General features: G+C 39.4%; 2 protein-coding genes across 4 annotated transcripts; one reads left to right on the plus strand and one right to left on the minus strand.

Moving 5' to 3' along the window:
• Positions 1-4,745: 4,745 nt before the first annotated feature.
• Positions 4,746-26,537, minus strand: LOC124283917. Of its 3 annotated transcripts, none has more exons than XM_046719953.1 (2): positions 26,335-26,537; positions 4,746-11,131 (listed from the first exon to the last, which is right to left on the minus strand). In XM_046719953.1, exon 2 carries the CDS (start codon positions 11,086-11,088, stop codon positions 9,469-9,471), a length of 1,620 nt encoding a protein of 539 aa, XP_046575909.1. In that variant the 5' UTR covers positions 11,089-11,131; positions 26,335-26,537; the 3' UTR covers positions 4,746-9,468. The 3 variants fall into 3 exon arrangements, with proteins under 3 accessions (XP_046575909.1, XP_046575907.1, XP_046575906.1); XM_046719951.1 differs by lacking the exon at positions 26,335-26,537 and adding an exon at positions 25,788-26,025; XM_046719950.1 differs by lacking the exon at positions 26,335-26,537 and adding an exon at positions 25,644-25,748.
• Positions 26,538-49,385: 22,848 nt separating this feature from the next.
• LOC124283950 (putative uncharacterized protein DDB_G0288537) lies at positions 49,386-50,634 on the plus strand. The gene is made up of 2 exons (XM_046719990.1): positions 49,386-49,593; positions 49,841-50,634. The coding sequence occupies exons 1-2, from the start codon at positions 49,386-49,388 to the stop codon at positions 50,632-50,634; spliced, it is 1,002 nt and encodes a 333-aa protein (XP_046575946.1).
• Positions 50,635-72,089: the final 21,455 nt, after the last annotated feature.

Genomic DNA, 72,089 nt, shown 5'->3' on the forward strand with positions numbered 1-72,089 from the left:
CGTAAAGGTGATGGTTGACAATCATTCAAAGGTGTCCGCATAGTTCTGTTCACTCATGACCAATTAAACGATGTGTTACTATCATTGTAAGATGTCTGCATATTTATGTTCACTCATGATCATAAAGGCCAAGAGGCAATGTGTGACACTCATTGTAAGGCGTCTACATAGTTCTGTTCACTCATAATGATATAAGTGATGTGTGACAATCATTGTAAGGTGTCTACATAGTTCTGTTCACATATGATCATAAAGGCGATGTGTCACAAATCATTGTAAGGTGTCTTCATAGTTCTGTTCACTCATCATCATATAGGCGATGTGGGACATTCCTTGTATGGTGTACGTATAATTCTGTTCCCTCATCATCATATAGGCGATGTTTCCCAATCATTGTAAGGTGTCTGCTTGGTTCTGTTCACTCATGATCATAAAGGCGATGTGGGACAACAATTGTAACATATCCAAATAGTTCTGTTCACTCATGATCATTGTTCTTCATTGTTCTGTTCACTCATGATCATAGAGGCGATGTCTGACAATCATTATAAGGTGTCTCCCTAGTTCTGTTCACTCATGATCATATAGGCGATGTGTGACTAATCATTCTAAGGTGTCTGCATAGTTCTATTCACTCATGATCATAAAGGCGATGTGTGACAATCATTGTAAGATGTCCAAAGAGTTTTATTAATTCATGATCATGAAGGCGATGTGTGACAATCAATGTAAAGTGTCTACATAGTTCTTTTCATTCATGATAATAACGGTGATCGGTGACAATCATTGTAAAGCGTCCACATAGTTCTGTTCACTTATCATCATAAAGGCGATGTGGGACAATCATTGTAAGGTGTCCACATAGTTCTGTTCACTTATCATGATAAAGGCGATGTGGGACAATCATTGTAAGGTGTCCACATAGTTTTATTCACTCATGATGATGAAGGCGATGTGTGACAATCATTGCAAGGTGTCTTCATATTTCTATTCACTCATCATCATATAGGCGATGTGTGACATTCCTTGTAAGATGTCCGCATAGGTCTGTTCACTCATGATCATATAGGTGATGTGGGACAATCATTGTAAGATGTCTGCATATTTATGTTCACTCATGATCATAGAGGTCAAGAGTGTATGTGTGACAATCATTGTAAGGTGTCTGCATAGTTCTGTTCACTCATGATCATATAGGTGATGTGGGACAATCATTGTAAGATGTCTGCATATTTATGTTCACTCATGATCATAGAGGTCAAGAGGGTATGTGTGACAATCATTGTAAGGCGTCTACCTAGTTCTGTTCACTCATGATCATCAAGACGATGTGTCACAAATCATTGTAAGGTGTCTTCATAGTTCTGTTCACTCAATCATCATGGTTCTGTTCACTCATAGGCGATGTCTGACAATCCTTGTAAGGTGTCCGCATAGTTCTGTTCACTCATGATCATATAGGTGATGTGTGACAATCATTGTAAGGTGTCCGCATAGTTCTGTTCCCTCATAATCATATATGCGATGTCTGACAATCATTAAATGGTGTCTCCCTTGTTCTGTTCACTCATGATCAAATAGACGTTGTGTTATAATCATTGTAAGGTGTCTTCATAGTTCTGTTCACTCATCATCACATAGGCGATGTGTGACAAATCTTTGTAAGGTGTCCACATAGTTCTGTTCACTCATGATCATAAAGGTGATGGTTGACAATCAATGTAAGGTGTCCGCATAGTTCTGTTCACTCATCATCATATAGGCGATGTGTGACAATCATTGTAAGATGTCTGCATAGGTCTGTTCACTCGTGATCATAAAGCGATGTGTGACAATCATTGTAAGATGTCTGCATAGGTTTATACACTTATGGGTTTTTTTGCCTAATGTAACAGCTATATATCACTATTCGTGTTGATGGTTGCTTCAGCAAATATGGTATGACTGCTGCATCTAACCACTATTGGAATTTGGTAACGGATACTTATGACAAATTCACGACATATGTTGTAATTTGTTGCGTATGATCTATACACATGACACATGAGCGATATGTATCTAGTTTGTATTGAACGTGGTTGTTAATATTCAATACTCATGACATAGCCAAGGCATGTGGCTATATTTATTAATGGCTGCATAGACCTGCACTCATCATACAACAGCGGTCGAAGTGATCATTCTAGCCGAGGCTATTCTTTCATTATGCTATTTGAGTGCGTTGAACGGGGTTTCAGATGTATTATGGTGTATGAACTCTCAGTTGGCAATCCATATATTTGAAACCCACACACGTATCCCTGTGAAGAACACCACGAGAAGGGTATGTGCACGTACACCAAAGGGACGCAACTCTGCAAATCGGTTTCTTTGAGGACATCACTGACCATCACGTGTCGTTGAAACTTGAAATCAAACTGAATGACTGTGAGACACTGTTCAAATAAAGGATAACATAAGATCTGATCCCCAGAAAAGAAATGCGCACAGCGTCATGTATTTCCCTAATCTTATTTGTTGGAAAATGATGATTCATAACGAATAGCAGTTGTGACAGTTCTGACACCCAAATCCCTTGCCACAAATCATCTTATGACGCCATGCAATATACATTGTATAGTTTTTTCCAGATTTATTTTTTAATTGGGAAAGTCTTATATTTTAGCTCCTCGATATATCTTTACTGGATAGAATATTGATCTTCAGTCACCCAAGAAGCGACTAACGGGATTGGGTGGTCAGGCTCGCTGACTTGGTTGACACATGTCATCGGTTCCCAATTGCGCAGATAGATGCTCATGCTGTTGATCACTGGCTCGTCTGGTCCAGACTCGATTATGTACAGACCGCCGCCATATAGCTGGAATATTGCTGAGTGCGGTGTAAAACTAAACTTACTCACTCACTCTTTACTGGACAGACGCATTCGCAACCACTACCATTAACAACCGTAATACACTCATCCGACCATCCATCGACCCACTCAGTCAGTGTGTCGAATCTGCCATCAGTACTAATAACTACATGTATATGAGATTGTAACTTCAGAATCAATATTACTGCTCGTAGTGTACGTGTCAAATGGGAGATTTTGCATTATGCATACATAAAGTGTTGGTTTTGGAAATTCAGCATAATGCTCCGATATATATTATTAATATCTAAAGTGTACACTGATGAATTCTTCACAAAGAGGTTGGTTAATTCAGAAACGAAATTATGTTTTGGGCAACAGGTAACAGGTTTCTAATAAAAAGTATCGAAAAGAAGATGATGTTGTGTATGCTTTTTTCCAGTGAACACTGTTCGGACAGAGACATGAAATGACTTTCTTTCACTTTTATATTTATTGTTTAGGACTTGGCAGAATCTTGTGTTGTCAACAGTCACATGTCCAGCTCTAGTCAATATCATAAATGTGTTATTATATATACATTCATCAAGGCTTCTCTGATATATTCAGCATGGTGTACTATTCGTGTAAAGGCTTCTCTGATATACTCAGCAAATGGATAGATGAGTGAGTAAACCAGGTGTCAAGACGTGTTAATGCTTCCCTGATATATTCAGCATGGTGTACATTCAAGAATAGGCTTCTCTGAATGTACTCAGTAATGGATTAGATGACTGACTACACCAGGTGTCAAGACCTGACGAGGATTCTCTCAAATAGTCAGCATGGTGTCCATTCGGTATAGGCTTCTCTGATATACTCAGCAATGGATGACTGACTACACCAGGTGTCAACACGTGTCAAGGCTTCTCTTATATAGTCAGCATGGTGTCCATTCGGGTATAGGCTTCTCTGATTTACTCAGCAATGGATGACTGACTAAACCAGGTGTCAACACGTGTCAAGGCTTCTCTTATATAGTCAGCATGGTGTCCATTCGGGTATAGGCTTCTCTGATTTACTCAGCAATGGATGACTGACTAAACCAGGTGTCAACACGTGTCAAGGCTTCTCTGACATATTCAGCAATGGAATACGGATTACATTTAGTGTCCATACGTGTTGTTGCAGAGAAGCTTGTCAGATATTTGAATAGTATTGACTGGAAGAATTGGGAACATGATGTCTTCCACACACGCATGCGCACACGCCCACACACCTTGCCCATGCAACATACGTCCGTAACAAAACAACCACGAAGTAAAGGCGGGCGTTGATGTCCAATGAATTATATGTGGCCACAGTTATGAGCAATATGTGTAAGGTTTCATAACCACATGTACACCTGTTGCTCAGTGGAGGGCACTGGCTTCACAGTGCTGTCAAACCAGGCTGTTGTTCTTCCTCCGCATTATTCGCTCAACGGCGTCGTCATTTCACGTTTACAGCCGTCAATTAACGATATTTGCAATATCACGTAGCAATCATCCCATTTGATGGCTTGTGGTTTTCGCAATGTACACACCAGTGAAGGGAACATAAATGGCAACATCTTGACATAAAACACTTCAACCTCGGCTCCGTTTTCAAGCGTTAGCTAGGTCCCACAATACACGTGTAAAATGCATTTTGTCACGTGAGTAAATTGACTCAAATACCCAAAAGAAAGGCACTTTCAAGACAATTAATGTTTCCTTATTGGTGCATGAGATGTAAGATAATAGCACGCTGAACGAATAATAACGCATTGTACTCAAATGGGGAACAAAAATAAAGTCCTCGATCTGGAAAAGACCTCATACATCACTTGTCAGCTCTTGCTCCAGAAATAAGTAAGAACAGAACAGGTACGTGGACGACAAAAATATTTTATTTGCGCGACCAAATGATGAGATGGGTAAACGCATGTGAAGTGTATTTGTACTCGAGGTAGATAGAAGACATAGCTCCCTGAAAGGGAGGGGCTTAGACAGGCAAACCCCATGTGCTCAATACACACCAGGATAAACTTACATGTTTGGACTACCTACATAAAGGTAAAGTTATATACAAACATAAAGGTAGGAATTATCTAAGATAATTGGTACACTGCTGTGAAAGGTCATCCCTAACATCAGCTGGTCACCAACACTACTTTTTAAATGTCCAAGATAACGTTGTTCGCTAACTTTGGAATGAAATCATTCTTTTTTAAATAAATTAGACCGATTTGCAGAAACAAACCAATGAGGTGATTTGTGTTACACAATGTCAATAATATCAATATTTAACAAATATTTTAGTTAATAGCAAGATTACCCGTCTCACAAATATATAATATAGATAACACAGCATGAAAATATGAATTTCCAATGAAATGAAAACAGTTGGAAAAAGGCGGCAACCTGAAACGTTGTATGATTCCAGAATATTTCCACTCGATTTCCTTATAGGAAAATCCACCTCTTCTGTGAATACAAGTAACATACCTATCAAAATATGGCAAATTCTGAACAGAGAGCACGTCTTATTCATATATGAACCCGTTTTGTAGATCATTATACATATTTACTCTACTTTGACATAAAGAAATAAACCATCAATACAGAAACTACATTCTACTGGAGATGTAATAATTCACACACGTCTAGCTGAACCTAATTACACAAATCACGACATACATGCATATGAAATATGAATGTAAATTAGGCAAAAACATCTGATCAATTATATGACAAAACACTACAACTATGCAAGCAAGTTTCTTTTCAAAGCTGACTGTTATATTACGACCGTAACGAGCTACATTTTCTATCATACATTGTCTTAGTAATTGTCCAGCATTTGTATTGTAATCTGTCAATGTAAAAATTGTTGAAAGAAGAATTCCATTGCTGACTTTGTCAAACAGGAATAAACAAAAACATAGATGGCAATTAAAACATGATATTATTTGTGGTATATTTATAAAAAATAAAAGAATTAGTTTGGATTTTTTTGTAAAAACGAACACCCGAGTAGCACTGTAGCTAAGCTAAAAACATTAACAATCAGTATGTCTCACAAATATAGTACTATTACCATGCATTTAACAATCAAATGACAAAAACCTATCAGGAAATAGTTTACTTTAACAACCATGTTCACGGAGCAAAATGTTCTAAACAATATATTTCCACTCATATTACTCCAGAAGAATGCATGACCACAATTCCATATGATATTTTGAACGAATGTTTATGTATATAGCACTTTCTAAAATGGAAACAATAAATTCGTAAAATAGTAACCGCAATCGTCACATACCACACGCAACATGATGTTAGCATCCACAATATGTCACTACCTTACTTTTCAAATCATGGTAGACAATGATAAATCTCATTGATTAAGATATCATATGGAAGAAAATAATATGACACTTGGAATTTGAACTAGGAGAACGATGCACGCTCCCATCCAGGCACTAAGAGATGACGCGATCTATGGCACCAGAGTAAAAACGAAACAGCACTTAAAATGCAAATTAAGGCAACGATAACCCAAATCATTACAGATGGAACGTATGTATATGCTAAAAGAACAAAACCTGATTTGAGGTCGTCTACCACTTCAACAACGGCATATTGAAACCCACAAGGCATTTTGTATTGAGTCGCTCATAAAGGCATGTATGTTCACATGCACAAAACATGTACGTGTTTACCAGAAAACAGAGAAACACGTCTACAGTCAATAGGAACACGCAACTGAAATTACCAGGAACTAAATATCTTGAACATAATGTGATACCACCTTCCTGGTCAGGAATTATCTAATGCATTGATGTGGAAGCTGAATAAATGTCCTGGATAGCATACATTCCAGTTTTGCAGTTTCCTTATGTGCTTACTTGATAGAAAACAAACAGAAAGGTCTCCTGATAATAACGGTCGAATGGAATAAAATCAGACTGATATTTAAGCATGGGTAGTGAATGTATATAAAACAAGCTTTCTTAAATATCAAATTCAACAATATCTGTAAAAGGAGACATTACAAATAACAAAACATTTGCTTTAAGAAGGCATAACTATGTATAAATTTGCACCACAGTTGCCAGGAGTCCTCCATACCGGAGTAAGTAAGAGGTAAAAAATAATAAAGTGAGATAATGTGCTTGCTATGTACAAATTGGCCTTCTTTGGTTCTCAACCATTCTATCTTTAGCATGACATGATACTGTGGATTAATTTCAAATATTTGCTTGAATCAAGATGTTTTGAAATTATGAATGTCCAAATCGTGATAAATAAGATTACATTTCTTGGAAATGACAACGATTGAGAACCATGAATGTCTGACCTGAACAGTGAAAAACATACAGTGAAGAAACATTTGAAACACAAATATGTTTGGGCTATGAGTTACGCAGGGGAGACGTGGAGAAATCAATATTTCAGCTTATTAACAGTTACTAACTACGTCGGGATATTTGTAGCATAGATACATGAATAATCTTTCGATATTAGTGCCAAAATAACATTGTACATACAGACGGATTGATCGGACAGACAATGGTTTATCTCTCGTAAATAATATGATTTACGTTTAATTTATGAAGAAACTGAAATGAGAACAGATAGTTCCACATACTGTCATTTAGTATTATTTTTGTAACAACTCTTCTTTTCTAATCGTTTTGTTTCGATGCTATATTTAATACTACCTCACAAATGATGTTACGTAGTTGTGGTGAACTGATTTAATGCCCGTTGATGTAAATTATGTCTACGTGTGTCTGGGACATTCTTGGTGCTCATAGGAACACTTATTTATGATACAATCGCAACTATTACTAGCTTCTCCATAATTATTAAACATGCCTTAAACTACTGGCAACTTGAGAGATCGTCCCCGATGGTATCTGCTGCTGCAGAACACTAATCTGAACGAGAACAGGTGTTTTTAGTTGGCATTGACCATAAGCTATCCATCTGCCATGCCCAGCATAACCGTAAACAGTTCCGTATATTAAATGAGGTAGTTTTTAATATGAAAACAATAACAACATATGAAAGTATCTTGAAAACAAAACAAAATATTCATCTGGGTTAGCCCTGCATTCTTTTGAATCGTGGGGATGGGAATGAATATTTTTCCAAGTTTCACTGAAATTGGAACATCATTCCTTTGTAGGTTTGTTTCTGAGATGAAACAATTGACTCGAGTGGATGATTAAATATGCTGAAATATGTTCCCTGTGCATGTACTGACGCCTTGAATATTACGTAGGTTCCTTATATTCATGCCAAAGTACTAAACCTTCCACTGAAGACGTGATGCATACGATACACACATAATTGTCCCATCATTACCAGACTATCCGACAAATACACGTTACATCAAACAGGAAACAAAAATAACCCATGGTTGTGGATTGGTCAAAACATGACACACGATACAGATATGAAACCTGAGTTATCCATACGCGAGAAATATTGTACAAAGGTTAATGCAATAGTTGCACAGACGCCACCCGTGTTTGGTAAACAATGCCTGGTGTGAAAGAGGTAGCAAAATATGTTTTAAAATGCTTTCATCTGAGATTTCTTCCGTGTGTTGTGTTCTGTTCAAGATCTTTTGAAAGATACTTTTTATGTCTGAGACACAGATTATGTAATGTCGTTTTCATTATGAATCCAATGTTGATATTGTATTGTACCACTTGGGAGGTCTCGTCTTTGATCAATAAATAACCAACTAGGCAGGCGTATTACCTGATTAATTACATATATATCGACAACCTTAAACAACGATTCCAAATGGTTATTTTGGCGATGAACCATCTACCTGAATATGATTAATTATGGCATATGAACATAAACATCTATGTATATATTTGTGCATTACCAGTTGCCATATCCTATCGACACATTTGCCAAGACACACTCAACGATGAAGGGGCAATACATAATACACTGTTTCAACTGACTACTCGCCTAGAACAAAGACAGAAAAGATGTTTAAGAATCTAGTGATCCAACCCACCAATGATACAGTCGTGTGAAAACTATCGATAAATATATTTCTAATAACCTGATTTAAGTCCAATGTCAGTGAATATTTGGATTACCCCTTCATCAAATACCGTTATTATCGCAGTGCAACATACATGTGAATACACTTCAAAGCACAATGTAGATGTAACACTTTTTTCCTGAGAAATCGGGGACCTGATTTGTGGAGCCCTGTTTTCAGGAACAGAGGACACCATAAGTTCACAAGCTTCTACACAGCTTCGTAGTTCATAACAATGTCATTGAAGTTGAGCATAACGGACCTGGGAGTGACGACACGGACATTTTCAGCTCCAGAGCACAGCTGAATTCACAGGTACTTCCAAACGGAATTTGAAGTTCGCACCTCGGACCTTTAGGATTCCAAGGAACAGGATGTTAGTCATGTCCAAGTTCAAAATACACAGACACGTTCACATACCAAAAAGGGCGTGCATACAGGAGTTGCTGGTGACAACGGCTCATGGTGCTCAGGTAGAACTGTCACAACGATTTTGAAGCGCAAGAAATGCTCAATGTTGATTGAATATAAGTTGTTTAAGAGCTTGATGAAGTGTCCGGTGGATTAGTGGGGTGTTGTTGTTTAATTACATGTTCCACCTTTTTCTTTTCAATAAGATCCCTGAGCTGTTTCACTTCTTCTGTCAATCCGTCCATTTCATCCCTGAGCTTGTTGTTTTCTCCTTCGAGGTAATCTGATTTGGCTTCACGAAGTCTTGTTAGAGCCTTTCGGTTTTCACGACATTTTCGTGCAGCTTCGTTGTTGCGGCGGCGTCTCTCCAGATATTTTGGATCAAGCATTTTAGGATCGCCATCTCCGGAAACCGATGCTCTTCGTGCCATTCTAGAACTGTAGTCGCGAGCTTTCTTAACAAGAGGTAGCGGGTTTGCTTGAGCCAGAGCTATTTCCGAAAGTTGAGCGAGGCCATCCATGTACGGATGCGTGGAATATGGTGAAGAATTGCTAGATGGCGTGTAGAACTCTTTGTGTCTAAGCTTTAAAGGTAATGTTGTCGGGGGGCTTCTGGAATCAGCAGAGTAATGCATGCGGTTGGGTAACATCATATCTTTGCCAGTCGTGTTGACTGTGAGTTGGAGAGGTTCGTCCATGGCATCATCACTTGTGTAGCTGTTGCTGTTGGAATCCATCCATGTATCGGCCTGAGAATCCTGATCATGCAAATGATGTTGATATTCCCCTCTGATCGGCATCTCTGGAGAATGTGGAGGAGCAGTAGCAGATGGACCGCTCATACAAGCATTGATGGGCCTGTCTCTTTCTTCGCCGGGCTCCTTCTTTACAGCAACCTGGTGATATAGAGAAGCTGATCGTGATGCTACTGTTGATGCTGGGACTGGATCTTGAGGCTCGGAATTCATTCGTTCATCTGACCTAGCTCTATAGGGGTTCATTTCGTGATTCATTCTACTGTGAGCTTCAGACGATGGCATGAGGTAGTAAGGGAACGCTGCACCATTGGTGTATGGTATGCCCTGTACAGGAACAGACATGGGAACTGCCCCAGCCACTGCAAGCAACGGCGGGGGCGAAGTATATATGGTTGCCTGACTCAGAGCGTCAGGATGAGGAGCATGAGGTTTGGTTGTCACATTTTCTCCGGGTCGTGCAAGAGGAACCATTCCTGGTGGTGGAGCAGACGTTACCGAGGTATCGGATTGTTCGTCATCCGACAGGGTAAAACATTTGTCCAGTGGAACCCCGAACTTCTTTTTTACTGCAATGAGTTCCTTCCTGAGTAAACGGTTCTCATCATTAAGGTCACATATCTTGTTCTCCAGTGCAAAATCGTGCAAACGGCGTTTCTCGCGAGATCGACGAGCAGCCTCGTTGTTTTTCCGACGTTTCTCCCAATAGCAGTTGTCTTTCCTATTTTCTGGAATGAACTCTCTCTGTTTCCTTGAAGGTATATAGGATTTGTCCGTGTTAGGGCTCCCAGGTGAACTCGACAAATAATCTTCACTCCTACTTTGGAAATCATTATGGTGCATGCTTGACATATGAGGTAAACTTTGACCGTTGTATTGTGAGGTAGCCGTGTCATCCGCATTCGTGTTATTACCACTGAAGTCTTGTTCTGAAGGTGAGGTAGACATTCTTGGTTGCTTGTGACGGGCTTCACCCTCCGTGTACATCATCAACCCCAGTTCAACCAGCTTTCTTTCACGAAAAGGCCCAAACCTGCAAAAACGAAACATGCCTCTTTAGGAAATAATACACCACAGCAAAAATATGTATGCCTACATCAATATTCATAACACAAAAAAGGAACTTGAATGAAGAATATTTAATCTGAGTAGAGATTTGCCATTCAACATACTCCATCATTATTACAGACCCTCTCAAACGATGCTGAAGGCATAACACGTGGGGTGTTGTTTGTGTGAGAAGATCCTTCTCTGGGTCATTTGTGATTCGTTTCTTCTAAACAAATATGTCCACTGTGTCTAAGACACTGACAGAATGAGCGATGTCAACGGATATAGGACACCCGAATTGCATTATACCAACAACCATGTAATTGTCTTTTGTTCCCCGGAGCCATATGTTTTACTCACCATAAAATACAAAGTGTTTAATGTATATAGGCTGCGGCGGGCAGTGTTACCGTCAATGTGCTACTGCAATAAGTTGCTATGCAGAAAGACAATGTATCATATGAGAACAATCCTCAACAGATGTTGCCAAAAATCAGTATATCAGATTTTTATTGTGATTTTCAGATATATTCCTTAAATAACCACGCAAAAATATAACTATTATTCGATTGGTGAGTGTGTGTGTGTGTGGTGGGGACAGTTGGGAGCTCGGATGTTTGACCTCGTGTAGTGTTATTTATCATAATAAGGCTTGCAGCCTATATATTACCTTTCAAAAGACAGACAAATGTTCTTGTTGCTCAAATGCTATACATTTTTAATAAGTTACTTTTCAAAGCCCTGTTACACCCACTCACTCACTCACTCTTGAAATGAACATAAATGCAATCCATTAAAAACCCAATGCACCACAATGATGACACTGATTTCATAATGTGTTCTCTGTTTTCTAGATGATGGCGTTGAATGAATAACAAGTTGGCTGGTCAATAACACCGTATTGAAATGCAATTTCAACATCCAGTAATAATACTACTGAGTGAACGGGATGTTTATATAACGATGTTTCGTCACAGTAGTTACATAAACTGATCCGGAATCGGAACTGCGCAGGAATTCTTAGGAGCACAATAGGCATTTACACACAATACGGGCGGCCGTCTTTCATGCTGCTTGCATTCAACTATCCATTGATTCACCTGAAGATGTGTAAAAAATGTACGTCTATGTCAAAAAGCTATATAATCCATTGTATTAACTATTGAAACCATTTACATCAAACTCCTGGTGACCAAAGCAGCGATCGTTAACTGAGGTTTGTTATTGTTCGTCAAATTCTATTCCCCGTTTCCTTGCTCGCTGGGCAGTGCGGCTATCTCACACTACCATCGATCGACCTAGCAGCGCTATCAAGGTGAAGGACATCCTGCTGTTACTCCGTTCCATAATGCCACTTTGAGGGCCTCCACCGGTAAAAAAAAATATGCATGAAGAAAGCCCCCGTAAGCTCATTAAAACGTCACGCACCAAAAACTGACGCTTTGCGGAGATATAAAAAAAACTCAAAATGTAATCATTATGCAAGCTGCAAGATGAGAAAGGTCTGATTACTAACTGGTATAAATGTCAGTTTAGGCTTCTCCCCCTCGTTTTGACCCCGCTCTTATGCGCTGTGACTCAAACTGTTTACGTCAAAAGCGGTCACGGCGACCTGTTCTGGGTTTTTATGTCACAGAGTAAGCGTTGCGAAGTACTTGGCAACGTATCAAGCCCCCTTTTGGGACGATACTGGGTAATTCTGCATTACATAAACCCATTCTGCGGTGGATATTTTGGCAATTTGTTTTATATAATAACGTCTTATCAACATGGTATGTTCCACTTTAATAAATTTGCGGATTTCGGAAACTGCGCATTATTAAACATGCCTAAGGGAAGACGTAGAGATTAAACCTAACTAACTTGACAGACAGATAACTATGGACATACCTCATCCCAATACATTATTCACAGAGAAATCGAAAAATTGTGTCCGTTTATAATAAGGCAGTGTACATATCAATTGTTTGAACGTACAATATCCTTTCGTACAACACCTACAGCATAATGCACCTAACATGGCACGGTAACCAGTTACCACTATAATTGCTTATCATAGTATTTGTAATTAAACGTTCCTATTCGAATAAATAGATATACTCATACAAATCCTTGCAAAGCAATAGTGATATAAAGGCTTCATATTCCACAACACCTTATGATCTCTAAGATTATATACAGTTTCCAGCCTCTGCCAAGACAAAATCGTATGTTGTACGTATCTTTGTAGCGTATCGGTGAGTGCATATACAGAACTACACCTACATTTAGTCCCAGAAATATAGTTATATATACAAAAAATATAGTTATATATAAAAATAAAATATGGTTATACATAAAACATATAGTTATATATAAAAATAAAATATAGTAATTCATAAATAAAATATGGTTATACATAAATAAAATATGGTTATACATAAAAAATATATATAGTTATATATAAAAATAAAAACAATATATTTGTCAACAAAACAAATCTAAATGAAGCCCAGAAAAGTGCTTATTTTCTGGAGCTGAAATAATCCAGACTTGCCAAATTATTCCAGACTTGAGCTGGACTCAAGTTCTTTTCAGTATCTAGGGTCAGGAAGACAGACTAATACAGACTTAAGGAATGAGGACACTTTTTATGGATATACAATTTCTTTCTTCTGTACAGGCGACATTTCGACATAGATTCTAATGTCGTTGCGATTCTAATGCTTGACAACGGTATAAATGTCAGTTTAGGCTTGTATTGTATTGCATTTCCATAACAGAAATTGTCCTTATTCTTCATCTTCTCAACTTCTAGAATGTAAATCAAAGAAGTAATACAGACTTACCATCAAACATTATCTCTACTCAAACATACAGTTTCACGACTCAAAGTAGTGATGTATTGAGTACCAACATTGACACATACATAAATATATCGCCTGACTTATGTTGACAATTTACATGGTATCTAATGCAAGACAGAGCTGATTTGAATGGAGATCTCAGGGTCACGTCGAGCTATTGACCACTAGTTTCCAAGTTTCACCAGATGGACCAGATTCGTGTATACACGTGGATCAAGGTGGGTCACTGTGGTGCAGCGAACATACCATTAATCGGGTGAAATTAGACGTTCTAATTTCTAGGGTTTGGTACCCGCCCCACACTAAGGAAGTGACTTTGTCCGATATAAAATAGTTTGGTTCACCCAATACAGACTGGCTGCCCAGGAGGGTGAGATATGACTATTAACTTTACAGTCAGATTGGGTTGAATACTCCTCAGTGAGTTGAGAATGAAAATCGAATTACGTTGATCCATCGGCCAGGTAATAATACTACTGCATAGTTTAGTGTGTGGATTTGGCGCATAATAAATACGTACATTATTATCCGCGCCCATCTTAATGCAGCTGTCACACATTGGCATTTATTCAATAACATAAAGTTGTTATGTTTACAACATCGCACCGGAAACTAAGATATGCGCATATCTACAACTTGTTTACAACGCTTCTGGCCTCCATTTCACACGTCCAGTATGTGTGAATGCCCCTCAGTGCGAGGCGTGTACTCGCCTTGGATGTGCGCACGGATAGGAGATATTGAATTCTGAACAACAACAAACCAACACAAGCTGAGACGTGAACGTTTCAACGCTTCAATAACATAAACAATTCAGAGGTTTCGCTGTACGTAAAGGTTATTTACACAAATTTACCCAAAGAGGTATATCTGTTGGGCTTCGAGCATATCTATTGACAGATGATGAAGACTGTCTTTTTCAGTATACTATTTCGAAGTGTGTTTTTGTTGATTTTTGTAAGATTTGTCGTGTTTGTACGTGTTTGCATCGAGAAAAACGTTAACATTAAGTGAGTGAGTTTAGTTTTACGCCTCTTTTAGCAATCTTTCAGAAATACCACGGCGGGGGACACCAGAAATGGTCTTCACACATTGTACCAGTGGTTGGGAATTGAACCCCGGTCTTCAGCAGGACGAGCGAACGGTTTAACCACTAGGCTGCCCCACCGCCCAATTGACTTCCATCATGAGCAATACATGCATACTAACACGCCTACCTTGACCCAAAGAATTATTGTTCGTAGAAAAGTGTATTCATTAGGCTATGCATCAAATACATGGGCAATATACCCCACACACCACCACCACCACCTCTTTCACCAGGGTGTACAACGTGTGTCAGCATCCGGTGACATTTAATATAGAAATGACCGGTTGTTATTTCGCAAACAGCTGTCTTAATACAGGAACCAAATTGTACTTTCCACATTGGTTAATGTGTTCATTAGAAGCGTCTATGAAAGATGACAAAGTATGCACATAACCTCTCTGATTTCAATTTGATTTGTCTACCCAAACACGACACTAATTCGGGTGATCTTATTCCAACACATTCTCGCGCTTATTGAAGCATCGTAACTACCAATGCCCATATGTAATGACACCTAGGATATTGTTAACGTGAACACAGACAGGCTTAGTTCAGCGTTGTGTGAAACCGCCTGGGTTTTGTAGGATATGAATGGCGCTTATTATCGGGGTCTGAATGATTAAATGTTCCTTAATAATCTGCCCCAACCAATAGTATATGTTGGGCTTGTTTTGAGTGATTTCTTCTCTTTTTGCATTTTTTTGCAAATAAAGTATTTCCTTTTCAAATAAGAAAGTATTTTGTATTTAATAATACGTTAGGGTCTCATTGGTCATTCATTTAGGCATTTTACACGCCCACCAGGAATATCTTTTACGTTTTATCCTGTTAAAACTATTTTCTCTACGGGTTTCCGCCAAGTATGATTTGTCTAGGATCTTATGGTTATGAAATAGCTACTTTGCTCATGACATCCCTGATATACGTATATCATTCATCCAACTTTTTGTGCTGAACATTGCCTTAACGAACTTTTTGTGCTGAACATTGCATTAACGAACTTTTTGTGCTGAACATTGCATTAACGTAACGTGTGATGCTCTGTGATCTTATCATTTCCTTAATCGAGAAATAATACTTGTCATATTGCATCTTTAGTTTCCAAAACATAACATCACAAACCATTCACCACGAAATGGAAAATGTAATCGTAAATAATGATAACTATAACGAAATAATAATCTCATAAGCAACCTTAGCTTGGATGAACAGACTTAGCATAATGGAACGGGAAGGTGCATGAAAGATAGACTTGAAGACCACATATGACAGTAATTTCATTTTGTTTCAATTTGGCAGAAAGCTGATACACGCATTGTAACGGATATAGCCTTATTAACAATAAGAATAACTATCGAAAACATTAAAAAGATTTGACATGGAGTTAACTGATTCCACGCACACATTCGCCGCGAAAAGAAAACGGGTGAACTTGTCACCTGCAGTAAGAGTTGTTCAATGATAAGATGACAGAACATACCTGGAGTAACATACAAACAGATCACATCTCACCAGGGTATTTTCAATGGATTGATCTGTTATCCCACAATAATAGACATGCCTGCCTAAACCCATACAGAGAGTAGGAGAGACAGCTCTAAGAGCAATGCAACTTTTTCTTGGGTTTGAGAATTTCATAAAACATTTCATTTCATATCATTTTCACGATAACAAGCATTCATGCAAATGAACTTTATATTTGATTAAAATGTTAACACTATTTTCACTACGTGTTTCCTCCTTGCATGACTTGTCTTATGTTCATAAGTAACTACTTTGTTCGCGATATCTCCTGTAATGCAAGACATAAGAAACAGGAAATTGTTGAAAGGATACATAAAAAAGATGACAAGTGTTTTTTAGGGTACGAGATGGGATGTTAACAATAATAAATGAGTTCTGAGCTACCGTTAGTATTTGCGAGTCGATTGCATATTGTAACATCAAAGCATATCTGTGGCATTGCTGGTCACCATTAAATTAGATATAAAATAGACAAAAAGTGTCGCGTTACATACCGACAGGTTGGTCAACATTAACCCTACGAAATATAAAAAACACTGGTTGAAAACATACAGATGATTCATCTTTTTTCACGTGTGGTACAAACAAGTATTACCTTGTCGTCCGATTACTACAACTGCGCACATCTCTACCTTGTTTTCGTAAATTGGAATTTCCAGTTTGCCACATAAACAGGATGGGTTTAACATGTTACAGAAGCTGGAGTACTTCACAGAAACTGCAGAGTTAAAGCAGTAGGATACACGAGTTTGTTCATGGTACTGACGTTTTCTATTTACAATTATTACTACAAAAGCACACGTTTTATCACATATGAATACTTCATCAGACAAAGAGACAATGATATTCATTAAACGTGTTCAATACTTATCATATATAATTAATCGTAGTAGTTTAATTAATATCAGAAGGAAAATATTATACAAAGTTCACCGAAGCATAATAATACGTACGGGAGGCACGAGTCATCAATATGCAAATGCTGATGTTGATCACATACATTTGGAGGTGTTCATAGTGTTGGATCGCTGAGCGTACATGTTTCCAGAATACTAATTGTGTAACAAGGAAACACTTGCCACATGCTGGCGGTGTAAATTTGCATTGTCATTTTGCCAGCATTTCACGTACACGTATCGTAGGTGATCATGATATATGCACTTATGGAAGATTACCTGTTGATGCCAAGCGTGAGCATATGTTTAGTTGGCGATTTAAAAGTGACATCACGTTCTGTATTTAAATACACCAAATATCCCATCCCGACCCATGCTACTCTGGCATTATATATACGTATTTTCACCCAGTCAACCTTGTTCTGACGTGACCTGTTAAGGTGACGTAAAACCATGCTCATCACTTTACGGTTCAAACTTTGTAATTATACAACACATACAATAGGCTACTGGCGACATAAGATTATATATCTAATTGTGCCATTATCATTACGATTATAATTAAGTAAATTACTGATTGAAATAAATAAATGAAGCAAAAAGAGTTCAGATGACCCTGGCAGGTAAGGTAAGGCTCATAACCACCACATGTTACCTTGTCCTCTACACCCTTTTTCAAATATTATTATTATTGTCATAATAGTATTCACCATTGTGCCCCCAGGCTTACCACAGGTGTTTCATCATCAAATAATAGATTTCAATATCTGTTTTGCAACAACATCTATTTTCGATATATTATGTGCATATTTATTCATAATAAAGTAATATATAACCGTTATAAAAGTACAGTTATCAAATAATATACACATTTGTGGAGCCTATTACACCCAATAAAACGATACACATATATCGATCGATGTGCCCAGATAGTGGATCTGGGTGATGGTGATTTATCAATGGCACAATCTAAACATGGAAGGTTAATTTACAAGTGCTCCGTAATGTTCAGCAAATAATCGAATAACAGTAACAGGTGGGTGATCAATTAGATGGCAAAGCTGTTGTCATTCATTCACCTGACAAGTTTACCAGTTTTTCCGGTTTTCGATTCTGGAATGGTGTAGATGTAATTAGGTTGTGATAACTGACTTGAGGCATGGACTGAATGGTGAGTTTAATTTTACGCCGCTTTTAGCAATATTCCAGCAATATCACGGCGGGGGACACCAGAAATGGGCTTCACACATTGTACCCATGTGAGGAATCGAACCCGGGTCTTCGGCGTGATGGGCGAACGCATTAACCACTAGGCTACCCCATTGCCCCAATCAGCATTTAATGTTTGAACCCCGTGTTAATGTCAACATGCATATGTTAACTATCAGTAAATTGTCACTGAACTTTCTACACTCGTGACTCAATATACCTTATCACTGGGATAGAATTGTGCAATCTTGTGTAGACACCAGGCAGACCAGAGGCGACTTACTCCATCGGGTCGTCAAGCTTGGTTGATCCCAATTGCGCAGATCGATGTCCAAGATACCAATCACTAATTCACTAGGCTGCCTGGTCGATTATTAATAGTTAATATTAGTCAATTATATTAGTTTTGCAAACTAACACTGGCCCAAACCAACACAATGATCATTAGTTGGAGGCTTAATATTTCATGAAAACAGAACTTTCTCGACTGAACGATAATTCAAATTTGGAATATTTATTTGAAAAATGCATTGGTTTGAGATTTCCGCCCACGTTCTCACATTCAGGTACCTGGTATATCACTGAATACCCACGCACCGACATTTCATGAAGTGAATAATATTCCATGATGCTAATATTCTGTAACAGCTGGGCAAAAAATACAGCATCTGTGCATTGTGTATGGCTTACTTTTATATCCAACAGAACAAAAATAAGCAAAAACTGAACGGTAAAATACTCATAACGCAATAGGGAAACTAGGACGTTTTCCCAAGTATATATTTCCGGAAAAAGATACAATTTCTACAACTTGGTAGATTTCTGATGATATTCTTTACAAGTCGGCATGTATCTTCAGGCACACGGGGGAGAGATGCAACTGATCATGGCCCCGTTCCACAAGGCTTCGACTGTGTTAAACCCTTGTCAATCAGTGGGGGACACAATAGTCTTAATGCTAAAGTCACTTTGTGGAATATGGTCCCGACACCCGTTTCACAATCTTAACGCAACGGCTATCTTAAGCCAATGGTAAAGATTAGATTTACACTCATCTTACTTCTAAGATCTTTGTGGGTCACTGCCAAGGTATTCGACGTTTGTACCACTGTGATGAAACACACTAGCACGTTAAGGGCGGTGGGGTAGCCGTGTGGTTAAATCGTTCGCTCTTCACGCCGAAGACCCGGGTTCGATTCCCCACATGGGTACAATGTGTGGAGCCCATTTCTGGTGTCCCCCGCCGTGATATTACTCGAATATTGCTAAAAAGCGGCGTAAAACCCAACTCACTCACAAGCACATAATAATGCTGACAAACAGAGGATACAAACCAGAGAACATATAAGATTCGAACCACCGATCATAAGATCCTGGTACGCCAACGGGACGTTATTCTCTTGCACTCGAAAGTTTTCAAAAGCTAGTATATCAAGGAGACAGGCGGTGGTTGATATGGTTCGGTGTAGGTTGTGTCCAAACGTGGGCTTCGATGGTGTTAATACAGTGTTACACAACACCTGTTTTCGCTTATCGATATTCGAGGACAAGGGGCAGTAAAACACCATCACAATGTGAATTTCGTTCAATGAACGTAGTACACCAACGGTTAATGAACCCCGATAAACATTTTCGTTCCTTATTCCTCATGGCGTAAGGAAATAGCGCATGTATTGAAATCTCCATTTTGCTTGTTTGAACTTGAATAAGAGATGAATTGAATTTAACTTTGAAAAGAGCATACATAATATATTCAAATTGATTCGATCCTGGAGACACACATAATAGTGCATATGGGCCATATGTGGTCAGGTCAACAGCTTGGGAAGCCATAAAGTCATGAAGACTTTATCCTTATGATTTTGTTATCGATCGTGTCATGAGCATAATCTATGTTTTATGTAATCGAAACCCGGGGGACATTTAATAATAAGTCGACCTCGTTTGCATGTGGTGTTGGTGTGATTCTCCCAATCTTCGTCTTCCTTTGCTGAGTAATGCACTCTAAAAAGCTAGTTCATTCCGCATGAAAACCCCTCGTTTCTTTAGAAATATAAAGTTGAACACTGACAAAAAGAGTTATACAATAGTTTAGTTTACAAAATCAGCGTGCGTAACCGTGGGAGCGATTAGTTGCCCGTGACACGTTACGGTGTCACTAAGGCACGCATACTTATATTACAGAAACAAAATCTGCTAATATTTTATGCATTTTGTCACTAAGTACATTTTATTTGTTGTTGTACTGTTGTTGTTTTTAAGAAGGAAACATCAAATGTTTCATTTTATTGAACACAAGGTCTGAAGACCTATCAAAAATACTTTATTCCATCAGTACAAGGGATATAATGTGAGATACAGCTGTAAAATAGCACGCAAAAAAACGTTTCCATAGGTACTGATTCTAGTAATGGAAGGATAACGTTGATAGTCGGATTTGGTTCTCAAAAGGGGATTTGTCGGCGAAATCAATAGTCGTGTAGCTGGAGTAAACGCGAATCAAATGGTACTTATTGATTTTCTTAGCTAACCCCATGGCTCTGTGACAATATGTGTATGACACTATATTTATTTGATCTTATTTTCCAGTCATGCATGACAGGGTACTAAAACTTGTTCTATGATTTATTCCTCCGTTAATGCTTCATGAGGTTTCGGTAATCTCCCAACAAGGAGTCGTAATGATCTGGCCATATCCTGCCCGTTGTGTGATAGATATTGAACAGTGCAATATTAAAATGGTAGGTATGTCCATTACGCTCTAAGTATACGTACTGTTTGAACTCCTATATTCTTTTGTGCCTCATAATTCTATCATGGCCCATCCCACCATTACATCACTCTACAAAACCCCACCATCAATAAACTACATGAACCTGCGTTAGCGCTACACAGTTCATATCTAAGTACATTTCTCAGTGATTCATCTGGTTTTTTATCATTATTATTTCATGAGTACTTTTGTATCCATTACATTGTAACTAAACCACTGTGACTTCAACGTGATCAATATTAATTTACTATCCCATACTAAACGATAGAATTAAAACAAAGATGTTGATAATTAATGACAATACCTCTCGCGTATGTAAGTTTAATCCAAAATCAAGCTCGGATAACAGCGAACCTCTTATTCAAACGTCTCCACTGCCTCCATTGACGACCTTGGAACTAAACAGTACAAGAATGTACAATAATGACAATTAGTATCTATAAGTGTCATTATATTTATTATATAGGGATTATATTTTTAAAGCTTGCATTCATCACAGCGATAGCTATAGAATGTTCGCTAAATGTATAATACGTATCACCTTTGACCGTGAGGTAATTTCTGCACATTATAAAAATGGAATAACCCATAACATTTCTTTGTGTTAAGATATGCATTCATGCCATAATGTAACAGTACCGTTTACCATAATAATCTTTATCAATGTATTTTCTTAGACTCCTATGACATCGTTCTGTACATCTCTTTTCATACCATACATATTCATGAGGAAATTGTGTAAAATTATTGTTCAAAGCTTCGGGGTGGTTCTATTTAACAATTTCACACATATGGAGATCGTATATTATTTGTCAAATTGTTATCGGAATATTTCAACCAATACTAAGACAATCGGCACTCATTCAAGCGGCGTACCCAGTTTTCGTGACTAGGACAGGCATGTATTTATATCAGAATACGTTGCGTAAACACCACTTAAATAAAGATAACAAAGACAACAAACACTTAGTACCCACGCTGGGACATGAATATGTGTGCACCGTCACTGGTACGTCTTGCGAAGTGATTGGGCCATTGAAGTTGAAACTTAAGAACTGACTCTCAAGAAACAATGGTTATCGTGATTCGATTTCTTCACTTGTGACATGAAACGTTTTGTGAGTGTGTTACTTTCTTCCTGCGCCCGAGTAATGAGACTCTGGTTACATGTTCAAACTACACATTATACGTATTTCATATATGTTTACATATACATCACAATTAATTGTAAATGTACCTAACACGCATGAAATGGTTTATTCATGGGGGATAATGTTTTATATAATATGTGTAACATATACAGAGCTATTGATTATGCTGTACAAAAAAGTAGGATACGTATATTTCAAGATACACGAGAGTGGAAGTAATGTATTATAGACATTTATCATATGCTCACTTATTTCCCCATCCGTTCATTATTTGCAGGAGTAAAGTCATCTGTGAAACATATGTTTGATTCTGTAAATTACACTCAGTAATAATTCATATATACCACGTACAATGACAGCGAAAACAAGGGTGTCCAAATGACATGCTTAATAATGTATTAGACATTTAACTGATATCGTCATGAAACAGCGATCGTATTTGTTGCGGAATGTCTAGCTTACATGCACGTGAAACCTAAAGAAATAAGTAATGATATTGGTGTTGTCGACGTCACATGCTTGTGGTGGTTCTAGTTTATCAAAGTCTTCTTAACGTGAACCAGAAACTGAGTGTATTACTTGAAAACGTAGAATCCATGTTGTATTGGTCTGGTTACAAACGCAGGAAGAGCATCATTTGATTGTGAAATGAATACTCCTCATATACTCATGCCAATAATGGTTGTCACCCCCCTCCCCACCCCAACCCAACACACACCTCACACCCCCACCCCACACACCCTCTCCAATTAAAAAGATTGAAGGGGGTGACAACCATCATTGGCATGAGTATATAATTGCCTCCTTGCTACCTCTGTACGGTTTACTGATAATAGATTACACGTGAAGATAACTGCTGACATGTGGGATTCACGCAACATTACATGAACATGATAAGGCATCCCTTATGTCTTATGAACACTATCAGCAATGGATCATGCTGGTTCTCTATTACTACATTATTACAATCGTGAATATTAATGGACATGTCGAGTAAAATGACTGTTTCCTACAATCAAAACTGAATTCGTATGTTTCGTGAAATTCAAAGCCAATCTGTTCACATCTATTTACATGGGATGTGTCCATGGTATTCACGACAAACATGACATTACATATGAAATTGAACTGAGTGTTGGCCGAGAACATAGAACCTTCTTTTATATGGACAACAAGCGTAACAGTGTTGGTTACAACTTGTTCAACTAACACATACAAGTAAACGCGCGTGATCGTTATTCTAACCAAAGTCCTTTGCATGTCCCTTTTCGTAATAAGCAAATATCAGCTTTCATGTTGTGACCAGCATATCACGCTAACCATGGCTATTGCGTATGAGAGCGCCCTATCAACAAGTCATGACATGTTTTGTAATGTTTAACTTGAGATTTACTGCGACCGATTAAATAACACGTATAAGCTTGATGGCTAGATTGAAAGGATGTAATAATATTCAGGTTGCCTGAAGTAGGGCGGACGAAGTTCCACCCAACCATGAACGTGAAAAAGGTGTGCACACATTTCTGCATGTGAGAAGATCGATTGTGCTCTTTCACTGAACCATGCCTGAACGGTTGAGGGCAACAGCCGTCGACCACAGATAATCGTTGCAGTTAGTTACCTGCCCATAAATCTATAGATGTTTACTATAATGTCATTAATGTGGTTTCTCAAACAACTATTTTTGTTTGGGTATTTTCTGTTTCTTTTTTATACAAACTGGCAGACACGTTGTCCTGGGACTAGTTTTAGACTTGGGATATTATTTGTTCAGGTATATTTTAAGATTTCATACCGATGTGACAAGTACATTCTTAATAAAGTATTTCAACAGCACACATGTCAATCTCAGTGTTTATGTGAAAGGGAGGTATTTTGCACGTTACTACTGCAGTACCTGGTGAGGTATATGGGTGTGGCAAAATATTTTACATGCCATGTATTTGAACAACAATATATCAGGGACATTACCCGAATAAGAATATCAGTAAGGTTCTGAAAGACATTGACTTCAAGTTCGTAAGTTCGGATCCAGGTTAACGCGAGCGCGGGAGTGTTGACCACGATAAAGGGGTTCCATCAATTTCCTCTTGACTGAAGCTACTCGGGGTCATTGGTAGGTCACAACTTGTTTTTTACAAGGATCACTTACATTTGACAAGCGTGTCTTACCTTTGCACGCGGTCACATGTTAGGGTTTGCCGGAAACAATATTCGTTGAAACAATCACTACTTTTCATAACCGTAATCAGAAAATAAACATCACATAGTTTCTTACATATTACATTACAAATTTCGCAGGGTGTAAGTTTATTAATACAATATTGCCAGAAAGTAAAATTTGGTGTAAAAATCATTGAAGAAGAAAGGGCACTGTAAAATTGTTAATTCGAAAATGACATCAGTTGCGTATACCCAGAAATAGGTTTCTTGAATACAAATGGCCATTTTAAAAACTAAGCTGAGAGGTAAAACTATGGAAGATAACTATTCGCGCTATGCCAGTGTCCGTGAAAATGGTATGCATTCTGTCCGCATAAAATGCGACATGTGCTCCATTGCAGTTACATAAACGCACCGTTGACAGCAACCAATAGTTGTTTGCAACCAAAACCTAATTCTTTATGAAAATACCCTTTTCTGTGATTCCCAAGGCCTCTTGTGTAACAAGTGGGGTTTTTTTCTTCTTTTTCTCATTTTGGGGCATGTTATGTTGATAAGCGTTCATTTGGGACTGTCAGAGAATAATTTCATCGGTCATTACAAACGTAATATGTGAATACTTCTTTACATGTTCTAATTTCTACCAACACCATTGTTTACATCCATAATGTATTGGTATATTAAAGTCGAAACTTTCAAAACATAAAACCAAAAACAGATAATGAAGAAAATTTTCAAAAAACACGAGTGAAAATCAACAAAACAACAAATACAACAAAAGGAACGAGGTATGCAATCATCAACCAAAAAACATCGAATCAACTGAGTATAATGTATACATACCCCACATCAACAGGAACCAGTTTACGTGGTTTAGCGTTTTTCCGCTTTAAAACGGGCATTTCAATCAAGATTAACTGTGAGGAAACTGGTAAACGTTCTTGAAAACAACCATTCACAAGGCGACGGTACTACTAACTGACTTACCGATGGTGTTGCGTAAGACGGAGACACCCCCAGTCCAGCATACTTGAGTGGTTGCGTAATTGTAAGCCAAGCCTTGTGTAAGGGTGATGATAAACAAACTAAATATGTGGCAGTGCACTTATGCAACAAAAAGTGCAAGAGTGTTGCCTCATATATGTAATCACATCAACAAGATGAAGAGATGTCCACTATGCTTCGGCTACAGCAACAGTCAGTACATGTTCAATGTCCAAGCACTACTGGTTGGTGTGAGCCCCGCACGCTAATGTCTATCACTAGCTCTCAAGCTTGTGTGACCCCGATATGCGGCCATACTAAAAATAGGCCATGAGCGGGTTACGGTTAATACATGCAATCGCAGCTAATGGACACATGCTGAAACCAATAAACGTTTAGAAAGACTAAACAGACTATATAAGTAACATACCAAATGAAACTAGGGTTGAGTTTGGTCAGAAACAGGCCTTAGCCGTGATCACAGCCTATCGCGGAGGTCGATCGTGCCAATGGACACAAAGGATATCTCTGTGAAAAAAACTCTACTCACGTTTATCTTTGCCACAAGCTTATGCCGGTTGATGGACATTGTCTTGTGCATACCGAGCCTGGACAAGGACTTCAGTTACATCATTTTGACTTCATTTTGTGTCGGCCACTCGAGGTCATACTGAAAATAGTGAGTTATGTAACATGCCCGCACATATAGGCCCCGGTATACTTCAAGCCTGGTCACGTGGTACCATGAACTCACATGACCTGATAGTGCTGTATGGTGGCAACACGGGGACTGTTCAGAGAGCAACTGTATTCAAATTACCCTAGGTAATGTCCAAGGCAGCTGTGGTCAGTGATTCTCACGCTTAGATGGTCATCCGTGAGGGCTTTGTGGTAAAAATAGCCCTTGACCTGAGCGTGTCCTCAGAATACCAGGTGCTTTCGGCCACCGGTGGCTATTATTTGCTAGGTCGCTGTATGTTATATAACACGTAGTAATACTACACATGAAGCCATGATAACAAGGTTACCGGGGCTAAACAGGGTCAGCTCTTGCAAGTAGCTGATCAGTCATTAGTCCTTACAGAGCTTGTTATATGGCATGTGGTAATGCAGATAAGTTACTTAAATAAACGGAAAACAAATTACGTATGGAGAGAATTGTGATGACGCGCACAGATAATTTATAATAGCATTTGCTTTATTATTGAAGATTATCTCTTGATTGCAAATATGTTTTGCAACGATAATATATATGCAAAAATATCAATTTAAAAATCTTTATGTATACCTTTTTAAAAGAAACATGCATGCCAGATGTCACCCCCGTCAGCTGCATTGATGGTTGTGCTTTAAGTCAACTTACAATTTATGGAGTGCATCATGATACAATGAATGTGTGCGGAAAAAAATATGGCCTTGGTGATGCAATCACATACTTTTTCCTCTATATCTCGATATATGACAAAACTATAAACCATGTGATATGTTACTATCTCAATAAACAAAAGATTCAGCGAAACACGCCCACATCAGTCCCAAGACTCTTTGTTTTGCTTCTCAGCTTAGATACATTGTGCACGTTGCGATAGCACTGTAACAATTCGGTCAACAGAGGTCGTGGTGGATTTTACCATTGACCTCGTGACGTCATCACTCGTGTGAGCATGCGTGAAACTGCCGCGTTGAACTGCCATCTTGTGTCCAACAACATTGATCGAGGTTGAGTCACGAGAGCTTCACAAGCTGTGTAAAGCTCGACTGCTTCCAGAAGACTCTAAGTTTGGTTCAGTCGTATTTCTTTTTCAATCCATTTCATGCGAGCGCTGTACTTCTCTTGGCCAGGCAAATTTTGTTTACGCTCTAAAGCTCATTGAGTTTACTCGTTTAGAGGCAATTGACCTGTTACTATGGGTAACGTACCGCAGATACGGATGGGTAAAAGAGGATATGGACCAAATAGAAATATCACTGTTAAATACATAAGTCAGAATACTGCGGCTGAATGGAAATAGCTTGTGTGTTTGTCACAGCAGTAGAGAACGAATAGGTCAACGATTTTACACATTCAGCGTGTTGTTTTTCACGACTGTGTTAAGGTTTGTTTACTCAGAAAATTTACTCTGGCCGGCTGCTTGAATTTTCATACCATATGATTAACTTGTTGCAGCATGAATGTTAGACTAAGGCTTAGTCTCTGAATAAATATAATTTTGATAGTAACAAACAAGCCCATTTATATTGAAAAGGAGCCCTAGGGAGACCAGAGATTCAGGAACCTGAGGAAATCTAGACTTGCTTCATTTAGGGCTTTAGCACTGCAGAGAGGGCTTGGTAGTAGGGAAATTAATGTGGTTCAGGGACTGTGAGACAGACTACATGAATGTGAGCAAGCGGAGTATCACTGTAATCATAACTAGTTGCATCATAAAAAAACTAACAAATGTGTAGGTTGTAGTCTGTATGTCCAAACGCTATATTGTCTGCCAGATTAAATACTCTAACTAGTTCTTAGTCCGAATATTTCATATCTTAAACAACAAGAAAAAATGAAACATACAACTTTATGGATGACAACTTCTTGTTTATTGCATCTGCTCTATGCAATAATCAATAAGTTATCATTCATAAAGTTGTATGTTAAGACATACAACTTTATGGATGACAACTTATTTGTTTATTGCATATGCTCTATGCAATAATCAATAAGCTGTCATTCATAAAGTTGTATGCATCATTATTTACGCACCGACCTCCAGAATCACTATCAAACAATTAAGAAACAAATAAATCGAACCGCGATATGGCATACCGTGAATACATTGCCACAGGTGAATATACATTTGCGCAACAGTGTTAATAGAATTACCCACGCTGAATGATGGTATGAAATTATGTGCTTATTTGATGCTTAATGCGACCAACGTATTGACGAATCTGATCGCATAATATGACAGTCATAATAAATATGCCAATATGTTCGTTTAATTTCTTGTTTATAATCTCCATAACTGATGACGCAGCTGTCGGGAAGCACGTTATATCTGATATTGTACATCAAGTGCAAACCATATTTATTGTTACTTAACAAAATCATGTCCGTTTATGCAATATACATATATATGGAGTTGCATCACAATACGTGAGTGAGTATGGTTTTACGCCGCTTTTAGCATATTCCAGCAATATCACAGTGGGAGATACCAAAAATGGGCTTCATACATTGTACTCATATGGGGATTCGAACCCCGGTCTTCAGCGTGACGAGCGGGCGCTTTAACCCCTGCAGCACAATACGAGTCGCAGTAATATAGTAAACCTGTTTACAACTATACAGAAATATGTACGTCATTTCATATATATGAGGGCTGTAAGAAAAAGACGTTCCGTTTTCAGGTATTGTCCTGTAAAAATATTCTCAGATGATAGAATTAATAGTTTAACGGAGATCACAAATTGTACATTAGTATTTATAACTCAATGCATGTCGGTGGTGCACATTATTATTTTTTCGATATGTATGATTAAAGAAAAGGGATATATGTAATTATATCTACATAAATGGAATATTCTTGGGCTGACTGACTGACTGACTGAGTTTGGTTTTACGCCGCTTTTAGCAATATTCCAGCTACATCACGGTGGAGGACACCAGAAATGGGCTTCACACGGAATATTCTTGGAACAATTTGTTGACACGAAACAGCCTCCAGAGCTTAGATTATTTCTGTTTCTTTAAGGCACTGATTCAAAGTTTAAAACAACTCAATGTGCTTAAAACAGGATTTCCTATGTGAGTGAGATAAAACATATGTTCGTTTTTGATAATATATGAATGCACATTATCGATATATGAGTTTCGTGACCTTTTGCGTTTAATAGTTATTTGGGGCTGATAAAGTGAATTGCTTTATCGTATGGTTGGATCAGGATTATATCGCCTATAAATTTATCATACGTGATGACACGAATAACCTCACTGCAGACTCTCTGCTGAAACGGCCGAAGAACTGCCGTCCACTTTGGCAGAAACGAATAATTATCACTGAAGTAAGCTTTGAACAAGATTTGACGACGAACACAAAAAAATCACATTTAACGATATTTACCTTTAAAAAACGTAACCTGTATAAAATATGGCCGTGATAATATTATCCCCATACGAAGTAACCCCATATATAACTGACCTTAGAGTAAATTTCACAGCGTTGACATCAATGAACACTTTCTGTTGGAAATCATATTATCTCCTTTATGTCAGAATGACTCGAAAACTGCCACACTTTATAGACTGGATGCATATGCAAATTTGATACAGTGATAGTTTATCTGAAGAGTTAAATTTATGTAATTCACTAAATGCATGTGAAACAATTAAATGTAGCTTCTTGTAATACAATCCTCTAATAACGCAAAACAGTTGATGTAACTTACGTCCGCTGTGCCAAAGTGGGCCTGTTGCTTGCAGTGAAATTCTGTGCCGTGATTCTGTAAACTCCCAATGTTGACTGAAGAGTTTTCTTCATTTCTCGGTTTATATGCACATAGAGATACGACTTTGACGCAGTTAAGAGTTACGTGTGATCAAGTATCACTGCGTGTATAGTTTTCCTGGTGTTCTTTGTTGTTCACACCTTCTGCCCTGTTCACTGTGAAAACACTGTAGACAAACTATTAGAAAGTCATACAAATTGTCCTTAAAGTCATTTGGTAAAAGCGAGAGCCAACCATGTGAAATTGAAATCAACACATTATATAACCATTTTAAAAACGTGAATACTGATGTACATAATGACAATAGAGACATGAGTGATGTAAGTCCAATTGACATGTCCGTGTTATTTAACCTTGTTCAAAATAAGCAAGGTCAGATGATTACATAAAGCCTTTTTGAAAAAAACAAAGGTAGCCAAGTCGACCCCGATAACTACTGGGAAATGTCCATTGTCAAGTGACTTACAGCTGGCTTTCGGAAATAATATTCCACAATAGATAATATATATATTTTTAATTTCTGATAGATATCTTCCAAAATACGAAGGGGAAACTGTTTTTCATCGATTTTAGTAAATCATTTTATACTGTTTTGCGTAGTCTATGTTTAGCGCAATGGCCTCTGGCAAAGTATGATTAGGAATAATATTAGTGGAAAATTATCGTATTATCTATGACATGTTTAAAAATATATTGCATTGTACATGATGGGATTGAATCCCTTTCTTTTCTTGTGATATTGGTGTGAGACAGGGTGAAAATATGTCACCGTTACTATTTGATCTGTATCTGAATGACCTGGAATCTTTGTTTGCGGAACATAAATTTCTTAGCTTGAAGTCCACTAAAAGTATGTTTGGAGATCATATAGGGTTGTACATTAAGTTGTTTTTATTGTTGTTTGCAGAAGTTATTGTAATATTTGCCGAAACAAATGATGATGTTCAGCATGCATTGAATATTTTCTCAGAATACTGCAAAAAATGGAAGCTGAAAACTAAGGCTGTAATATTTTCTGGAGGAAGTTGTAAAACATCTTCCCTTTTCAAACTTGATCATTAAAATATTGAGGTTGTAAAAGAATGCATTTATCTTGGTATTTTGTTTATCAATAATGGACGTTTTTGTAAAGGTATTAAACGATTACATGTCCAAGCATCCAGAGCCATGTATGCAGTATTGAGAAAAATAAGAATGTTAGAGGTGCCACTAAACTGCCAGTTAAAACTGTTTGATCAGCTTGTACAACCCATATTACCGTATGCTTCAGAAGTTTGGGAATATGAAAATATGCAATTCATAGAACGTATACCCTGAAGTCAACCTGTCCTAATTAGAGGTTTAGCCTACTTACGGCAATAGAAAATATCCTACGGGATACTGGCTTATATCATGTGTGGATGTCACAGTATATTGTTTCTCCAAATGCTATAAAAGCCACTGTTAAAATGATTCTTATTGATCAGTTTTATCAATCTTGGAATGCAACAGTAAATGCTTCCTCAAAAGGTAAATATTACAAACTTTGTAAAGAAAAACCACATCTAGATTCTTATTTTCTGGAACTATCTCCAAACCTTAGAATATGGTACACCCGCTGTAGAACAGTTAGTCATACAGTACCCATACAAACTGGAAAATGGACTGGAGTTGTCAGATCTGACAGCCATTATGTAATTAAGCAGAGGGTGACGAATACCACTTCCTTTTAACATGCCCAAGTTGAGCAACCCTAAGAAAAACATATCTACCTAACTCTTTCTGTAATAATCACATCATACCTCCATTCGTGGATTTCACAAATGTTGCAAAATCTGAGAGTTGCTTAACTTAGGGTTTTCCTCCCACATTAAGTGAGTGAGTGGGTTGGGTTTAAACGCCGCTTTTAGCCATATTCCAGCAATATCACGGCGGTGGACACCAGAAATGGGCTTAACACGTTGTACCCATGTGGGAAATCGAACCTGGGCCTTCGGCGTGACGAGCGAACGCTTTAACCACCAGGCTACCCCACCGCCCGTGACGCGTACTGAGATGCAATAATGTTTCCATTCAGTCGAAAAGCATGTCCAAATCCACTGACCCAAACAATAATAGATTTTCATTCAGATTTTTTAAAATGACGATACAAAGGTTTATGGACCTTTTTGTCAGTGGTTTCATACAATGGATGAATTGTTTCATACAGCATATACCTGGTTCCAATGCTTAACTGTGGCATAAAGTAAACATACTGAAATTCATTTCATTTTGCAATCCCGAAGTCAAGCAAACTCAAGTCAGTGTATGTTATTATTGGCGATTCTCATAAATATGGAAGCTTATATCTTTCTCATATATTTTTGGAAGGGGCTTCAAAAGATATGGGGGTGGGGAATTGCCACCCGTGACCCCCCGGATCTTCCGCCTATGGTTTTATATTGAGTCCTGGGATCGTTGATGTGCACAGCTGAAGGTATGACACTGTAAATAGTTGAAGAGTGTGACGCAGTTTTTGTATACATAATCAATAAGATTCATCAATCTTTGACGTTTGATCGAGAGACAATGCACCGGAAACGATATATCCAGTCTATAGATTGTATCACAGGACACTTATCGCCAAGCCATAATAGCTATAAGGTCATGACCATTTGGACAGGCAGATGGTCCGTATTTTCGTCTTTCTGTCACCATTTCCACATAGTCCATCTGCAGTGATTGTAGAACGAGGCGCGAGATACAGATGCATGCTGTTTGTCCTTTGCCCCACCTGCGCATCTCATCCGTCGTGAAACATGATCATGCTCATCCGCCATAAAAAATAAACCCCAGCGCAAGGTCATGCTTGGGTCAAGCATTCATCAGCGCGGTCAGCCGCCCCAGAGAAAAAGTGTTTTATTACACTGTGGCAGATCTGCAGATCTGACCTCGATGACAGGTTTTAGGATATTTCGCTTGTATCTCCAATAGTTTACTGGCTGCCATCCTTACTGTCCACACAGCTTGTTTTTTTCAACGAAATTAGTCACATGACAAACTCAAAGGAATTGACAAAAACTATCAGTTACCATGGCAACATTATCTGATTTCATTCTGATTTCATTATATTTCACAAACGCCAGAGTCTTCCCTGAGCAACACAAGATTTATGACCTTGAAATGAGAGCAGTTTAATAAACGCTGTCTCATTTCTTTGTATTAAGAACTGTTCCAGATAAACTTTTGCTCTTCATTTATAAGAGTAGAATATTGATGTAAAACACAATCTTGTCTGATTTTATTTTCTTTCGTTATATTTATCAAACGACGCAGTCTCTTCTGCTAAACACAAGATTTATTACCTTGAAAATTATACTGTCCCGTATCATCGCATAAAAGGGTAAAAAAAATAAAGTTTTGTTCTTCAATAACCAGACCAAGACGGTTGATGTAAATGTACTCTGTACTGATATAACCAATGTTACCTCAAACATGCAACTGTACATGTGCAATACAATATACAAGATATTCATTGCGTAAACGTTCCATATAGAAACAGTGACAATATTGTATAAACCACATAAATGAGATTCATAATAAGTAAGGGCAACAATACATTTACTAATACAAATATATAATGACCAAGGATTACCTAGGGATCTAGATTTGTTTGAAGTTGTATATATAATATCAGATTATTTCAATGTTATCCAGGTCACTATTTGTAAAAAAGGAGGCCAAATTTGTCTGTTTTGGCCAGGTTTTGAATGCAATTAATTTGAGAGAAAGGGAATGAAATAAGGTCTGTCTTACATTTGAACATTTACAACACGACATGAAATATTGTTCTTAATCTTCAAGGTCTGAGCATTGATCACAGGGACGGTATTCCAAAGGTTAGGTGGTTTTGTTCTTCTACCCAGGTCATTTATAGTGTGTACATTTTGATTGGAGGTCTTTAATTACATAGAAGGAAGTTAGATCACTTTCCTCGCTGTTAATCTTAGGAGGCCACTGTGTTCATAGTATCATCCCAATTTTATGTTTGGCAATAGTTATTGATTCATTGAAAGCTTGTTTTAAAACAGTAGTGGGAGATTATAAAATATGTTTGTAGGATTGAACAATGGATATATTTTCTTTAAATAATAGCGGAAACAATCCAAGCTTTGCCCTCCATGCGTTGCAGAGAAACCCCCAGAATGCGGTTGCAAATTTGTTTGTAAATTTTCAGGAGAAAGAGTATCTAAGCGTAGAACTTATCAGAACAGAGTCAATTAAGTGGCAGTGTGTCAGGAGAGCCCCAATGGCTTCGAATCACTGAATTAAAAAAATGAAATATTAGAAATAATACCAAATATGCATGATGCAAGACGAATTATAAACCGAAAGTCAACACAAGTTACAGTTGCATTAAACGTTATACCCTGAATAAAATCTTTGCTCACCCACAGAGTCGGTTCCACAATAGTCCCTACGAAATCAACGTCACGGTACATTTGATACCTTTTGTTAACCAAACAACATTCGTGCTGCATTCAAATTTAAAATATTTTTCTGTTTAAATATGCACCTTCAAAAAACACTTTTTTGCTACGGAGCTGAAAAGAGAATACGCCGAAGAAACACCATTAACTCACAAAGATGTAAAAAGACCAGCATTTGTCAAAGATGGTATGGTTGCTATTAACAATTAATTGTCCTTCTTAATGGTCTCCTGTGATAAAATGTCAAACTTGCCCACCAGACTTCCAAAACAGAAATCAATATAACCTTTTTCAAAATTGATAAGTTTGTCTTTCCTTTAATAGTTTTTATCCAGTTCAAGTATGTCAGGTTTAAACTAATCATGATGTCTAGGGCCCAGCCAACCTAAGAAATTTCCATATCATATTTCATATTTATGCCATGTATGAGTTCTATCAACACGTGACACACGCGGGTAATGAAACACTCGCAATAAATCATGAACGAAAGACTTTGCAAATAACGTGATATGTTACAGTCAGATTGTGAAATCAGTCATTTCGTGAAATGACTATAACTTTCAGTCATTTCGTGAAATAACTAAGAGGGTCAGCCATTCATCTATCCCTACTGCTCGTTCTCTTTTTTCCTGGGTTATCCTTGGCATGGTCTCTGTGTGACTTTATGTGCAGTGATATTGCAGTGTTGGACAGGCCATTTATACTGATTTTTCGCACGATCTTTCCCATGTATCCCACTAAGACATCTGTTTCGTGTTTCTGAGAGTCGGGGCCACAAAATGCGTTTTGGCGATTTGTTTCGTGCATCACGAACATTGGCAATCGTCATCAAGCACATTTACATCAAATTTGATGGAAACGTCCAAACCTATTTATATAGCCAATAGCGAAATGGCTGATCCTCTTAGTCATTTCACGAAATGACTGAAACTGTAACATATACATTACTGATTTGCTACAATCTGACTGTAACATTATATATACCGGGTATGAATGTGTTGATTCGACTTCGTAACAAACTGAAATACCGATAAGCCATCATCAAACTGTGTGTCTAAACATCTGGAGGACTGAAGCTATGTAGTCTCACAGTCCCTGAACCACATTATTTTCCCTACAGCCTAGCCCTCCCTGCAGTGCTAAAGCTCTAAATGAAGCAAGTCTGGCTTTGTCCAGGTTCTGAATCTCTGGTCTCCCTGGGGCTCCTTTTCAATTTAAATGGGTTTATTTGTTGCAATCAAAATGATATATATTCAGAGACTAAGCGTTAGTCTGGAAGTTACATTGTAGTACTCTGTGTGCACATATGCTACCGGTAGGACAGTGTATGTTCGGCCTTTTCGTGAACACCCGGTGTCATTGATTTTTAAAGATCCATTCATATAAATTTCATAGCTATTTTCCCTTTACACCAAACGAAATTTGTTTCTGTAGATCGTCAAGACCGGGTACCCTTTGGCACGGGCATTCGATTCTATTTTACAATTACACAGCACTATGACGAGGGAATATTAGCTTGTTATTATATACTGAAATTGGCATTCTTTGGTGATTGTATGCATTATTTATTATTCCGCGGGATATTATTGTAACGTGATGCGCGCTTTTGAACACTGTAGACAAGTTCAGTAGACGATTCTTATCACTACATAGCCAGAAAAAATGTCAACGTCACAGAACTGTACGCCGAAACCAATAAATAAAGGAGAATAATAGTTTCTATTATTATATTCTGGGAGAGTATAAGGATACAAGATGATCTTTCTCTTCCGTTGTGAAATTTTTATTAACTTCCTTTATCTACTTTTAGCTGAGAATGTATAAATAAAATAGAACAAAAAATCCCTTGTCCAAATAGTACTGCATGGAACAAGCAGTTGTTTAAGTCTCCGACTGTACTATAAATCTCCAAATTTCGAATTCAGAATCATGATGTCATTAGAACAACATCAAGCGCTGGGACATATATCCGAATTTTGCGCTTATATACACGTTTACGCTAAAGGTAAATATGTTGTCATGACAAGTCCGAATAATCATTAGGTAGACCATTTTTCTAGTTTTTGAATCCTGATTACTGCTGCATCGCTGGTATTGGCACCTAAACTGACTAACCTGTAAATGCAGCTGCCAATATATGTTAGGCAGCAGAGACGACGACGTCGTATTACAAGAAATACCTTCGAATACATAAGGCCTTTCCACAGCCACAAGACCAGCATTTATATTTTATGTGTTTCTCATCGCCCGAACGATCCTTCTAATTTTATTCCCGACCCCACAATTTATTTTTCCCATCCAACACCGCCGACTCGAACCTAAAACGTACCGCCTCGTCATATAAAATGTTTATCTTATAACCAGTCGCTGCCACAAGTCCAAAGAACGGGAGAATTTCGAATATGAATTACCATAGATGAGAATCAAGAACATTATTGAGATAATTTTGTCTTTATTACGGTTTTTTTGGTGCTTTTTTTCCCCGACCGACCGACCGGCCGACCCATGTTCATAATTTGGTGGCTACGTGAAACACATACAAAAAAAAGATGCCCTAAGGAACTTCACTTCATTTTCACCCGTTTTCAATGGTCATTTAATAAACAATGGAAATGTCTTCTACGTATATACCATGAAACCCTTTTAAATGCTTTACTGTGGTCTAAATGCTACACTGAGACGTTATGACCGACAGAGATCATTTTGTTGCAATGTGACTATTGCAGGCATAAACTATACACTTCTATTTAGCTTCATTATGGTTACAATACATTGAATCGTGTTTCTCAAGCATGAAGGGTCAATGACACCTAACTGTAGGGAAACATCAAGGTCTTTCGTGTGACTTTACCAAGATAGAAGACACGTGTTTTCCGATCTTACATCCTCATGTCTATATTCTTGCCCACTGGTATAAACTGAGATGATGTTAGTCATGGATTCATGGCATTATAGCAGGAGACTGTTTATGAGTTCTCAAGCTGAGATGTGCATATTGTTGCACCGATACATTTTGACTTGAAAACCTTAGCCCTATGTTATGTATGTTAGTATGAAGATCAAATACATAAGAACTAAAATGGAGGCCATCCTACATCTATGAAAAAGCCGTTCGTCGCTTGCCTTTGATATTTTACAGAGACGGTTGATTGTATTGTAATATGCTGCAGTTTATTAGATATGGTTACATGGCTATAGATGCAATATTATTGTGGTTTGCATGATAGGGCGGTTTATACCTATGGTGCATGTATTACTCCGCAGAAGTATCTCTCAAACTCAAAAATATTATACCAAATGTACAAAATGTTAAAATGCACTCTGAGGTGCACCATGTATCATCTGCTTATGAAGAATGGAATATGTGTGTGTGTGTGTGTGTGTGTGTGTGTGTGTGTGTGTGTGTGTGCATTTTTATCAACCCTGCTAAATGATCAAAGGAAACCTTTTTCCAAGAACTCCAATATTATATACTCCATTTACGTTGAAAATGTCAATTTCGCCCATGACAGATGTACAGACTACCACGTCTGGAACCCGACATTTCCGGACCAATAAAAACCACCTTTATTAAGGAAATGTAACACCAGGGATTGAGTTCCATTACAACGTATCCAGACAGGATATGATGTGTCTTGGCGACATGTTCATGATACGATGGGAAACAATTTGTTGATCTGTTGATCTCGAACCTGTTGCGTCTCAAATGTTTCAGTGATAATTGCAATTCGTTTTGTGTACATGTGTCATGTAAGCGCCATGTTGTGTCATTTATGTGCAAATTGATTTGGAAGAACAGTGTTTTAGCTGGAAAATGTTGCATTTATAGTGCAAGATGAAAAGAATGGGTTCGCAAAAATGCAGCATGCGCTACCGAGGCAGACAAACAGGCGACCACCTGAGGTAAAAGCGTTTTCCTGTCAATAATGACCAGTCACGTGATACCAGCTGCTGGCTAACACAAGCAAAGGCTATCCCGAGATGACCCGCGATAACCTCTGCGATTGCGGCTGGGGGTTGTAACCGATTGCGCATGATCAGAAATCATCATGACAAGGGAGGTAACAGCTGCTGTGTTCAATATCTGGACCCACTCTCCCATGACCTTAACTGACCGCCGGTCAGCGGCAAGCAGCGTGTCTATTTCAACACCGTGGTCAAACGGTGAGCCACGAATAAAGGTTCCCTTGTGTTATTTCTGGTACATCCCCGCTTGGCGAAGGCGGGATTGTGAAAGTCGGCGGTCGCTAATTTGAGAAACGACCAATTAACGTTGAATTATTGATCACAGTGACTGACCATCTTTGAGATGTTTCTGCAAAGGACAAAGGTAGCAATTCCTCAGATGTACATGCCTCTTGTCAACATTTACTGCCAATGGCAAGTTATTGACATAAAAATTGACGCGGGGTGCATTTGTAACAATGCACATCCGGGAAATTGTTTGGGAAAACACAGAACTATGACACTAGTGATAGATAATGGGACTGAATGTATACAGATGTCAACGACAAAACGTTCGTGTTTATATCTAAAGTTAAAGATGAAGGTACTATACTGCCGTTGTGCAACCATACAACTAGTTGTTAATACAAAGCTGATGGTTTACTACAGCCAATTTTCACATCAATTTTAGATAAATTACTTCCGGATGTAAACGAGTTTAATTTCACTCCAGAAAAGGGAAGAATGAGCGAGGGAGTTTAGTTTTACGCCGCATCCTTCGATATTCCAGCAATATGGCGGCGGTCTGTAAATAATTTAATCTGGACCAGACAATCCAGTGATCAAAAGCATGAGCATCTACAACTCAATTGGGAGACGATGACATATCAGCGAGCCTGATCACCCCATCCCGTTAGTCGCCTCTTAAGACAAGCATGGGTTACTGAAGATCAAGTCTACCCCGGATCTTCACGGATCAGAAAATGGAAGAAGCAATCAAAGTACTTAAAAAATAAGTATAAGATGTTTTTACATGTGTTGGTTTACAGATCCATTGACGGTAAAAATCAGACAAGTAGAATTCTCAATTGAGTTTCTTTTTCTATCATTTTTCTGCTTCCCTATTTAGCAACAACATATTGCTCTCCTGTATGTCTCGACACAAGATAATTAACTCAAAATGATGTCATGTTTATACAATTGTTTATAATCTTCATTGAATCAAAAGCTTTCCATATCTTGCGGCCACTTGTTTGCACACAAAATAAAATAAAATTTGAAAATGTTTCTTCTAGTTATTATTTTTCTTTGTATCACATATCAATTTCTGAAGACCCGTGAAGATCCGGGGTAGAATAGGTCTTCAGCAACCCAAGCTTGCCACAAAAGGCGACTATACTTGTCGTAAGAGGCGACTAACGGGATCCGGTGGTCAGGCTCGCTGACTTGGTTGACACATGTCATCGGTTCCCAATTTTGCAGATTGATGTTCATGCTGTTGATCACTGGATTGTCTTGTCCAGACTCGATTATTTACAGACCGCCGTCATATAGCTGGAATATTGCTGAGTGCGGCGTAAAACTAAACTCACTCACTCACTCACTTTCTGAATGTATACGCTGTTTGTGTTCTTACATGTTCTGTGTATATGGTACAACTGAACATTTGAATTACTTATGAATACCTGTACCACGTATATGCAGCTTCGAAATGTATGATGATTGTATGATGCACACATACCTTTGGAAATAATATCATATAAAAAAAAAATTCTTCTCTCGAACAATTGTCAGAGATAAAAAGTCCGTAAACAAATTTGAGATTTCTCAGCTCATCGAAACTCTCCAAACACTCCAAGACAACGTCACCTTGTCAGGAAACAGGTTGTGCTTGCGTCCAAGTGTTGTTTTGTAGGTTTGTGTGAGGGTGAGTTGGGCGTTATCAACACTCAAGCTATGAAACTTCTTCTCACACAATGTTCCCATAAGGCGAAGCAAACTACGAGGTTAAACATCCACGCCCCACACACTAACACCACACACACACACACACACACACTAACACACGCCCACCCCCACCCCCACCCAAGGCACCCCCACGTCCCCTCCCCAACGCAGACCACCACCACCACTACCCCCACCCACCAACGTTGGCCACCACGACCACACACACACACTTCACCACCACTACCAAACACATCCCGACACGTCCCAAAATGGCTGTCCAGATTCCAGGAGCCAAATGGCTTCCGTCGTGTAGCAAATGTTCTCCTTGTTTTATTTTCATAGGATCCATCGATTGTGTCCATGCACTGATCCAGCGATTGTGTCCATGTACTGGTCGATCGATTGTGGTTATGTACTGATCTGTAGATTGTGTCCATGTACTGATCTGTAGATTGTGTCAATGTACTGATCTGTAGATTGTGTCCATGTACTGATCCATCCATTGTGGCCGTGTACTGATCCATCGATTGTGTCCATGTACTGATCTGTAGATTGTGGCCATGTACTGAACTGTAGATTTTTGCCATGTACTGATACATCAATTGTGTCCATCTACTGATCTATAGATTGTGTCCATGTTCTGATCTATAGATTGTGTCCATGTACTGAGCTATAGATTGTGTCCATGTACTGATCTGTAGATTGTGTCAATGTACTGATCTGTAGATTGTGTCCATGTACTGATCCATCCATTGTGGCCGTGTACTGATCCATCGATTGTGCCCATGTACTGATCTGTAGATTGTGTCCATGTACTGATCTGTAGATTGTGTCCATGTACTGATCTGTAGATTGTGTCCATGTACTGATCCATCCATTGTGGCCGTGTACTGATCTATAGATTGTGTCCATGTACTGAGCTATAGATTGTGGCCATGTACTGAACTGTAGACTGTGGCCATGTATTGATCCATCAATTGTGTCCATCTCCTGATCTATAGATTGAGTCTATGTACTGATCCATCGATTGTGGCCATGTACTGATACATCGATTGTGGCCATGTACTGATCTGTACATTGTATCTATGTACTGATCTATAAATTGTGGTAATGTACTAAACTGTAGATTATGTCCATGTACTGATCGATCGATTGTGTCCATGTACTGATCTATAAATTGTGTCTATGCACTGATCTGTAGATTGTGGCCATGTACTGATCCATCAATTGTGTCCATCTACTGATCTATAGATTGTGTCCATGTACTGATCTGTAGATTGTGGCCGTGTACTGATCAATAGATTGTGTCCATATACTGAACTGTAGATTGTGGCCATGTACTGATCCATCAATTGTGTCCATGTACTGACACCCACGCCCACACACTAACACCACACACACACTAACACTAACACCACCCACTACTACCCCCCCCACACACACACGCCCACCCCCCCACCCCCAAGGCACCCCCACGTCCCCTCCCCAACGCAGACCACCACCACCACTACCCCCCACCCACCAACGTTGGCCACCACGACCACACACACACACTTCACCACCACTACCAAACACATCCCGACACGTCCCAAAATGGTTGTCCAGATTCCAGGAGCCAAATGGCTTCCGTCGTGTAGCAAATGTTCTCCTTGTTTTATTTTCATAGGATCCATCGATTGTGTCCATGCACTGATCCAGCGATTGTGGTCATGTACTGAACTGTAGATTGTTTCCATGTAATGATCGATCGATTGTGTCCATGCACTGATCAAGCGATTGTGTCCATGTACTGGTCGATCGATTGTGGTTATGTACTGATCATTAGATTGTGTCAATGTACTGATCCATCCATTGTGGCCGCGTACTGATCCATCGATTGTGTCCATGTACTGATCTATCGATTGTGTCCATGTACTGATCCATCAATTGTGTCCATCTACTGATCTATAGATTGTGTCCATGTTCTGATCTATAGATTGTGTCCATGTACTGGTCTGTAGATTGTGGCCATGTACTGAACTGTAGATTGTGGCCATGTACTGTTCCATCAATTGTGCCCATCTACTGATCTATAGATTGTGTCCATGTTCTGATCTGTAGATTGTGTCCATGTACTGATCTGTAGATTGTGTCCATGAACTGATCTATAAATTGTGTCTATGTACTGATCTGTAGATTGTGTCCATGTACTGATCTGTAGATTGCGTCCATGTACTGATCTATAAATTGTGTCCATGTACTGAGCTATAGATTGTGGCCATGTACTGAACTGTAGACTGTGGCCATGTATTGATCCATCAATTGTGTCCATCTCCTGATCTATAGATTGTGTCTATGTACTGATCCATCGATTGTGGCCATGTACTGATACATCGATTGTGGCCATGTACTGATGTGTACATTGTATCTATGTACTGATCTATAAATTGTGGTAATGTACTAAACTGTAGATTGTGTCCATGTACTGATCTATAAATTGTGTCTATGCACTGATCTGTAGTTTGTGGCCATGTACTGATCCATCAGTTGTGTCCATCTACTGATCTATAGATTGTGTCCATGTACTGATCAATAGATTGTGTCCATATACGGAACTGTAGATTGTGTCCATGTACTGATTCATCAATTGTGTCCATGTACTGATCTATAGATTGTGGCCATGTGCTGATCTGTAGATCGTGTCCATGTTCTGATCTTCAGATTGTGTCTATGTACTGATCCATAGATTGTGGCCATGTACTAGTCTACAGATTGTGTCGACGTACTGATCTGTTGATTGTGGCCATCTACTGATCCATCGATTGTGGCCATGTACTGATCTATAGATTGTGGCCATGTACTGATCTGTAGATTGTGTCCACGTACTGATCCGTAGATTGTGTCCATGTACTGATCTGTAGATTGTGTCCATGTACTGATCTATAAATTGTGTCTATGTACTGATCTATAGATTGTGGCCATGTACTGATCTGTAGATTGCGTCCATGTACTGATCTATAAATTGTGTCCATGTACTGAGCTATAGATTGTGGCCATGTACTGAACTGTAGACTGTGGCCATGTATTGATCCATCAATTGTGTCCATCTCCTGATCTATAGATTGTGTCTATGTACTGATCCATCGATTGTGGCCATGTACTGATACATCGATTGTGGCCATGTACTGATCTGTACATTGTATCTATGTACTGATCTATAAATTGTGGTAATGTACTAAACTGTAGATTGTGTCCATGTACTGATCGATCGATTGTGTCCATGTACTGATCTATAAATTGTGTCTATGTACTGATCTGTAGATTGTGGCCATGTACTGATCCATCAATTGTGTCCATCTACTGATCTATAGATTGTGTCCATGTACTGATCTGTAGATTGTGGCCGTGTACTGATCAATAGATTGTGTCCATATACTGAACTGTAGATTGTGGCCATGTACTGATCCATCAATTGTGTCCATGTACTGATATATAGATTGTGTCCATGTACTGATCTATCGATTGTGTCCATGTACTGATCCATCAATTGTGTCCATCTACTGATCTATAGATTGTGTCCATGTTCTGATCTATAGATTGTGTCCATGTACTGGTCTGTAGATTGTGGCCATGTACTGAACTGTAGATTGTGGCCATGTACTGTTCCATCAATTGTGCCCATCTACTGATCTATAGATTGTGTCCATGTTCTGATCTGTAGATTGTGTCCATGTACTGATCTGTAGATTGTGTCCATGAACTGATCTATAAATTGTGTCTATGTACTGATCTGTAGATTGTGTCCATGTACTGATCTGTAGATTGCGTCCATGTACTGATCTATAAATTGTGTCCATGTACTGAGCTATAGATTGTGGCCATGTACTGAACTGTAGACTGTGGCCATGTATTGATCCATCAATTGTGTCCATCTCCTGATCTATAGATTGTGTCTATGTACTGATCCATCGATTGTGGCCATGTACTGATACATCGATTGTGGCCATGTACTGATGTGTACATTGTATCTATGTACTGATCTATAAATTGTGGTAATGTACTAAACTGTAGATTGTGTCCATGTACTGATCTATAAATTGTGTCTATGCACTGATCTGTAGATTGTGGCCATGTACTGATCCATCAGTTGTGTCCATCTACTGATCTATAGATTGTGTCCATGTACTGATCAATAGATTGTGTCCATATACGGAACTGTAGATTGTGTCCATGTACTGATTCATCAATTGTGTCCATGTACTGATCTATAGATTGTGGCAATGTGCTGATCTGTAGATCGTGTCCATGTTCTGATCTTCAGATTGTGTCTATGTACTGATCCATAGATTGTGGCCATGTACTAGTCTACAGATTGTGTCCACGTACTGATCTGTTGATTGTGGCCATCTACTGATCCATCGATTGTGTCCATCTACTGATCTATAGATTGTGTCCATGTACTGATCTGTAGATTGTGGCCGTGTACTGATCAATAGATTGTGTCCATATACTGAACTGTAGATTGTGGCCATGTACTGATCCATCAATTGTGTCCATGTACTGATATATAGATTGTGTCCATGTACTGATCTGTAGATTGTGGCCGTGTACTGATCAAGAGATTCTGTCCATGTACGGATCCATCGATTGTGTCCATGTACTGATCTATAAATTGTGTCCATGTACTGATCTGTAGATTGCGTCTATACACTGTTCTATAGATTGTGTCCATGTACTGATCTATAAATTTTGTCTATGTACTGATCTGTAGATTGTGTCCATGTACTGATCTGTACATTGCGTCTATGTACTGATCTATAGATTGTGTCTATGTACTGAACTGTAGATTGTGGCCATGTACTGATCCATCAATTGTGTCTATGTACTGATACATCGATTGTGACCATGTACTGATCTATAGATTCTGAGTATATACTGATCTGTAGATTGTGGCCGTGTACTGATCCATCGATGGTGGCCATGTACTGATCTATAGATTGTGTCTATGTACTGATCTGTAGATCGTGTCCATGTTCTGATCTGTAGATTGTGTCTATATACTGATCCATCGATTGTGGCCATGTACTAGTCTATAGATTGTGGCCATGTACTGAACTGTAGATTGTTGCCATGTACTGTTCCATCGATTGCGGCCAAGTACTGATCTATAGATTGTGGCCATGTACTGATCTGTATATTGTGTCCATATACTGATCCATCGATTGTGTCCATGTACTGATCTGTAGATTGTGGCCATGTGCTGATCCGTCGATGGTGGCCATGTACTGATCTATAGATTGTGTCTATGTACTGATCTGTAGATCGTGTCCATGTTCTGATCTTCAGATTGTGTCCATGTTCTGATCTTCAGATTGTGTCTATGTACTGATCCATCGATTGTGGCAATGTACTAGTCTACAGATTGTGTCCACGTACTGATCTGTTGATTGTGGCCATCTACTGATCCATCGATTGCGGCCATGTACTGATCTATAGATTGTGGCCATGTACTGATCTGTAGATTGTGTCCACGTACTGATCCGTAGATTGTGGCCATGTACTGATCTATAGATTGTGGCCATGTACTGATTTACAGATTGTGGCCATGTACTGATCTATAAATTGTGGCCATGTACTGATCTGTAGATGGTGTCCATGTATTCACAAACCGATGTTAATGTGAACCGCGTTCTCAATAGTTTCGAACAGTTTTTAACGGGATTAGCAAAACGTGTCTCTACTTTTCACGTCGTACGAATATCAGTCAATAAATAGCTAACATTACCAAAAAAACGTTGCATCAGAAATGGTAATATGAATATCATAGTTTCTATATATTCCGTTTCATGAATATTTTTAAAAAAAAGCTCTGCTTCAGTTCCAGTTGTTATTCCTCCTGTTTAACATGTTTCGGCTGCCATGGCAATGACGACATGCTTACGTCTGCTGCGTCTGTAGCCTGTAACATAATGTGTTACAAACGATGTTACCTATGATGTATGTTTATATTATGTATGTATATTATGAAGCGGTGTGCTTCTCTAAAACAATGACATGTGTTGACCACAAGCCTACATGTCATTACCTTTAAAAATGAGTGTCAGCCTACATGACCTAAGATCATCCAACTATGTATGTATGTATTGTTATGAGAGTGTGTGTTTTGTAATGTGTAATATAACATTGATTAAGTGATAGTTATTATGGATCACAATGTTTAAAGTGTTGAGTGTAGGGCAATAGTATTTCTAGCAGTACGTATGTTTTAGATAGCGCTTCAGAATTACCTGCCCTTGGCAATCTTTTGTTTTGACTTCCGGCTTTCATCATGTCGTGTGTTCAAGAAAGTCGTTCTGAGAGAATAATGAGGGAGTCTAGCTTTGCTAGAATGCTCGAGACCTGTGTAAGAGCTATATAAAGGCTGGTTGGTGAGTGGTGCGGATGGGTGTTTTCACATGACTGGATTTATACACATCTGTCTGCCATCGTCAAGTTGTTCAACATTTCAAGACCGACCGTGCTTGTCTATTCAACCGCTGTCATTGTAAACAACCGTCAATCTATATATCTGTTCCGACTTTAAATGTCAAGACTCTTGTGAGTTGATATTTTATATTTGGGACCCAATATTTTAGATTTGTGACTCAATTGCATTGTACTAGAAATCTGTATTGGCATTCATTGTAGCTTGCCCAATGTATTATTAATATTTTAGACTTGTCTGTGTTCTATTCTGCAGGTTCAAAGGGGACTTTTAAACTTGTTGTCACCGCAAATTATTAACCGTAACAAAATGTATGGATGTATGGATGGATGTATAGATGCTTGCATGTGCGTGTATGTGTATGTATGTGTGCATGTGTGCATGTATGTATGTATGTATGTATGTATGTATGTGTGCATGTATGTATGTATGTATGTATGTATGTATGGATGGATGGATGGATGGATGGATGGATAGATGGATGCCTGCATGCATGCGTGTATGTTGTGTATGTGTATGTATGTATGTATGTATGTGTCTGTCTGTCTGTCTGTATGTGTGTATATATGTGTGTATGTAAGTGTGTATGTATGTATGTTTTTATGTGTTTATTTATTTATATTTGTACAGCACCAATATCCAGCTCAGTTCACGTAGGTAATGTTCATTAGACGATGTGGGCATTCATGCCTCACTTCCTCAAGTGGAACAAGAGCCTTTGCACGAGCTGCTAGCCTATGAAAGTCAGGGTCTTAAAATTCCTTGCACAGTGAAACAAGTCCAAGAGTCTGAATTCTTCTCCAAACAGCTTGAGCACAGTGAAAGAAGTAGTCTGTCTCACAGTCCCTGAACCACATTATTTTCCCTACTGCCAAGCCCTATCTCCAGTGCTAAAGCCCTAAATAAAGCAAGTCTATATTTCCTGAGGTTCAGGCAAGTCTAGATTTCTCCAGGTTCTGAATATCTGGTCTCCCTGGGTCTCCTTTTCAATTTAATTTGGCTTGTTTGTTACTATCAATATTATATATATTTAGAGACTAAGCGTTAGTCTATGAAAGAAGCTTCATTCCCCTGAACACAGTATGAGAAAATTATTCACAGTGTAAAATCTGAGATTGTCTTTCTTTACATTTTAAAAAAGTGGTCCTCTCCCAGCTCGGTACCTGTTATATCTAACTAGATTACTATTTCACTTAGACACTTGGTGTTGATGACAAAGACCATTTGTCATTTTATTTATACGTATTTTCAAACTGCAACGTCATCACAGCGTGGAACTGACCACATAGCTAGCTGACAGCCAGAACCACACCAAAACATGCACCACGTGAAATCGGTCTAATAAGATCTAAAAACGTCATTAGTTTATCAGCTGGGCACCAATGACGTCATGTCCAAGGGACGTAACAGATGGTGTATTTCTTGTGGACATAGAACTCTTAGTTAATGTGGATAATATGAATAAGACATAACGCAAATAATACATTAGTTACTTCTGGTAACTGTACTGTTTTGGCTATAAAACTACGTGACAAACACGTTTTATGATGAAAAAGTGCAAGACAAAAAGGTTAATATCCGTAGAAACTTGCCCTTTACTTAACTCCCGCCCACTGATGAGTGATCATGCCCCATTTACCTCATTAATGATGTTATGTGGGCAGACCTTATACCCCCATTTCACTGGGCTGCGGCATAATTGCGGAAGCAAAAATGGTCACATCCGCAAATTGTCCGAAAATATTCTCCCATCTTCCGCGGCTTTCCTCCAGGGAAGGCAGTTATTACGCAAGTGTTCTTCATGTTCCGTAATGTTCCGGCAGGCCACAATTTTCCCCAAACGTGCTTTTGAACAGACGGAATAAAAATCTGTCTTTGTTCCGCGGGGTCAAAGGTCAATCCGTAAGTATTCCGCCCTTTCCGCAAGTTGTCCGTATTCATTCCTTATATAAAAGCACATACCACAAGTCTTCCGCGAGTATTCCGCTAACTTTCCTTCCCTTTCCATGCGATGTAATTTGGCCATGGATTAATTGCGTTCACGCACGGATGAAAACGGAATACTCTCGCTCACACAAGGAAGGCACAGAATACACACGGAACACCGTGGAAGAATTACGGACGGAACGAGGAACATGGAGGAATGGTCACGGAACGTTCACGGAACTATTATGGAATGGTCGCAGAACAAAATGAACATTTGCGGAATACTATAGGAAAGTACGGAACACTTATGAAATAATTGCTCCTGGTGGCGAGGTTGACTGTCTGCCATTCATTTGCAAGACATCTCTGCTGCAAATCACTATGCCAAGAGCCCAGAAGAAGGGTACCAAGAGAAGGAGGTCACCCCCACCAGAACCCTCACAAGATCCAGAACCTGCTCCTGATCCACATGACATTGATGCAGAATCAGATGTTGCTCGTGTTGTTGAAACTGATGCCGCCACTGCCCCTAGCAAGAAGCCCCGAATTTACATTAAGTTGAAAAATGGTCATGGTGGACTTCATCAGGGTTAACCAATGTCTGTACAACAAGAAACTCCGATCCGTGAGTGACAAGCACCAGAAAGCAAAAGTATGGTCAGACTAGGCCGATCGTATGGGGAAGACCGAAGATGAACTGAAGCAATGGTTCCACAGTGTCCGGACTCGATTGGGGAAATTGCGACGTTGGAAATCTGGACAAGTTGATATACAGATGTCCGAAAGGGACAGGTAGATTTATGACAGGTTCAGCTTCCTCTGCCCACACATCGTAGAGGTGCAGAGGAGGAACGTTGTGGCCCTCAAAGCGAAGATCGCTGCTGCAGCTGGGTCTGGCGCTTCCACGTCCTCAACCACTGAAGAATCACCACTGCCATCCACATCACAAGAGACAGAGGACATACCACTCGACATAGAGATGCCAGCAGTTAAACAGCCAACGCCCACCACCACCACCGTCTGTACAACGCCCGTGACACCGGTATCCACATCAACATTAAGTCAGGGCAGCCTTGGGAAACACAAGTCTGGTGGATCCGATTCATGTATATCCAGCCTTGACGATAGAGCTGATAGGATACTATCATCAATGGAGCAGCTGGTGAAGCAGAGACAAGAGGTTCTGTCAGCCGACCAGTCAGAGAGAGTGACATTCATAAGCTGGGTGGGAGATATCCTAAAGAATCTGCCAAAACCTGTGTACGGGGACGCCAAGATAAAGATTCAGCAACTGATGAACGACTGTTTGGACAGAGCTGAAGTCATGCAACCTCCTCAGCAAGTGCAGCAGCTTCATCATCATCAGTTTCAAGAGCAACAGTTCCATCATCGACAGTCTCAGCAGCAACAGCAAGTTCGACCTGTTCAGCAACAGCATAACCAGCATCAGTCGCAGCAACAACAGCAACAACACTACTGGCAGCCCCCACCGTCCTCAGCAGCAGAGCAACAGGAACAACCGCCAAGACTAATGAGTTGTCCCCCCGTGACCTGTACGTCAACGCCGACATCCACCCCTGTTGCCAGAGACATCACAAGTGGGAGTGAGCCAAGCCTCTCCAACATTTGAAGTGTACTGAGACGCTGCTGTGAGGAGTTGGATGATTCCAGTTCTCCGTAGTGAACTGTGTGACACTAGTGCTTTGTTTATTGTTCGTTTTGGTTTTTATTTATGTTTCATTAAATTTTGACAATGCAATTCGTGATTGTTTGTTCTCTGTGCATGGACAATGAAATGGTACCCCAGACATGAGGTTATTGGAACATAGTAATAAGAATCTGTGACATACAGACATTATGCAATATAAATACAGTGTGGTGCAGGACAAGGGTTAATTGGTATCAATACTGCCGAACAAAAGGATGTGAACATCAATACACAGGGCATACTATACTACCTGATAATAGTTTAGAATCGCTTGCATAAGTTTCTTAAAGATATAGAAAATATCATTTTGCTGTTTGTTCCAGTAATGTGTATGAACTTTTGATTGGTTTGGCTTGTTTTACAGAAAAGTTATAAATTATTACGATGACTATTCCCGTTGTTATAACTGTTTCAATACATTTTCAATGGTCATTCTAAGCTTTTGTTGGGTTGTATAAATCAAATTATCTCTTGCCCTTAAATGTGTTCACACCCTTTTGTCCGGTACTGAATTGTGAAAGTGAACAACATTACACATTACATACAAAATTAAACTCTCTTTTATTGTGTTCACATTCTTTTGTGCGGCACTGAAGGGTGATGATGTCCAGCTATCAATACAAGCTTCAAAACCCGACATAACTGTAACTTGTAAGAAAAACATGACAGAGGAAACATTTAACAACATTTTAATGCAAGAATGAGTAAATGACAAAAGACATAGCAATGTCAATGACATAGCATACACAAAGAGTCCACTGAGTGAGGTGATACTGCGTCAAGAGTCTAGAGTGTATATTACGTATGAAGGAAGTAGCGTCCATCCATCTCGGAACAATTACACTTGAGCCTGTCTTATGACATATGGTTGCCAAGCAACTTGTCCCTCTTCACTGTTGAAGTAGAGTTTCAGATACTCTCGCTGTTTCTTGGCCTCTACAGTGTATCTGTTGGGACGGTTTACAGGCCGGGAGAGCCACATTTCCGAAACAGATAGCCTAAATTGATGTGGCTCTCCCGGCAATAGTTACGGTTGCGTGAACATGGAATGTGGCGCTCACGGCTATGCTGTCAAAACATGCTCAGTGATTCAAACGCGTTACCGTATTTAACAAAACAAGACATGTTTCCTCATAATTTTATTTAGATCACAACAGGTTTTGTTTCTATATTAAAACAATATAATATACTAATAGGTATATTACATATAATAATATCACAAAATTATAATAAATCTTAATCTGTAAAAAAATAATAATAATGATAATGGTTTAGTTTGTTGCCATGTGTGCAAACAGATAAAATGGCGTAAGATCACAAAACATTCTTTTTTACACCCCCCTACTGCAGATGAAGGAGGTCGCCCACATTATCCGTATACTCCATGTCACTCAGGTGTTGGCTTCAGTGATGCAATACCAGCGTCAATGTTTCTACATTTCTTTCTTCGTGAAGGTGCTGTCCACTGGTCAGAAAGTCTCAGGACAGCAACCTCTGTGAGAGACTGCTCACGCTGAAGAGCTTTACTATCTCGTAAATGTTAGGGCGGTACTTCTGGACAAGTCTCTTTACCTTATCAATCCTGAAAGACCAGTTTTTACAATCGTGGACCAGTGAAATGAATTATTCATCAAAAGGACAATATTATAATTGCCAATAGAAAGTGGGAGATGGACGAATCTCGCATGAAAAGAAAGAATATGTAACCTTTGTAACTCGCAGTTAACTGGGGATGAATTCCATTATATCTTTAGCCAACAACGCATCTGCCACCTAGAAGATAGATCGTGTTCCTTCCCTGGTCTCTCTACATATAAACAAAATGATGTCAATTCCTAAAATTTCAACAATCAAACACCTATCTAAATTTATCAAATGTATATGTTCTAGTTTTCAGTAATCATTACGTATATTCCCTGTCACCTTTTTGCATACTTTGTATATTCTGTATTCCATTGTATGTACTCCTGCACCACCGGAGGTGGTTCCATTTTGAGTAATAAACTCCGAGTGAAGAAGCTAAACACCGCGCTTGTGAGTAGGAAAGATTATTCGTTTCTTGTAAGAACAATATTATACAATGTGATTTAAAATCATAAGTATGGATAGTCTTTTACCGGTAATGCTAAACACTACTCTTGTGAGTAAGACAGATTATTCGTTTATATTATACATAGGGGCACTCGTTTACCGGTTACAGTAATCCATTGATTAATTAGTCTATTGGAAATGTGGCTTTACCGGCTACAGCCATGCAATTGAAATGTGGCCTTCCTGGCAAAAGTCACTTTTTAAATGTGGCTTTCCTGGCTTGTCACCGTTGGGACCCATCACTTCGGCCAAATCATGCATGCATGACGCCACTACCCAAGGATGATGTTGTGGTCATCGTCTTCTCTGTCTACAAGTGCATCCTGGTTGGCAGTGTACCTCGTCCTCATGATGTTGTGAAGGCAGACAGCACCTTCAACCATACTTCTCACGACGTCTGGTCCTTGTTGCAGTGTAGATAGAAGGCATTGCCAGCGATTGGCCAAGATGCCAAAGGCATTCTCAACGACTCTGCGTGCTCGGGATATCCTGTAGTTGAACACCAATTCTTCCTCTGTAAGGCCGCGTCTAGAGTATGGCTTCATGAGGTACTTTCTGAGGGCAAAAGCATCGTCCCCCAGAAGGAAGTATGGCGTGTCAGCGTCGGTGTATGGGAGTGGTTCAGGTCTGGGGAAGTTGATGGTTTCGTCTTCGATTCATTCTTTGAGCTCCGAGGCGTTGAATATCTGGGCATCAGACATGTGGCCCATCCCACCGACATCTATCCACAGGAACCTGTAGTTGGCGTCTACCAGTGCTAACAGAACGATGGAGAAGAAGCCCATGTAGTCTTCACTTGCAGAATTGAGCTTCCTTGGTCGAATCCGCGTATTTATAGGCGGAATCAGGTGAAAATCCTTTGATCTTTGCAGACTTCATCCGCAGAAATGACGCGTTCATTCCGAAATTAAACGTGGTTGACGAGGGTCTTCCGGAGTCATTCCGGCTATAAAGCAAGTATTCCGATGTTATTCCGCGTGTTTCCGCAATTCTTCCGAAGTTCTTCCTTCTCAAACGGATTAGTCTCGTAGTTATTCCCCCAATGTTCCATGGTTTCCGTATGTGTTCCTCTAACACTCTGAAAGTCTTCAGTAGCATTCCGGAGCATTCCGCACACATTCCTACTTGTTCCGCATTTCTTCCGTGGGGTATTCCGCAATTAATCCTAGGTTCTACCGTAGTTTTGTCGCAATTGTTCCGTATATTCCGTAAACGTTCGGAATGTATTCCGAAGGAGTATCAAATTGCAATTTTCCGTAGGATTTTAACCAATTTTCCGTGCAAAAATGCCGAAGACTATCCGAAGACTCCATTCCGTGCACATCCGCGACGATTCTTCCATGCCGCCATCCAGTGAAATTAATTAGGTTAGGTGGATTTTATCAGGTGTGCATTTTTGGCCATCTTGAAAACACAAACATCTCCTTTTATAGGAGTGAGTGAGTTTTAGTTTTACGCCGCTCTTAGCAATATTCCTGAAATACAACGGCGGGGACACTAGAAATGGACTTTATACATTGTACCCATGTCGAGAATCGAACCCAGGTCTTCGGCGTGACGTATTAACTACTAAGCTATAGCACCGCCACAATATACGCCACCGTCAGCAGAACCATGAGCAGTTTATTTGTTTGAACGAGGTTCAGCTATAAATTTTTAACCCTTTCAGGCAATATTTCGATAGGTGTTAAACATTCTACAATTCTTGTCTAAATTTCTCGGAGATAAACAAAGATACTAGAACATAACGATTCAGTCTGTGTCTATTTGCAGAATGCAGGGCAAAAAGGTATACACTATCCGTATATTGGTCATGTTAATGTTTTATTCTAAGATGCTTCGCTGAAATATCAAATGCGCCGACAGTACTTTATCACGCGACAAAGTATACTTTTTGCATTTCGTCACGCAGAATAGACGTCACTACGCCATTCTAGTCTGCCCGTAGTAAAACGGGGGCGGTGGGGTAGCCTTGTGTTTAAAGCGTTCGCTCGTCACGCCGAAGACCTGGGTTCGATTCCCCACATGGGTACAATGTGTGAAGCCTATTTCTGGTGTCCCCCGCCGTGATGTTGCTAAAAACGGCGTAAAACCAAACTCAGTCAGTCAGTCAGTCAAACGGGGGCGGTGGGGTAGCCTTGTGGTTAAAGCGTTCGCTCGTCACGCCGAAGACCCGGGTTCGATTCCCCATATGGGTACAATGCGTGAAGCCCATTTCTGGTGTTCCCCGCCGTGCTGGAATATTGCTAAGAGCGTGTCACGGTGCCAACTACCGTCCAGGGAGACTGGACGGAAAATGATCCAAAATAGTAAGCAAATACACAACCAGATTGTTGGATACAACGATTTACTAAAGCTAAGTATCCGTTCAAGCATGAAGGAGCTTGCACCTCAAGCACAACAACAAGCCGCTAAAACAACACGGAGCTAGCTAATTAAACTCGCCTTAATAGACTAGCTCAGTGATCAGACCATATATTGACTGGTGATACCTAATGAGTGGGGGATGATAAGGACCTACTACAGCCACTTACAGGGAGAGTATCGGGCCAATACACATAAACACCCCAAGTGATCAATAGGACAAACAGACCAGAACAAGATATACCATCACAAAAACCAGTCTTGAGCTCCCAAGTTCGGTCCTCAGGTCGTCCCACGATGCGGCGATTGACAACTGGCAGCAGACCGGCATGCACACAACAGCCTAGTATTTCCCAACTGTGTTGGATAACTGGCCACGTCCAGCTATAACTTAACTGCGCGGACGTCGCAGAGGACAATACCCGACGCGAGGTGAAAGTTTGCACCCAGCCTCCGTCCAGCAAAGAAGTGTGCTAATACTTGGGTACATAAACGACTATAACTAACTTGTAAGCGTATGTACAGTGAAGGGGAATATATTTATAAGAAGAGCGTGAGCTCTACTACAATAAGATATAGGTGGATATTGAGACAATAGTTTGTACAAGTTTGTAGGGAGCAAAAACCCTGATAAAATAAGGGGTATACCTAAAGGTTGGAGTGGCATAAACGCTTATATCTCCCTTATAAAAACAGATACAGTGACGAGGGTCACAGATACGAAAAGCTAGTAAACTCCTCTACAAGAGGGTACATACATAGGTGGTAAAAGATGTTAATTACAATGCATAACAAACAAAAGGTAACAACATGGGACGCACAGCTCAACTTTTTCAATAAAATATGTTCATTTCAGAGACTAGTTGTTAGTCTAGTGGAAACATTACGCTGAACTATACTGAGGGAAACAAATAAGGGAACCCCACTTCATGGCAGTATCCCTTTATTTATTATCAGATTTCCTCCTACAGCGCTATTCAAAGTAATTCAAATGTAATTGACAGAACAAAGAGAACTCGTTTAACCTGAGCTTAAACCGTCTTGAGACCTTTTATTATTTGCTGTAGTGGTAACGTGTATCTTAACGTCGGGGTGATGGCAACACACCAATAGCACAGCACGCCAGTTGGCCCTGAACGAGGATTGTTAATTTAGGCCATCGGAATTTGTATCCCCAGCAACGCGTTTTGCATGGGTATTATTTTCTACTCCATCCGTCCGTCCGTTGGTCCGTGCGTCCGTCCGTGCAAATTCGTCTTTTCCGGAGCAGAACGTTAAAACCGTTCAATATTTCTTCACCAGACTTGGCACATAGATAGGTATGGAGGTGAACTGGTACCTTTTGGTAGTTTGGGATTTCTGAATAGAATATGTTTTGAGTTTCGGCGGCAACAACTTTGACTTTGACTGAAACTGCTGTTGTGCTCTTTTCAGGAGCAGAACTATAAAACCGTTCAATGTTTCTTCACCAAACTTGGCACATAGATAGGCCTGGCTGTGAACTGGTGCCTTTTGGTAGTTGTAGGCTTCTGAATAAAATAAGTTTTGCGTTTCCATGGCAACAATTTTGACCGGAGCAGAACTTTTAAAACCTTTCAATACTCTCCTTCCACTTTGTGGGTATTCAAGACCCTAATGACAGAATTCAACAGTACGGCTCTTTTTCCAGTGTCGACACTACTGAGGTACGTCCAGCCATAGATACAAGCATGCTAGGTGATACAAGCATGATATTATATCAAAAGTCTACATATACATACATACATACATACATACATACATACATACATACATACATACATACATACATACATACATACATACATACATACATACATACATACATACATACATACATACATATGTTTTCGTTAGATCAGTGTGAAGAACAATGTAATATTGACATAGCCATAACTAGTTGACATATTCAAGAAGAGTATTTTACCATTACGATCGATATTGATGACTTTATCTTCTTCTTAATATTTGTATTGTGCCTCAGTTTAGTCGTCGGTGAGAATTAAAATTTGGCATCTTAGAAAAGAAATACAGTTCTTTCAACCTTAATTTATAGAGTAAATCAGTTGAGCACAGTTTTGCCCTGAACATTAATTATTGGACGCCTGAGTTACTGCTAACCCCTATAGACCGTACGAAACCTCTTTCCGGGCAATTTCCGTAGGTGTAAGTACAACAGATTCGTTAATCCAGGGAGAGGGAGTCGATGGGTGGCAATATTTGGACAGCTGACTACAAACACATTGTACCTATGTGGTGAATCGAAACCTGGACTTCGCTGTGACGAGCGAACATTTGAACCTAGAGTGTACCCCACGCCTAGTATCCAGGGAGCCGTTACTGACGACGATCTGAATCAAGGATTTTGCTGTATATTGTAAAATGAATATATTGGTTAGTATTTGTTCATATATGCGCCCATTGATTATTAGTCTGTATAATCTACCTTTCAAACTAATGCTTCATTATCTAGTTTAGTAATTCTAAGGTATGAACTGAATCCATAATGTTTTGACAACACTTTCATTTTAGGACACCTACTTATCTTACCTTAACACCAGCTTGGAAATGCTTAACATACCTACCACAACATAACACTAACAATCTGTTAAATGTACCAATGGTCAAATGAGCATTGCTAAGTACATTTTGGACAGGTCATGAATATATTGCATTATTATCATGGTATGATAAATCATACATTCAATCACCATTGTAACGCATACATCTTTATACACACGACTATAAAAGCTGGCTTGTCGTGAGTTGTTAAAGAACTGAATCATTTGGAAGATGGGATCCTTATCCCTTGGATATATGATAAAAATTTCACATACCTCATCATGGCTGCCTCAATTCAAAATTGTCCAAAGCGGGATAGTCCTTTCCTACGGACTGACAACAAAGCATTCGTTAACAATCGACATTCTTAGTGAGACTGACTGAATGTTTAATATTATACAAAATGTAAATCGAATGTAACACACGCAGGTTGAATGGCAAGGGATCATTTCAGGACAAGTTATGTTTTACATGTACATTCATACAATGTAGTTGTAAATAGAAAGACTAGGACATGACACATACACACACTGCCTGTCAAATATAGTACTTGATTCACACACTGCCTGTTCCTGATCAATATGTGTGAGGCGCACATTGAGTGCCTGTCACATATACATGACACACACACTGCCTGTCAAATATACATGACACACACTGTCTGTTCCTGAATAATCTCTGTGAGGCACACCGAGTGCCTGTCAAATATACATGACGCACACACTGCCTGTCAAGTATACTTGATTCACACACTGCCTGTTCCTGAATAATCTCTGTGAGGCACACACTGAGTGCTTGTCAAATGTACATGACACACACACACACTGCCTGTCACATATACTTGATTCACACACTGCCTGTTCCTGATCAATATGTGTGAGGCACACACTGAGTGCTTGTCAAATGTACATGACACACACACACACTGCCTGTCAAATATACTTGATTCACACACTGCCTGTTCCTGATCAATATGTGCGAGGCGCACACTGAGTGCTTGTCAAATATACTTGATTCACACACTGCCTGTTCCTGATCAATATGTGTGAGGAACACACTGAGTGCCTGTCAAAGATACATGATGAACACACACTGCCTGTCAAATATACATGACACACACACACTGCTTGTCAAATATACATCACACACACACTGCCTGTCAAGTATACTTCATTCACACACTGCCTGTCCCTGATCATTATGTGTGAAGTATACACTGAGCGTCTGTCAAATATACATGACTCCCACACGTCCTGTCCTTGATCAGTATGTGTGAGGAAATTACACTGAGTGCCTGTCAAATACACGTGGTTCACACGCTGCCTGTCCTTATTAATATTTGAGGAGCACTCTGTCTGTCCAATGTTCAGTGCATGTAGCAACATGCTGAATGTCCAGGGCCCCGTTTCATGAAGTTACCGTAGCGCTACGACTGCCGTAACTCCAATACTTTACATTGACTTACGACAGTCGTATCGCTACGATCGTCTTGTAGAATGGGCCCTGGACATATGCACGCTGCGTATTAATGACAAGAATGCGTAAGAAACTAACAAAACATTGCATGTTTGTGTCCCCTTCGTCATTTACACACAATACTACAATGATTATCAAAATTCAAGGAAATGGCTTTACGTTGTAAAGTGGACTATTCACTGTATGATGAATTTGTACGAAAAAATACTTCAAACAGTAGTAGTGAGCGGTAGGGTAAGCCAGTAATTAAACCGTTTACTCGTCACGCCATAGACCCGGGTTCGAATCCCCACTTGGTACAATATGTGAAGCCCATTCCTTGTGTTAACAGCCGATTCATGGAATATTGGCATACTCGCTCAACACCGGAGCGGTATTCATAGAAGCTTATGCTTGTTTACCAATCCGGTTTCTTTCATTGGAAATAGATATGATTAAGTCATATTCGCTCACTGAAACTAAACTTCTCTACGCTACTGAAATGTACTCCATTCGAAATGACATGGACGCCCATTGTTCGCCCTGGCCTTGTACAGACGAAATGATAATTACGTACGTGAATACCACACAGGGAAAAGGTCTTAAAGATAAAGATCTAGTGACGAGAACAGCGAGCTGAGTTCAGTATAACGAATGACTAAGTCAGTTGGAATTACTGTAGCACTGTATCTTTCAACATTGTTCCAGTAAAATTACAACGTGTCTGCCTAATATGGGCAGAGTGAGTGAGTGAGGAGTGAGTTTGGTTTTACGCCGCTTTTAGCAATATTCCAGCAATATCACGGCGGGGGACACCAGAAATGGGCTTCACACATTGTACCCATGTGGGGATTCGAACCCGGGTCTTCGGCGTGACGAGCGAACGCTTTAACCACTAGGCTACCCCACCGCCCCAATATGGGCAGAAAGACAATTAAGAGGAACACATTTGTATGGATGGACAGAGTGTCACTTAAAGAAGTTAGGAAGACAATGGTTCAGGTCTCAAGCTGTGCGTAAGCGGCGACTAGCGGTATCGGGTGGTCAGACTCGATGACTTGGTTGGCACATGTCTGCGTAGATCGATGTTCATGCTGTTGATCACTGGATCGTGTGGTCCAGACTCGATTATTTACAGACCGCCGCCATATAGCTGGAATATTGCTGGGTGGGCGTAAAACTAAACTCACTCACTCAAGATGTTACTACCTTAGTGCAGTCCAGGGACACGGACATGGTTCTGCACTTTAAAATTTGTAATAAACTATATTAGAAACGTATAGTAATGTGTTCACAGTTGAGAAGTTCAAGCACAATCAAGTGACCAATTTGAGGTCATTCGCCTTGACTTACAATTTACGACACCGTGACAACTAAGGTCACAAATACATATGTCATTTCAGTAGATACCATAAACAAGCAATAAAGTTTCTGATGTACGCCCTCAATCTGGGACCTGAAAGGTGCTACTCCTTGTAGAAAATTAACGGCGCCATGACTGCCACGTCACAAGGTTCATCGTTGGCATCTGATTCTTCATCAATAAATAATTGCAGTTTTAGAAGTTTAAAGCTTTTGCAAACAGACAAAACAGATCTATATATACTTCTATTTTATTGCAAAATATTGTTCGTGTTTAAAAAGATATCGAGTAAGGTGCAGTGTGACGTTGCACTTTTTTATCAATGTTATAAAACACTTCACAGATCAATCACCACGGGATGTCCATCTGTTGAATTTCATGTTAACAATTGCTATTTCTTTGCCGGTACTTAGTTAGCATTCTGTTTGTAAGTAAGCTAAGGCAATTGTCTTTAAAACGACGGATTATAAGATTTATAATTGGTATTAATTACAATAAGTTACCCCATTGAAAAGAAGAAAGGAAATGAAGCCAATTATGTAATAAATACTACTCACACAATGTTAAAGAACATTATGGCACTCGCCGCGTTCTTATATTCTGTTGAGTGTTATAATGTATACGAGGTCATTTACACGAATGGCATTTTTGAAGTCTAGTGGCCTAATGTAACTAGGTCGTATTTGGTCGATGTCATTAATCAAATACTCACGTCGTTGAAATTCTAACCTCAAGTATTTGGAAATTTAGATGCTTGGCATAGACATATTGTTCATTTCATATTATCAAACGAATTCTGTTTGCAACACCTTGAGTTGTATTGATAATATTCAGTTAATAAAGTTACTAATTTCAGTCTATCATACTACTTAACAGTATCGGGAGGTTTGTGACGGGTGCCACCAGCTGTACACACGTTTCACGAACAACAATACATTACTAACGTGGTGTGATTCATTAACACAAGCTTATGACATAGAGAAACGATTTTGTCGCTTTGCTGTCTTTTCTTCATATTGTGTTCTATGACTAGAAAAACATCTACACGAATACGGAATTCATTCCAAATTTATGCACCACATGGCAAATAATGTTTTCACTCCCATCAGTATATTTTCCATCAGAATGACCACATCATACTTTCCAGAACAGGGAGTTAGCATGACAGATAGCCAAATTTATGCATACACATGTACATCGATATTTATATGTGCAGGCGTGCAGAATACTCAGGAACATGTTTATACTTAGTTTACATTAATTTGATACTATAAATGTACACATAGTGGAACCTCTTTTATACGGACTCCAGTAATATGGTCCAGTTATACGATCCCCTGTAATATGGTCCAGTAATACGGTTCCCAGTAATATGGTCCAGTAATACCGTTCCCAGTAATATGGTCCAGTAATACGGTTCCCAGTAATATGGTCCAGTAATACGGTTCCCAGTAGTATGGTCCAGTAATACGGTTCCCAGTAATATGGTCCCGTAATACGGTTCCCAGTAATATGGTCCCGTAATACGGTTCCCAGTAATATGGTCCAGTAATACGGTTCCCAGTAATATGGTCCAGTAATACGGTTCCCAGTAATATGGTCCCGTAATACAGTTCCCAGTAATATGGTCCCGTAATACCGTTCCCAGTAATATGGTCCAGTAATACTGTTCCCAGTAATATGGTCCAGTAATACGGTTCCCAGTAATATGGTCCAGTAATACGGTTCCCAGTAATATGGTCCAGTAATACGGTTCCCAGATATATGGTCCAGTAATACTGTTCCCAGTAATATGGTCCAGTAATACGGTTCCCAGTAATATGGTCCAGTAGTACGGTCCCAGTAATATTGTCCAGTAATACGGTTCCCAGTAGTATGGTCCAGTAATACGGTTCCCAGTAATATGGTCCAGTTATACGATCCCCTGTAATATGGTCTAGTAATACGGTGCCCAGTAATATTGTCCAGTAATACGGTTCCCAGTAATACGGTCCCGTAATACGGTTCCCAGTAATATGGTCCCGTAATACGGTTCCCAGTAATATGGTCCCGTAATACGGTTCCCAGTAATATGATCCAGTAATACTGTTCCCAGTAATATGGTCCAGTAATACGGTTCCCAGTAATATGGTCCAGTAATACGGTTCCCAGTAATATGGTCCAGTAATACGGTTCCCAGTAATATGGTCCAGTAATACTGTTCCCAGTAATATGGTCCAGTAATACGGTTCCCAGTAATATGGTCCAGCAGTACGGTCCCAGTAATATTGTCCAGTAATACGGTTCCCAGTAGTATGGTCCAGTAATACGGTTCCCAGTAATATGGTCCAGTTATACGATCCCCTGTAATATGGTCTAGTAATACGGTTCCCAGTAATATTGTCCAGTAATACGGTTCCCAGTAATACGGTCCAGTAATACGGTTCCCAGTAATATGGTCCAGTAATACGGTTCCCAGTAATATGGTCCAGTTGTACGGTTCCCAGTGATATTGTCCAGTAATATGGTCCAGCAATACGGTTCCCAGTAGTATGGTCCAGTAATACGGTTCCCAGTGATATGGTCCAGTAATATGGTCCAGTAATACGGTTCCCAGTAAGATGGTCAAGTAATACGGTTCCCAGTAGTATGGTCCAGTAATACGTTCCCAGTAATATGGTCCGGTAATACGGTTCCTAGTAATATGGTCCAGTAATACGGTTCCCTGTAATATTGTCCAGTAATACGGTTCCCAGTAATATGGTCCAGTAATACGGTTCCCAGTAATATGGTCCAGTAAAGCAATTTCCAGTAATATGGTCCAGTAATATGGTCCAGTAATACGGTTCCCAGTAATATGGTCCAGTAATACGGTTCCCAGTAATATGGTCCAGTAAAACTGTTTCCAGTAATATGGTCCAGTAATACGGTTCCCAGTAATATGGTCCAGTAATACGGTTCCCAGTAATATGGTCCAGTTATACGATCCCCTGTAATATGGTCTGGTAATACGGTGCCCAGTAATATTGTCCAGTAATACGGTTCCCAGTAATACGGTCCCGTAATACGGTTCCCAGTAATATGGTCCCGTAATACGGTTCCCAGTAATATGGTCCAGTAATACGGTTCCCAGTAATATTGTCCAGTAATACGGTTCCCAGTAATATTGTCCAGTAATACGGTTCCCAGTAATACGGTCCCGTAATACGGTTCCCAGTAATATGGTCAAGTAATACGGTTCCCAGTAATATGGTCCAGTAATACGGTTCCCAGTAATATTGTCCAGTAATACGGTTCCCAGTAATATTGTCCAGTAATACGGTTCCCAGTAATACGGTCCCGTAATACGGTTCCCACTAATACGGTCCCGTAATACGGTTCCCAGTAATATGGTCCAGTAATATGGTTCCCAGTAATACGGTCCCGTAATACGGTTCCCAGTAATATGGTCCAGTAATATGGTTCCCAGTAATATGGTCCAGTAATACGGTTCCCAGTAATATGGTCCAGTAATACGGTTCCCAGTAATATGGTCCAGTAATACTGTTCCCAGTAATATGGTCCAGTAATACGGTTCCCAGTAATATGGTCCAGTAGTACGGTCCCAGTAATGTTGTCCAGTAATACGGTTCCCAGTAGTATGGTCCAGTAATACGGTTCCCAGTAATATGGTCCAGTTATACGATCCCCTGTAATATGGTCTAGTAATACGGTTCCCAGTAATACGGTTCCCAGTAATACGGTCCAGTAATACGGTTCCCAGTAATACGGTTCCCAGTAATATGGTCCAGTAATACGGTTCCCAGTAATATGGTCCAGTTGTACGGTTCCCAGTAATATTGTCCAGTAATATGGTCCAGTAATACGGTTCCCAGTAGTATGGTCCAGTAATACGGTTCCCAGTGATATGGTCCAGTAATATGGTCCAGTAATACGGTTCCCAGTAAGATGGTCAAGTAATACGGTTCCCAGTGATATGGTCCAGTAATACGTTCCCAGTAATATTGTCCGGTAATGCGGTTCCTAGTAATATGGTCCAGTAATACGGTTCCCTGTAATATGGTCCAGTAATACGGTTCCCAGTAATATGGTCCAGTAATACGGTTCCCAGTAATACGGTCCAGTAATACGGTTCCCAGTAATATGGTCCAGTAAAGCAATTTCCAGTAATATGGTCCAGTAATACGGTTCCCAGTAATATGGTCCAGTAATACGGTTCCCAGTAATATGGTCCAGTAATACGGTTCCCAGTAATATGGTCCAGTAATACGGTTCCCAGTAATATGGTCCAGTAATACGGTTCCCAGTTATATGGTCCCGTAATACGGTTCCCAGTGATATGGTCCAGTAATATGGTCCAGTAATACGGTTCCCAGTAAGATGGTCAAGTAATACGGTTCCCAGTGATATGGTCCAGTAATACGTTCCCAGTAATATTGTCCGGTAATACGGTTCCTAGTAATATGGTCCAGTAATACGGTTCCCTGTAATATGGTCCAGTAATACGGTTCCCAGTAATATGGTCCAGTAATACGGTTCCCAGTAATACGGTCCAGTAATACGGTTCCCAGTAATATGGTCCAGTAAAGCAATTTCCAGTAATATGGTCCAGTAATACGGTTCCCAGTAATATGGTCAGTAATACGGTTCCCAGTAATATGGTCCAGTAATACGGTTCCCAGTAATATGGTCCAGTAATACGGTTCCCAGTAATATGGTCCAGTAATACGGTTCCCAGTTATATGGTCCCGTAATACGGTTCCCAGTGATATGGTCCAGTAATATGGTCCAGTAATACGGTTCCCAGTAAGATGGTCAAGTAATACGGTTCCCAGTGATATGGTCCAGTAATACGTTCCCAGTAATATTGTCCGGTAATACGGTTCCTAGTAATATGGTCCAGTAATACGGTTCCCTGTAATATGGTCCAGTAATACGGTTCCCAGTAATATGGTCCAGTAATACGGTTCCCAGTAATACGGTCCAGTAATACGGTTCCCAGTAATATGGTCCAGTAAAGCAATTTCCAGTAATATGGTCCAGTAATACGGTTCCCAGTAATATGGTCCAGTAATACGGTTCCCAGTAATATGGTCCAGTAATACGGTTCCCAGTAATATGGTCCAGTAATACGGTTCCCAGTAATATGGTCCAGTAATACGGTTCCCAGTAATATGGTCCAATAAAACTGTTTCCAGTAATATGGTCCAGTAATACGGTTCCCAGTAATATGGTCCAGTAAAACTGTTTCCAGTAATATGGTCCAGTAATACGGTTCCCAGTAGTATGGTCCAGTAATACGGTTCCCAGTAATATGGTCCAGTAATACGGTTCCCAGTAATATGGTCCAGTAAAACTGTTTCCAGTATTATGGTCCAGTAATACGGTTCCCAGTAATATGGTCCAGTAAAACTGTTTCCAGCAATATGGTCCAGTAATACGGTTCCCAGTAATATGGTCCAGTAAAACTGTTTCCAGTAATATGGTCCAGTAATACGGTTCCCAGTAATACGGTCCCGTAATACGGTTCCCAGTAATACGGTCCCGTAATACGGTTCCCAGTAATATGGTCCAGTAATATGGTTCCCAGTAATACGGTCCCGTAATACGGTTCCCAGTAATATGGTCCAGTAATATGGTTCCCAGTAATATGGTCCAGTAATACGGTTCCCAGTAATATGGTCCAGTAATACGGTTCCCAGTAATATGGTCCAGTAATACTGTTCCCAGTAATATGGTCCAGTAATACGGTTCCCAGTAATATGGTCCAGTAGTACGGTCCCAGTAATGTTGTCCAGTAATACGGTTCCCAGTAGTATGGTCCAGTAATACGGTTCTTAGTAATATGGTCCAGTTATACGATCCCCTGTAATATGGTCTAGTAATACGGTTCCCAGTAATACGGTTCCCAGTAATACGGTCCAGTAATACGGTTCCCAGTAATACGGTTCCCAGTAATATGGTCCAGTAATACGGTTCCCAGTAATATGGTCCAGTTGTACGGTTCCCAGTAATATTGTCCAGTAATATGGTCCAGTAATACGGTTCCCAGTAGTATGGTCCAGTAATACGGTTCCCAGTGATATGGTCCTGTAATATGGTCCAGTAATACGGTTCCCAGTAAGATGGTCAAGTAATACGGTTCCCAGTGATATGGTCCAGTAATACGTTCCCAGTAATATTGTCCGGTAATACGGTTCCTAGTAATATGGTCCAGTAATACGGTTCCCAGTAATATGGTCCAGTAATACGGTTCCCAGTAATACGGTCCAGTAATACGGTTCCCAGTAATATGGTCCAGTAAAGCAATTTCCAGTAATATGGTCCAGTAATACGGTTCCCAGTAATATGGTCCAGTAATACGGTTCCCAGTAATATGGTCCAGTAATACGGTTCCCAGTAATATGGTCCAGTAATACGGTTCCCAGTAATATGGTCCAATAATACGGTTCCCAGTTATATGGTCCCGTAATACGGTTCCCAGTGATATGGTCCAGTAATATGGTCCAGTAATACGGTTCCCAGTAAGATGGTCAAGTAATACGGTTCCCAGTGATATGGTCCAGTAATACGTTCCCAGTAATATTGTCCGGTAATACGGTTCCTAGTAATATGGTCCAGTAATACGGTTCCCTGTAATATGGTCCAGTAATACGGTTCCCAGTAATATGGTCCAGTAATACGGTTCCCAGTAATACGGTCCAGTAATACGGTTCCCAGTAATATGGTCCAGTAAAGCAATTTCCAGTAATATGGTCCAGTAATACGGTTCCCAGTAATATGGTCCAGTAATACGGTTCCCAGTAATATGGTCCAGTAATACGGTTCCCAGTAATATGGTCCAGTTGTACGGTTCCCAGTAATATGGTCCAGTAATACGGTTCCCAGTTATATGGTCCCGTAATACGGTTCCCAGTGATATGGTCCAGTAATATGGTCCAGTAATACGGTTCCCAGTAAGATGGTCAAGTAATACGGTTCCCAGTGATATGGTCCAGTAATACGTTCCCAGTAATATTGTCCAGTAATACGGTTCCTAGTAATATGGTCCAGTAATACGGTTCCCTGTAATATGGTCCAGTAATACGGTTCCCAGTAATATGGTCCAGTAATACGGTTCCCAGTAATACGGTCCAGTAATACGGTTCCCAGTAATATGGTCCAGTAAAGCAATTTCCAGTAATATGGTCCAGTAATACGTTTCCCAGTAATATGGTCCAGTAATACGGTTCCCAGTAATATGGTCCAGTAATACGGTTCCCAGTAATATGGTCCCCAGTAATATGGTCCAGTAATACGGTTCCCAGTAATATGGTCCAGTAATACGGTTCCCAGTAATATGGTCCAGTAAAACTGTTTCCAGTAATATGGTCCAGTAATACGGTTCCCAGTAATATGTTCCAGTAAAACTGTTTCCAGTAATATGGTCCAGTAATACGGTTCCCAGTAGTATGGTCCAGTAATACGGTTCCCAGTAATATGGTCCAGTAATACGGTTCCCAGTAATATGGTCCAGTAAAACTGTTTCCAGTATTATGGTCCAGTAATACGGTTCCCAGTAATATGGTCCAGTAAAACTGTTTCCAGTAATATGGTCCAGTAATACGGTTCCCAGTAATATGGTCCAGTAAAACTGTTTCCAGTAATATGGTCCAGTAATACGGTTCCCAGTATTATGGTCCAGTAATACGGTTCCCAGTAATATGGTCCAGTAATACGGTTCCCAGTAATATGGTCCAGTAAAACTGTTTCCAGTAATATGGTCCAGTAATACGGTTCCCAGTAATATGGTCCAGTAAAACTGTTTCCAGTAATATGGTCCAGTAATACGGTTCCCAGTAATATGGTCCAGTAAAACTGTTTCCAGTAATATGGTCCAGTAATACGGTTCCCAGTAGTATGGTCCAGTTATACGATCCCCTGTAATATGGTCTAGTAATACGGTGCCCAGTAATATTGTCCAGTAATACGGTTCCCAGTAATACGGTCCCGTAATACGGTTCCCAGTAATATGGTCCCGTAATACGGTTCCCAGTAATATGGTCCAGTAATACTGTTCCCAGTAATATGGTCCAGTAATACGGTTCCCAGTAATATGGTCCAGTAATACTGTTCCCAGTAATATGGTCCAGTAATACGGTTCCCAGTAATATGGTCCAGTAATACGGTTCCCAGTAATATGGTCCAGTAATACTGTTCCCAGTAATATGGTCCAGTAATACTGTTCCCAGTAATATGGTCCAGTAATACTGTTCCCAGTAATATGGTCCAGTAATACTGTTCCCAGTAATATGGTCCAGTAATACTGTTCCCAGTAATATGGTCCAGTAATACCGTTCCCAGTAATATGGTCCAGTAATACTGTTCCCAGTAATATGGTCCAGTAATACTATTCCCAGTAATATGGTCCAGTAATACGGTTCCCAGTAATATGGTCCAGTGATACTGTTCCCAGTAATATGGTCCAGTAATACGGTTCCCAGTAATATGGTCCAGTAGTACGGTCCCAGTAATATTGTCCAGTAATACGGTTCCCAGTAGTATGGTCCAGTAATACGGTTCCCAGTAATATGGTCCAGTTATACGATCCCCTGTAATATGGTCTAGTAATACGGTTCCCAGTAATATTGTCCAGTAATACGGTTCCCAGTAATATGGTCCAGTAATACGGTTCCCAGTAATATGGTCCAGTTGTACGGTTCCCAGTAATATGGTCCAGTAATATGGTCCAGTAATACGGTTCCCAGTAGTATGGTCCAGTAATACGGTTCCCAGTGATATGGTCCAGTAATATGGTCCAGTAATACGGTTCCCAGTAATATGGTCAAGTAATACGGTTCCCAGTGATATGGTCCAGTAATACGTTCCCAGTAATATTGTCCGGTAATACGGTTCCTAGTAATATGGTCCAGTAATACGGTTCCCAGTAATATGGTCCAGTAATATGGTTCCCAGTAATATGGTCCAGTAATACGGTTCCCAGTAATACGGTCCAGTAATACGGTTCCCAGTAATATGGTCCAGTAAAGCAATTTCCAGTAATATGGTCCAGTAATACGGTTCCCAGTAATATGGTCCAGTAAAACTGTTTCCAGTAATATGGTCCAGTAATACGGTTCCCAGTAATACGGTCCAGTAAAACAATTTCCAGTAATATGGTCCAGTAATACGGTTCCCAGTAATATGGTCCAGTAAAACTGTTTCCAGTAATATGGTCCAGTAATACGGTTCCCAGTAATACGGGTTTCATGTCGCCTACGCATGTTAGGTAGTATCGTTGCATTAGTTTCCCTGCGTGGGGTGTCCGCATTACTCAATTTTTCGCCTGTCGATTTGCAAAATACTTATGAATCAAATTGTATGGAACATATACGGATCTTTTTATAATGTCATCGCATTCCATATTGCCCTAATAATAAGTGAAATTACGTATCATTTCTAGCGTGTCCAATCACTGGTAATGAAAATATTACCTTTATGAAAATAGTGTTTGATAAATCATATGTTGTATTATACCATTCAGTATACAAATTCATTCAACAGGTGTTACTGGGACCATGTAACTAGAGTTGTAATTGTTAAAGAACAAAATCCATAACCATCACGTTCTAGATCTGGCCCAGATTTCTCGAAACAACTTAAGTCTGAGTTTTGACTTAAGTTGGAGTTTTTAGTCAAATTTGAGGAAGCGCAGGAAAATGCATTTCCCAGAATGAACAGAAATCGATATTACAATCAAACATAGTAGACAATTTGATGGTGGATAGATTACTTAAGTTGTTTGGGCTTATTTATTCTAAAAATGCTGCTGAGTTAAGAATTCAGCTGTTTCAAATTGTCAGTGAAATTTTGAGTGAAACTTGAGTTTGTTTCGAGAAATCGGAGCCTAGTCTTTGAGAAAGTTTGTGTCTTTCTGACATATTTGCTTGCAGATAGTCATAGTCATGGTCGCCACAATGGCATCAACAGAATATCTTAATGTGAAATGATTATCGACTCTAATGCCAAGTCAAATCCTAGAGACTTAGACCAATGACAGAAACATCTATACAGCTTAGGTGTATTTAGAAATTATACATCACTATGACAAGTGTATCAAACCAACTACCTTTTTCGATGAAACTTTGTATGTTGATGTATGACACTATATGAATTCTCCAATGAAACTTCATATGTTGAATGACATTATATGAATTGTGGAAAAAAAGTGGAATAATAATTTCGAAAGGTACCACAATAATGCATTTCCTTAAATTCCCCTACAAACAATATTCAGTATAACTTCCATACGAAAGATCGTGATTTCATTTTGGAAACCAATCTACAATCCCTTGTGAAGCTTTCCTTCTTTTGAATTTGTTGAAAATCAATCTATTTTTGAATTTAGACAACGAAAAGAATCTCGCTGTTACTGCCACCATTCATCCCGACATGATAAGGTCCATAATGTTATTTCACCCTCATAATGCCAAATTGTTTATGGTGAACATAATCGTACCATTTTCTTGCCAAATACATTGGCAAATATTCGAATATGTCTCATTACCATTGGAAGATTGTCTGGTTTAGGAACATGGCATTGTTACATATTATTCAAAATTGCATAGTTCCGTCATATGTTCATGCCTTTGAAAGTGTCTCAAGATTTCTCAACATTCGCTAATTTGATTTTAAATATTTTCGCAGCATTGGGCATCTATCCTAGTTCGGGGCTGACACTACAATAAGAACTAGTCTCTGAAATCAACAGATTTTTCATACGTATTCTTGAAGAAAATATTGTTAAAATAATATAGAGGATCCAAGAGATTTTCTTCATTTCCTATAACTGCAAAACAAATCCAGACTTCCCGCATATTACAGTTTTGCATGGGCTAGTTCGGATATATATTTTTAGGGTTTGTATGACAGACTAATCTTGGTCGATATATATCAGCAGATTAGTACAAGTCAAATATCATCCTTCTATATCAGCAGATTAGTACAAGTCAAATATCCTTCTAGGGTCAACAAAATCAATAACACCTGTTTGGATCATGTGAGGTTTTTGAAAATATTCAAACGTTTTTCGATTTTGGATGCACATAATGTGATGTATTTATGCTACAAGTCACCTGGGGATCAGTATCTGTCAAATACTATTAATCACAGTTGTCAGAATCGTTAGCACGTACTGTTTTCTTTCGTTCGGTTTTACATATTTGTCATTTTGCATCTTTTCATAATGTCAAGCATGTACGGAGAGGATTAGCTGTAGTTTATACTGGTAACCCAGCTGCTACACCTGCAATCGGTGGATTAGCGAAAAAGAAAACTACCTATTATAAGGGATGACAAAATCACTAACATATGCTTGCCTCACTTTTAAATCGATTAGCGCGTGTTGAGAATTGCCTCGGCATGTAATTAGTGACGCGCATGAATGGATTAACGAGATTCCCACTGTCCCTTTCTACGTCTCTTGAACGTGTTGTAATCCATGAGTAAATGTGTTGAGGGATTATTTATTTTCGAGAATGGAGTATTGTCCAGCTACTGTAAAGGA

Source organism: Haliotis rubra, unplaced genomic scaffold, assembly GCF_003918875.1.
Source record: "Haliotis rubra isolate DU_JTF1 unplaced genomic scaffold, ASM391887v1 Scf325, whole genome shotgun sequence".
Taxonomy (NCBI): domain Eukaryota; kingdom Metazoa; phylum Mollusca; class Gastropoda; order Lepetellida; family Haliotidae; genus Haliotis; species Haliotis rubra.

Bases quoted from the DNA above. Each gene is read 5' to 3' on its own strand.
- LOC124283917 (XM_046719950.1), bottom strand. From the start codon at position 25,702: ATGCCCGTTTTAAAGCGGAAAAACGCTAAACCACGTAAACTGGTTCCT. The intron at 11,132-25,643 runs GTATGTATACAT...TCGTTTTTGCAG, and splicing joins CTGGTTCCTGTTGATGTGGG to GTTTGGGCCTTTTCGTGAAA.
- LOC124283950 (XM_046719990.1), top strand. From the start codon at position 49,386: ATGCCAAGAGCCCAGAAGAAGGGTACCAAGAGAAGGAGGTCACCCCCA. The intron at 49,594-49,840 runs GTTAACCAATGT...CACACATCGTAG, and splicing joins TCATGGTGGACTTCATCAGG to AGGTGCAGAGGAGGAACGTT.